Here is a 72,089-nt window from a genome sequence, read left to right on the forward strand (position 1 = left end):
TCTCAGTGACAAGCTCACGGTGTCTGTTTTGCAGGTTATCAGAAGAACCATCTTTGCCGGGTCTAACCCCTCGTGGGAAACATCTATCTAACCCCCAGGTTACCCCGTAATCTGCCCGGGGTCCGGTTAGTGTTTCTTCATTGGCGCCATCCGTGCATAAAAGCTAGAACTTCATTTCTTTTCAGTTTTTTTCAAACTTCTGGAAAGATGGTTAAAGAAACTCCGGTAACCACAACCCCAGCTACTGGGGGGGAACACCGGCTACACAGTCTTTACAAACACTACCCCAGTTACCCAAGCTGGGGCAAGTGCAGTAAATAATCGCTCACTGGACTTCACCGATACCCAGTTAGAGAAACGAACAAGGCTCCCCCGCCAAACACTCGATGAAGTTAAGGCATGGGGCGGAGGCACGTCAGAAGGAATTCCAAGCTGAGTAGGACGAACGCTTGCGTTTCCGTCCAACAGGCTGACGAATTCGAAGAATACTTGGACGATGACTCGGAGGAATCCGACACCGACGCGAACCCTCGCCATAGGGCAAAAGGGAAGCGTAAGGAAACGGAACTCCCAACCGAGAAGAGCGTTTTGGAGAAGCCTTCAAACCAAAAAACACAGGTGGAAGCCCACGTGACTTCTCCAAAACATTTAGACCAACTGTTGCAAATGCGGGAACGTCCAAATTTGCAAGGGACATTGCGGAAGCAATTGCCCCAAAAAGTGCCAAACAAATGTCCAACATAGGCACATATGATGGTATATCTGACCCAGACGATCATTTGAACCGATTCATAGTGGGGGCAACCGTCAGCAATTGGACGGAACCTACGTGGTGTTACATGTTCCAAATGACGCTTGTTGGGCCAGTTAGAGCGTGGTTCGATAGTCTACCGGTCAACCACATCTACGACTGGGCAGACTTCCAACAGAAGTTTAGCCAACACTTCAGCCAACAACGAAAGTATACCGAGGAGCAATGGACAATCCTCAAATGCATTCGAGAGGAAGATGAATCTTTGCTAGACTTCATCACTCGCTTCAACTCAAAGAAGCTTAGTCTGGGTAATATCAGCGAAGATCTTGTTCGCGCTGCTTTTATTCAGGGCGCGAACGACCCAGAGCTCATCCGCACCTTAACGGGTAAAGATGGCATGCCATCCACATGGGATGCCATCATGACAGCAGCTAAACGCTTTGCGGAAACGGAGAAGCAACTGGGTAGAGATCTCCCACAGAGCACAAACCTCTACACCTAGAAAACAAGACAACGCCCTTACCGCCCGATTAAACAAAAAGCGGAAGCTAGGCATTTGGCAGTCAAGGGTAAACTTTGACACCTCATCCGGCTTGCAACATCGGGTAGGCGGAAGGGATAACGTACGGTCGAACCAGAACTCCAGATGGACGCCACTCACCAAAAGCGTCACCGAGATATTCGCCACTGAGGAGCTCCCATGGCCAAAGGCTCCAATAATCCGACATCGTCCCAATGCTGATCGGAGCAAATACTGTGACTTTCACAGGACAAAAGGCCACAACACTGAAGAATGCACAGACGTAAAGGATATGGTCGAAGCATTTGTCAGAGATGGGACGCTCGCGCACCTCGTGGCGCAATGAACGCTGAGCAGGCTGATGCGTGTAGAACCCCAGTTGGGGAAAACACGAATAAAATTACAGCTTCAATGTTGGAGACTACATACTGCGTAAACAACGAGATCCCGAACCAGGTGCATATCGGCTCGATGGCACTCCCATCCCAACAACATGGAAGGGAGCTCAATTACACAGTTTGCATGTAGATCAATTCCAAATTTGTAAAGAAAAGGCCCAGAGCCACTTCTAATGGAAATGATTCTCCTTAGAACATCGACGCTGATGATTTTACATCTATACTTTTATGAACTTTCAACACTGATGCCGGTTTTCACCGCATACATAAGTGTGAAAGTCGTTGCGTGGGGAAGGCGGCAAAACCCGCATAAACCCAAAAAAATGGCAAACCATCACGCAGGTCAGTTAAAGGTAAAGTTCAGTCATCCCACTAAATGAAAGTGCCGGTCTATCCGCATGAATCATGATAGAGGAAACTGAACACTAACCTATTAACAACCGCGCGTCGAACGGTTAATTTATTCAACACGGATATGACGGTTTTCACCGCATAATTAAGTGTGAAAGTCGTTGCGTGGGGAAGGCGGCAAAACCCGCATAAACCCAAAAAACGACAAACCTTCACGCAGGTCAGTTAAAGGTAAAGTTCAGTCATCCCACTAAATGAAAGTGCCGGTCTATCCGCATGAATCATGATAGAGGAAACTGAACACTAACCTATTAACAACCGCGCGTCGAACGGTTAACTTATTCAACACGGATATGCCGGTTTTCACCGCATAATTACGTGGAAAGTCGTTGCGTGGGGAAGGCGGCAAAACCCGCATAAACCCAAAAAACGGCAAACCTTCACGCAGGTCAGTCATAGATAAACTTTGGTCATCCAACTAAATGAAAGTGCCGGTCCTAACCGCACAAATCATGAGAGGAAACCGAACCTATTGACAACCGCGCGTCGAACGGTTAACTTATTCAAAATACTTAGAAAATTTCTAACAGAAGGATGAGGAAAACCTACACGCAGGTCAGATGTAGGTAAAGTTTAGCCATCCTACTAAGTGCAAGTGACGGTCCTACCCGCACAATCACGAAAGAGGAAGCAAAACTTCAACCTATTATCTACCACGTTCAAAGGTTAACTTATCCTAAACACTTAGAAATTTCAAAAAAGATGAGGAAAACCTCCACGCAGGTCAGATGTAGGTAAAGTTTAGCCATCCTACTAAGTGCAAGTGACGGTCCTACCCGCACAATCACGAAAGAGGAAGCAAAACTTCAACCTATTATCTACCACGTTCAAAGGTTAACTTATTCTAAACACTTGGAAAATTGCTAATTTAAACAAAAGTATGCAAGTCATATAACGTTTATAAAGCAAGGAATCCAGTGAAAATAGCGGTCTTACCCACACAAAGATTTATATTTCATAATATTCATTACAAGAATGGCCGGGTAACTACCCGCCTACAAGAATATAAATCTATACAAGCTAAACCTATCCTAGCAGTGGGAAGGGATCTTCAGGATCAAGCTTCAGGGCCACTTCCACTTGGACCAGCACCATCAGTAGAGCGTGGCGGTTCAAGGAAAGCTTTAAGGATAGCTAGCCCATCATCAGCAGCAGCAACTTCGTTCACCTTCTCCACCACCGGATGCGGGAAGGCGGCATACTGATTCACTGCTTGGTCGTATACAGCTTCAGTATCCACATCAAATAAAGGGAAGTTGGAAGGCGGGATGCCTTTCTCAACGAACCCTAGACCAAGCAGGAAGCCGGCCTTTTCCCCATCCTCATGAGAAGCGTTGAGGGCTGCGCTAATAGCATCATCATAAGACGTATCCGCGAAGACCCGATGCACAAACTACAAGAAAAAATACAAGTATCAAAACCTTTTCTATTTACAAAGAAAAGCGTGAAGACATGAAGCTAAACATACCTGAGACAACGCTTCTCGAAGAAGCCATACCTTGGCAACCAAGTAACTATAAGACGGGTGCGGGTACAGTGTTAAGGCAAAACCCTTCACATACCTAGCACCCGCAGGGAATTGACGCCAGGAATACCTTGGCAACCAAGTAACCATAAGACGGGTGCGGGTACAGTGTTAAGGCAAAACCCTTCACATACCTAGCACCCGCAGGGAATTGACGCCAGGAATACCTTGGAAGTAAAGTAACCGTAAGACGAGCGCGGGTACAGTGCTAAGGCAAAACCCTTCACATACCTAGCGCTCCGCAGGGAATTGAAACCAAGAAGGATCTTCTGGGCAATGCTTGCGGAAACGGAAATAACATCCCCGCATAGCGGGAACGTCGAGAACTACATTGTTTGAAGCTCCATGATGGAATTGGTGGTTTTAACATAATTGATCACTATGTTCAAAACTACCAAAACCTCATGGAGAATCCACACAAGTGGGACTCAACGCTCCTGACTTGCGAGGAGGTTACAGACCTACCCGCATCATACCCAAAGATCAAGCAGGAAAGTCGGGAATTTCTGCAAGTGTCAAGGACTTCCGCGGGAAGAATCCCCATGGAAAACCTTAAAAAACCCTTTTCAAAACCCTTTGCTTAAGTCCAAAAGTTCACCTCACTTTATTAAACATTCATGAGAAGAACATTGGACTGGGGGGACTTGAAGAGGTAGGTCCCAGCAGAGCCCAGTTGGACCCGCAAGACTCACCTTGAAGAGGGACGTCTGCGCAGAAACCAACTGGATCCGCAGGACCCACCATGCTCAGAGACGTGACGTTTTTACGCGCAGTACGCAAGCTGTTCCCGCAGGAAATGCCTCCCAATGGTGAAGGACTCTGCCTGTTCCCGCAGCTGCGGATACAAGCCATCAGGGAAGGCCACCCGCGCAGCAAGGCTACACGCACAAGGCACTTAGCTCTCATCACTCAGTGTCACCTGAAGGAATGAGCAAAGCCAGGAACAATCCCGCACAAAGGCGGGAGGGGGAATACTCCCGCCCTACTAAGCCAGTCCGTACGATACGGGAAGATCTTCTGTACTGTACCTGACGAGGTATGGGCAAAAGATCTGACTAAAGATACGACAGCTTATTGACAACAGTATGGCGAGCAGCATGCTCCTGTACTGTATGTCACTATTAGCCGCTGCCTACTCACCAACTCCTGTCATACCACGTGCATAGCCGGCAGTTGGTGGAAAAGGAATAGTACACAGCAGGCATGGTCACTGTCAGCCGCTGCCTACCCACCAACTACCAGCAGGGCACGTGCGTAGGCCATAGTTGGTGGAACAGGAATACTATTCAGCCGGCCACACCTCCTTGGAAACCTACCTTCGGCTATAAATACCCCAAATGGTATGATCATCATATCTTATCATATTATCATCATATTATACCTGATATCTGCTCTAGCAATCTCTTAATATACATTTATATTTAAAGAGCAATCTAGTCTGATTCTCACGCCGGAGGGTGGTCACAAGGAGGAACCCCCCCCTTCTCAGTGACAAGCTCACGGTGTCTGTTTTGCAGGTTATCAGAAGAACCATCTTTGCCGGGTCTAACCCCTCGTGGGAAACATCTATCTAACCCCCAGGTTACCCCGTAATCTGCCCGGGGTCCGGTTAGTGTTTCTTCAATTTGTTATTCGGTAATATTAAAATTAACGCTTTTCTTATAAGTTATGATATGTGATACGAGAAAGTTTAAACTTTAATAAAGATCGATCAACCAGTTTTGTTCACTACAAACAGGCTAAAGGGTATAACAAAATAGGTTATCACACTTTGGTGTTTTTTTAATTAAAGTTTAAACTTTCTCGTATCACATAAAAGCGTTAATTTTAATATTACCGAATAACAAATCTTATATCTATATAACTATCATTAATTGTTCAACTTTTCACGCAACCAACACGAGTCGTTGAATTTTTCTATTGGTATTTTTTTACAAACGACAACATTCATAGTCAATAAAATCTCACTCGTAGTTGAGCTAGAGATAAAGACCGGTCCCAATCCCTAGGGAGGGTGGGACATCCACGCATCATGCCTTTAAAGAATAGAGATGATGCTTTCAAGGAGACGCCCGGCTTCAAAAACTATATACGAACCTGAAAAAATATCAGAAGCATAGTTAATAGTTTGCTAATTACATAAACCCTGCGCAAATGTATAATAGGAACAAATAAATTACCATAGAGAAACGACGACATGTAGACAAAAACATTCAAAATGCCACCACAAGTAAAGGAAAAGTTAGCACTTAAAATAAAACTTATTCAACACTACGTCATGTCGTCATCCCCTAAAATTCTTTAACCTTATCTTATGTCTTTTCGAAGTCCTATCCTCGACCACGTCCTTGAAGTGGTGAAGATCTAGCAAATCTCGTCTAATCATCTCCTCTAAAGCTAGTTTCAACTTTCAATCTACCTCTACTTCTCCCTTGGCAAGGTTTGGCTCAAACTTTAAAACATTACAGCATACGTCTTTTGCCCATTTGTAGCATGGTTATACCGGTACATTATGGGTGCGATAATAACTCATTTCACGAATTTGTCTTTACACAAATATTGTTAAACACATTGAGATCTAACTAGACCAAAACAAACTCTCCCTGTCCCAAAGAGATAAAAGGCAAGTTTGATTATTATTATTATTAGAGGAGTGGGGGTGGTCCGTTATACACGGCCATCACGAGTGATGGCATCACGAACACCGCCGCCGGTCCCCCCATCACACGTGATGGGGGTCCGGCCGTGATGGCCATCACGTGGTGAATACCAATAAATTTGAACGTTGGGGAGGGGGTGAACGTTGGGGTTGGGTAATTAAAAAAAAAATTTTAACAATATAAATTAACAACAATTTCAATCCAACTTAAAATCAAATCCAACTCAAAACACTCTCAATCTTCTACTATAAAAACCTATTTCTTCTCCACTTCAATTCAAAACAAAAAAATATGGATTTTCCGAGCAACTCGTTTCCGCTAGACACCGATAGCTCTTCGTCTTCGGACGATGACATTGTTGAATGGTTCCCGTTGTTATTTAACGAACTTGAAGGCCTGAGTCATCCAAAGAAAAAAATGGTGGATCGTGATCGTATACATGCCCACGAAGTGCTAATGAACGGCTATTTTGTGGAGGAGCCGAAATACAATGACGAGACGTTCAGGGATCGGTTTCGTTTGCCGAAATCTTTATTTTTAAAGATTGTAGCGGACGTCGAAGCAAGCGAAGAATGATTTCAAGAATCTTACGACGCGAGGGGCAAATGAAGTTTTACGGCGCTTCAAAAATGCACATCCGCTATTCGTCAATTAGCGACAGGTAACCCACCCGATCAATTCGATGAATACTTACAAATGTCTTAGAGAACTTCACGTGAATGTCTGCAATTCTTTTGTAACGTGATTATTAAATTGTATGGCAAAGAGTTTCTACGAAAACCAACAAGACACGACATTACACGTCTTTACGCTGCGCATGAGGCTAGATGGCATTTTCCAGGGATGCTCGGTAGCATCGACTGTACACATATCGAAAGGAGGAATTTTCCACGGGAGTTTCGAGGGGCGTATGTTAGGGGTGATATCAAATGACCGACTATCGTACTTGAAGCGGTTGCGTCAAATGATTTATGGATTTGGCATTCTTATTTTGGTGTTCCTGGCTCAAACAACGACATCAGTGTTCTATACACATCACCATTGTTTCAAAGCGTGACAGATGGTACCGCACCCTTCTGTCTGTATTTTGTCAACGGGAGATATTACAGACGTGGCTACTTTCTTGTCGATAGTATCTACCCGGCATGTTCTGTTTTTGTGAAAGCCTTTTCGTTTCTTGTCGAGGTCAAGGAAAAGGCGTTCAAGAAGTTGCAAGAATCGGCAAGAAAAGATGTCGAGAGAGCTTTCGGTGTCTTAAATGGTAGATGGTGCATACTTAGTCGACCGGTTCGTACAATGAAAAAACCCATGATCTCTAGCATATTATATGCATGCATCATATTGCACAATATGCTAATAAAAGAAGACGGACGTGCAATTTATCCAGATTGGGTGCCGGATCCTCCTACTCAGGTTCCCGTTCCTGAGAACTTGCAATTAGACTTGCGGAACGAAGATATTCACCATCGGTTGAGATATGATCTAATTGAACTTGTAGGTTCTTTAGGTTTGGAATTTCCGAATTCGGACGAGGAGTAGATTGTTTAATGTAACTTTTATTGTTTTTAATTTTTAAGTTGTAAAAAAATATTAAAAAAAAATTTCCATCACACCACACCACTACCCCCCAAAATTCCATCACTAGTGATGGAAAGTGGTGAAGTGAGGTGGCACACTTATATTGGTGAGAGCAAGTGATGGTTTTTAAACCATCCCCACCCCTCTTAATTGTTAGCTATCATATTAATAGGGATGGCAAAAATCCCCGAATCCGACGGGGAAACCCGAAAACCGGCTTATTTCGGGTCGGGTCGGGTTTTGTTTTTTCGGTTTCGGGTCTGGTTTCGGAGATTGTTTCGGGGATTGTTTCGGGTTCGGGTTTGGGTTCAGGTACCCCCGCCCCGACCCGCCCCGATATAATATATATAAATATAAATATAAATAATATATATATATATATAAATATATTAAAAACCTACATCCAGTTTCAATTTCATATCTGCATATTGCCCCGCCGCCCCCGATTGTGTGATTCACACTTCTCTCCGGCCGACGCGGCCGTGAATCCAGCTCTCCGGCAATCCAGCTCTCCGGCCGACTTCTCTCCGGCCGACGCGGCCGTGAATCCAGCTCTGATCTGTTCTTCGGACGGAGGTAGATCTGATTTTCACACTTTGATTTTGTAATTGCAATTGTTAGATCTGATTTTGTTTCACATTTATTTCGATAAATGTTCAGTTATGTGATGAACCAATTTCGGGTCGGGTCGGATTGGTTTCGGGTTTTCGGGTTCGGGGACGGGGCGGGTCGGGGGGTACAAAAAACCAAACGGGGAATCCCCGAATTAAACCCGACGGGTAATGGGGCGGGTACGGGGATGGTTTTTGGTTTCGGGTTCGGGTTCGGGTTAAGCAAAACCCGCCCCAAACCCGCCCCGTTGCCATTCCTACATATTAACCAACTAAACCAGTTTAATTATGGACTCAAAACCAACTTTTAGAAGCCGTCATGGCCGATTTTTGAGAAAACATTAACCAAGTCAAAAAGTCAAAACATCATGAGAGAACACAAGTACAAGATTTAGCCGTCCAGTCAGCGCAGGTGGGACCCACACGCACAAAGTTTATGCAAGATCACGGGTTGGATTTACTTATAGTTTATTTTATTTGAGCCAATGGATTAACTTTATAGTTATCACCGTTTATTTTATTGGAGCCAATCAATTTGTGACTCATTGTAAAGTGTTGTCTAAATAATACACATATTTACCTATATTATTGTTTGTATATGCTATATGATATATTATATAAATGCTGAAAAAATGTGTGTTATATGACAAAATTTTGTAGTTGTTAAACTTTGGGTGAATATTCACAATGAATGATTTTAACTACACATTGTGAGGTTGTAAATTTAGATCCCGAGTTTACCTGGTTTTTTGTTTTACAGTATGTACTAGAGAATTCTGCTCTTATTGTGGCACATCGACTGTCAAGTGGCAGTTGACGATATAGTTTCCTGACGGAACGCCCAAGACAAAATAGTCTGGCCAATGTGGGGCAACGGAGCTTTCCAAATTGAAGTGTAAGGTGACCTAATAGACAAGAAAGTCATTCCTAAAAAAATAGACATACTATTTAAATACATGTGTTTTTTTTTCATTACTAATGATCTAAAACATGGATTGAGTTATTGCCAAGAATAAAAATGGGAAGTTATTTTTAGAAAATGAATACAAATGAGAAAAATGATAATGATTTGTGGCATAATAAAAACCTCAATAAAAATAAAAAAAAAACTAACAAAAAATTGTTTATTTTTGTCATTGATTGTGGCTATTTTCTTTGACATGGTATCTTTTTCCCCTCAATATTGTGTCATATTTTGCAATAGATTGTGTCTTTTTTTTTATTTTTTCTTGTGATCTTTGTTTATTTCGTCATTATGTCTTTTTGTTTTTTTTATGTTTGAAAAGCAAAAGACGTGAGAAACATTTTTGTTTTTATTTTTTCTGTTTTAATTTATATTTATATTTATGATTTTTTATTGAATTTTTTAAAGCCATAAATACTTCTCGCAATTTTTATTTTTATCTCCCCTTATATTTTAACCTTTTTCACTTAATTATCATTATTTAAAAAGTAAAATATATAAGCGATAATAAGTTTTCTTATTTCCTTATCAAAAACTAATGGATTAATAGACATGACTATTTAAATATATGCGTGCTTTTTTCAATTACTAAAGATCTAAAACATGGACCAAGTTATTGTCAAAAATAAAATGTGACCAATTTGAAGTAGGTCAAAGAAAAGGACCAACTAAAACCAAAATATGAACTTGATTAGGATCGAAAGATAGCATCTTTTGTTTACCAACTCGGACTACGACTATATGACATCGCAAGCTAATAATATGACCCGATCCAATTATAATATTATATATGTTGTACACTATCTAATTTCAAACAACTTGATTACTTTTATATGATATTACAAAGGAAAACTTAAAACAAGTTTAGTTAAGCTCAGACACGAATTTTGAATAACTCTATAAGCTCGAGCTCGGTTTAGGCTCCCGTTTATTAATTACCTATGTACCGTAATTTCTGAAATGTATTAATTAAATTGTTTTTAACATATAAGTATATAATAATTTATTCGAAAATATCTAGTATTTAATTATATATTGTATTATATAGATAATAATATATTAACATAAATAATAGTCGTATTGGCTCTCGATGCATGAAGTTAGGCACACTGTCGTTTATTAAATAATTTTATCCTAGACTCGACACAATTAGAACTATTAGACGACGAAAACACGATTATCTCACGATAGACTTGACTCGATAATAAATGATATTGTATTATGACTATTAGAAAGACGAAAAGTATTAGTTTAGTTGGTTTTGGCTATTGATGATACAAAAGAAGACCCAAAGGGATATGGTATTATATTATGTGTTATGATCATAATCCTATGGTCCGTCCATGTCACTCTCATTCCTAAATTAAAAAATTATAATAAAAAGACAATAATGCCCTTTGAAAGACATTAATAAACTTGAGGTGGGCAACTAAACCGGTTAACCGAACCGACTCGTAAATCAAACTGAAACCGAACCGGTTTGAAACCGATTATGTAGAAACCGGTTTGGAATCGACTGAAACAGTAGGTTTGGAACCGGTTTGTAATTTTCTCCACCAAAACCGGTTCAAAACCAGTTAACCGAACCAAAACTGGCCAAAACCGAGCAAAAACCGGTCAAAACCCGAACCGAAACCGGTCGTAATCTGATCAAGAAACCGGTTTAAACCCGAACCGAAACAAATCATAAACTCGCTTTTGACTTTTGTTGACCAAACCGAACCGGTTTAAACCCAAACCGGTTTTAAGTTTTAAACCGGTTTGTAACTTTCTCCACCAAAACGGGTTAACCGAACCAAAACCGGCCAAAACCGAGCAAAAACCGGTCAAAACCCGAACCAAACCGGTCGTAATCTGATCAAGAAACCGGTTTAAACCCGAACTGAAACAAATCATAATTTGGTTTTGACTTTTGTTGATCAAACCGAACTGATTTAAACCCAAACCGGTTTTAAGTTTTAAACCGTTTTATGCACCTCTATTAATAAACATGGGATCACTAAAGGGGTAAATGCGTCATTTCAATGAGATAAATAACTACAAGTTATTATTAAAGGGGTTTGCCTAATACAAACAAAAGAGATTTAAAAGCATGATCATATTTAAGTTAAATGGTCAATAAACATAACCATAAGAGGTGTTCAAAACAAACTTGGCTTTTAGTTGCTTTGTTGTTTGGGTTAATTTTGACCCCTAAAGAAATATTAGATAGCTTTGTATACGCAAAGTTTCATTATAATAATATTAAAAAAATTAACTTTAAATATAATATTGTTTAAGCAAATATGAATTCAAGAAAACGTGTTATAAGTTTAGTCGTAATAATTTGTTGATGGAATATATAGTTGCTTTGTAGCTGTCATTTATAAGCATGCTAAAAAGAAAAAAAAAAAAAAAAAGAAAACTAGAAATCCAAAATATAAATGATAATTAGGTTGTTGAATTAAACTTCAATTAGCAGTCATGTTAAGGCTATTAAATAGAATAACATCTGTCATTTTCATATAATTATTCAAAGAATATTATATTGTCATATCATAATATGAATTATGTAAAATCCGTAATTATCTTCTTTGCTCATACTCATGAATAACTCGCGCATTTGTTTTTTTTATCAGGGTGAAAATATTTAGATAATTCACGAATATTAAGATTGTTTTCACTCAATCATGCCATGCGGAGTAATCATCTTGTTCCTTATAGTTATGCATTCAAAACGTAATGTGATAATTTCTTATAGATTACCCATTTTTTTATCAGATTGTACTCGATGAGATTTACCCTACTATCACAGTCGAGCGCATGATTAGCCTAAGAGGTTGTAAACACATTCGAGATTCCTCCCCCTTAATAAGATTTGTTGCACCATCCGAACGACACATGAGTAAATATGCATCCATTAATAACACCAAATCTCTCAAGCAACTAATTTCGTCCGTTTTTTCTATAAGCAACTTTTAGACTTTTTTAGTTACCCGAATGCAAACTTTACAGAAGCATCCATTCTAAGACTGCTTCCACCTATTTGCGCGTAACCTTTTGACTTATTTTCTCATCTAAAATAAAAAAGAATAACAAAAATAAAAAACAAAACAAAACTTTGGATTATTAATCATTTTTGTCTGATCTGTGACCCATTTATTTTAAAGTCAAATAAATACTGCAAATGGTTTATTATTATTATTATTATTATTATTATTATTATTATTATAATCGATTAAAAAAGACGTCCAAAGTGAAAGAAATTATCCTAACTTTAAAAAGTTGCCGACTATTATTTGATAAATAAACGGCTTTAGAGACGTACACGATTAAAACCCAAAAAACTCACATATCGCGAGAATATAATCAAATATAAAACGAATAATAATAGCCGATTTAATTAAAAAAAAATAAAAAAGAAAATTGCACGAATAGTCCATGTGGTTTCACTAGGTTGTAATTTTGGTTCTTGGATTTTTAAAACTGCAATTTTAATCCAAACATTTACGGAATGGTTGCATGCTTAGTTCCCACCATTTATTGATGTTAGTTTTTTAGAGCATGTTTGGGATTGAGTTTGAAAAATGCTTATTGGTTTATTGGTGTTTTTTAAAAACCAATAAGTTAAAATGTGTTTAACAATCACAAAATCTTTTTTATTTTAGCTTTTTGAAAGAGTTAAAAAGCAGTTTTCCAAAAAGCCTTAAATCATGACTTTTCAAAATGACTTTTTAAAAAAGCCAATAAGTATTTTTCAAACTCAATCCCAAACTTGCTATGAAAAAATGATGCCATATGCTGCTTATATGTGTGGGATATCGTGGGTTTTCAATTTGAAGCTCCAATAAAATAGTCTTCCATAACTCCCAACCTAGACTTCAATGACTTTGGATTTTTGAACTGAACCTTTGATTTTATTAGAGTTTCAAATAAAATAAAATTGAAATGACACAAAATTGAAATGACACAACTACTTTCACATGAATAATGCATAACATCATTTTTTAGTTAATGACAAACTGGAATTAACGGTGATGACTAAACGTGCAACCATCTAGGGTTGTAAACAAACCAAGCTAAATTGAAGGACTTGTTCATGCTTATCCCTTTTATTGGACAAGCGAACGGTTCACCAACACCTAAGCGAACGGAATTTCCTATTCATGTTCGTTTATTAAGAAATGAACTTGTTCGTAAATGATACACCAACATGAATGAACACAAACAATATTTTATATGATTTGGTTGATAATGGTCTGTGCCAATTGTTAGTTCAAGTTACCAAGTTTGTGTAATTTTACACGTAAATTAATCACATAACACCAATATATATATATATCTGTGTGTGTGTTTGTGTTGTTTTACAGTAATATTTTTTGCTTAAATCTATATGATAAAATTAGAAAAGTCATTAAAAATATAAAGCACCTATAACAAACAAACATTAACGAATAAAAATGAATGTAAACAAACTCCATATCGAACACTCATGAACACTATTTAATATACATGATCTCAGTTCATGTTCGCTCATTTAGCTAATCGAACTAAATTCCTTATTCATGTTCATTCTTGTGTTGTAAAAATCACTAGGCGCTAGTCGGACGGTGGGGTAAGGACTAGGGGTGAGCAGAAAACCGAATTAACCGAATCGAAACTGAATTAACAGAAAAAACCGCACCAAAAAAACCGAACCGAAGCATTAACCGACGGTTAATTTTTTGTTTTTTCGAAAAACCGAAATTTCGGTTTCGATTCGGTTATCCATTTTCAAAAAACTGAAAAAACCGAACCGATTGATGATGATATAAAGTCTAACAAGTTGATGTGGAATGGACTAAACTTTTAAGATAAATAAATAAGATGATGAATGAAGATCGGGACTAGACTTTTAATGTTTTCTAATTTTTAAACTCTATTTAACAACTTTGTATTCGTATAGTTCTACGTAACACGTGTCTAATTCAATATATATGTGGACCGTGGTATTCTAACACGTTCTTATACAAGCTTAAAATATGCATTTTCATTTTTTAATTTTTGTTTTGCAATGTCAACACAAAATTGAAAAAAAAACTGAAAATAACCGAACCGAAACCGAAATTAACCGAAAACCGAAAAACCGGAGAACCGAAAACCGAACGGTTTGTATATTCAAATAACCGATTACTTTAGTTTCGGTTTGGGTTTCGCCTAATAACCAAACCGAATCGTGCTCAGCCCTAGTAAGGACTAGCGACTAATCGGATTAGTAGGGGTTAGTCCGGATTAATCATATTATAACTTATATGTAAATTTTCAAATATACATATATATTTCAATTTTGACTGATTTTGGGCAAATAGAGATTAGTGATTAATCACGATTTTCACAACACTCATTCGTATATTAAACAAATGATCACAAACGAATTTCCCACCAAATAGTTTACAAACAATTCGCCAACACATTCGGTTCCGTCTCACGATTTGATCTAGGGACCAAATATGCAAATCATTCAAATCGCGGGGACCATTCATCAAACTTTCTCAAAAATCAATATAAAAACCAGCCAGTACACTTGTCATTACCGGCTACCACCAGTTACCGGTCACCTCTCACCTCCATAAGAACAGTCGAACACGGCGGCGACTCGAACTCAAAAGTTATAATAAAAATAACCCAGCTGGTTGTGGGCCCCACGCGCCACCGCCGACCACCGTAATCCTCCTCCTCTTCTTTCTCATTCCATGTATATATATTAATAATAATATGTATATGTGACTAATATGTTGTATGTGTATGTATGTATACATATTGTTCATATTAAAGATTAGTTTTCTTTAAAGATTAATAATAATAAAGTTTGGATTTTTATTACAAATGAAGCAATAAAAACAATAAGCCAGTTGTTATTTCCCCCTAATTTCTCATACCCATCAAGATTTAACCCTAAAAAGCCTTTTGCTTTGCTTATTTCTAGAGAGAGAAAGTAAGAGAGAGAGTATTATTATTAGTATTATTATATATTGAAAAAGCAAGGTTTTTTATTTCAAGATTTTGTCAAAGAAAGATAGCTCAAGCTCACAAATACATGTTTTATTGATGAATTAACCAAGAATCAAGATTTTTCAAGATTTGTAATTTTTGGTGATTTGGGGGTGAAATTGGATGCAAGATTCAAGATTTATACTTTCTTGGTAAGTTTTTATTCTCTTTTACTTATTTACCTTTTATTTTCAAGGTTTTTTTTGTCAAAGAAAGATAGCTAAAGCCCACAAATACATTTATTGATGAATTAACAGAGAATCAAGATTTATAATTTTTGGTGATTTGGGGGTGAATTTGGATTCAAGATTCAAGATTTATACTTTCTTGGTAAGTTTTGATTATTATTTTTTTTAATTTCAAGATTTTGTTAATTAAAGATAGCTGAAGCTCACAAATACATGTATTGATGAATTAACAGAGAATCAAGATTTATAATTTTTGGATGCAAGATTCAAGATTTATACTTTCTTGGTAAGTTTTGATTATCTTTTGTTGTTGTTTAAGAAAGCAAGCTTTTTTTATTTCAAGATTTTGTCAAAGCAAGCTCACAAATGCATATATTGATGAATTAACAGAGAATCAAGATTTATGATTTTTGGTGATTTGGGGGTGAAATTGGATGCAAGATTCAAGATTTATACTTTCTTGGTAGGTTTTGAGTATCTTTTGTTCATTTATTTGTTCATTTAGATCTGATATATGTATTTATGTTTTTGTTGCCATTAATGGATTAGCATAATAAATTTGATTACTTGGCAGTGTTTGTTACTTTGTTTAGCTAATAGAATTTATTAGATCTTGAATTTATTAGGACTCTGACTCATCAGTTTCTTTAAAAAGAATGGTTATCTGATATGGGACTTTTGATTGATATATCATGTTTGGGATTACAGTTGATAAAGGTTCTTACTTGGTGATCAAAAGTGAAGATTTCAAGAAATCTTCATTAGGTTTGTTTATAAAGATTCAATCTTTTCGGGTTTGATTCGAGAAGGAATGTTGGAAGAGAGGTCTTTTTTGGTTTCGAAAAACTTCAGAGGCAAAAGGGATACCACTTGGGTCTTTATGAGTAATTGCCGGATCGAAAAGATCGATTCTCATCAAGAAAAAAGACGATTGGAGATCGAAGATGAAGAAGATATCGTTCACCCGACAAAAACCCGTAAAGGGTGTGATAATCTTGACCTTGGAATAAGGTCTCTTGATCTTTCATTAGCCCCAAACGATCAAACCGATAATAATAATAATAATAATAATGATGATAGTAGTAGTAATCAAGGCAGCACGGGTGATGACTCGGATTCAAGCTCCCCAATCCACACCGTTGATCAATCCGATGGCGATGATGATGGGAATGATCAAGGCAACGCGGGTGATGACTCGGATTCCGGTTCTTTGATCCCTGCCAATGATCAATCCGATAGCAATAATCAAGGCAACGCGGGTGATGACTCGGATTCAAGCTCCTTGATCCCCGCCATTGGCCGGGACAACTCGATTAGTTGTCTACTCAAATGCTCAAGATTCGATTACGGGGCGTTAGCATCACTCAACCGAACATTTCATAACCTAATTAGTAGTGGTGACCTCTATAGATTAAGAAGAAAAAACGGTATTATCGAGCATTGGGTTTATTTTTCTTGCCATTTGGTCCAATGGGAGGCTTTTGATCCGAACAAACGGCGTTGGATGAATCTGCCGACAATGTCGTCAAACACATGTTTCCAGTTTTCGGATAAAGAATCGTTAGCCGTAGGGACCGAGTTACTCGTGCTAGGAAAAGAGGTTCTTGATCATGTAATATATAAGTACAGTTTGTTAACTAACTCGTGGTCGTTTGGGCAGTTAATGAACGAGCCCCGATGCTTATTCGGGTCGGCAAGTCTTGGAGAGATTGCAATTGTAGCCGGTGGGTCCGACCCGAATGGAAAGATTGTGAGCTCAGCCGAGCTTTATAATAGCGAGACGGGTGCGTGGGAAACACTTCCAAACATGCGTAAACCGAGAAAAATGTGTTCGGGTGTGTTTATGGATAATAAATTTTACGTGATTGGTGGGATTGGTGGTACAGATATGAAACTGTTAACTTGCGGTGAAGAATACGATTTGGATACTCGGGTATGGACCGAAATCCCGAACATGTCACCGGTGAGGGCCGGTGGTGCTGCAAATGCCGCGTCAGCGGCCCCCACCGAGGCACCACCGTTAGTGGCGGTTGTAGATAATGAGTTATACGCGGCTGACTGTGCGGATATGGAAGTTAGAAAATATGACAAGGGAAGGAAAGTATGGGAAACCGTTGGAAGATTACCCGAACGGGCCGATTCGATGAACGGTTGGGGGATTGCATTTAGGGGATGCGGTGATCGGGTTATTGTTATTGGCGGGCCGAGAACTAGTGGCGCTGGGTTTATAGAAGTGAATTCGTGGGCCCCGCGAGACGGACCGCCCCGATGGACCATGCTCGGGCGGAAACAGTCGAGTAATTTTGTATACAATTGCGCTGTGATGGGCTGCTGAAGGTGTTTTTTTTATATGGGCATATGATTCTTGATCATTGGTAACTCAAAACTATTTTAAATTTTAAAAAAGTTTTTTTTTTTTAATCATTTTTCATTGTTCAGGAAGAAAGAAAAAACAGATTTTTACTTAAGATTAAAAGGTTTCTTGAAAGATAATCTTGAGTATATTATTTCTTTTAAGTTGTCATCCAATAACTTATCTTTTGTAGGTAGATATTCATTACAAATGATCTAAACTGTTTGATACATATATCACATTTGATTTCTTGACATAAGCTTCATGGAAACACAAAACATGTGAATCTTGTTCTTGAATTTATTTATTGTGTGTTTTTTTTGTTGATAATGTGCACTGCGCGCTTTGTGTATGTTTCTGGTTCAGTTCGGTTTGGTTTAATTATATTGATAAGGTGCCTGTACCTGAACGGGCCCAACCAGGTTGACCCATGAGCCATGGCTTTGGCGGTTAGCGTTAGAGGTGCACAAATCGGGTTTTTCTAATACCTGGTTCTGGGTATGGAACTGGGTTCGGGTATGACCGGGTATTGGAAAATCGGGTATTGGCCATACCCGGGTCGGGTCCGGGTTTTGTGTCTAAAACCATACCTTATGCACCGAGTTTTGGTTGAGTATAGAACAAGTTATTCTAAAACCGGGTATTTGAATTGCCTATTTCTGGATATTGAAAAGACCCTATTTTCGGGTTTTTTCAAGTGTAGATTTGGTTTCTTAAAGCCTGCATTTTTTGGGATATTTTTAGATATTTTTCATGTATTTTTTGGGTAATTCGGGTATTTGGAAAACCCAGTTTTGGGTATTTGATAAACCCAGCTCAGGGTATGGAACTGGTCCGGTTTTCGGGTATTTCCGAATACAGGTTTTGGCACTAAAATGCATACCATATCCGTACTCTACGGGTATGGTCGGGTAGTAAAAACCAGGGTATGTTTTCAGGTTCGGTTCAGGGTTCAGGTTTTTTTGCACCTCTAGTTAGCTTAATGCAAGAGTTCAAGCACAAAGCAGGTTAGTTCAGTGACCTTTGAATCTCAAATTTGAAAGACCAGTCACAAACTTATAAGCTTTATAATATGTCTAAACTTATGTTCTATTCTTGGTGTTGCGGATTGTAATAATGGTTATGGTCTTGGCTTTGGGCGGTGGTCGAAAACTGGTTATAGCTGACCACTTCCAAAGTTAACCTAGCCATGACCGGGGGTTAGCATGGCGTAACACTCTCGACCGAAAACTGGTTAGCTTGTGTTAATGTGTTATACCTTTTTAGTTATGTCATAGTTGCATAAGGCTTATATTTAAGAGTGAGCATCCTTAGTAGCATATTGACTTTTAACATGTGTATCACTAGCAACTAGAGGTGCACAGAATACCAGGTTTCGGACCTGACCTGCATGCACGACATGGTACCAGGGTTTTCCCATATCTGTAAACCGGTTCCACCTTTACCCGGTCAAAACCTGACCGACTCTACCCGAAACCCGAAAAAGAACCTGGTCAGATACCTGACTATACCCGGAACAGGTTCCTACTCAACCCGGTTTTGACTTTTGTTAGACCATACCTGGAACCGGTTCCTACCCAATTCGATTCCTAAAAATATATTTGGTTTGTGCACCTCTACTAGAAACCGTACTAATCTTAACAAAATTAGTACATGTAAGAAATGGACTTGTGCAGTGTTTTCTTTCATAACGCAAGTGGCAACACAATATTTAAGTTTTCTATCTTAAACACGAAGTTTAGACAATTATCGACTTTTTTTGTTGATAATCAAAACACTTTAGAGGGTATAGAATCGCAAAATCAATCGATACTTTTGGTTGGGTCTTAAGATCAAAGTATGCGAATGATGTTGTGCATCATTCTCAACTTATTACTATTAGGTCTTAACACGATTGGTGTCGTGTCTTAGATGTGGGTATTTATGATACCTGACTGAAATCGTGTTTACGCTCAATTTTATGCATGAGAGTCGTGTATGATTACCCGTTCAATAAGATCAACTCCATATTGTGCCTTGATAACTCCGTATACACTACACATTGAGCATATATGGTAGGGACTCATGGTACCTTTATCAACACGATGACGAGTGACGACACTCCAATCTAGCCATTATATAGTTCCAACGATTTGTACCTTTTCGACATTGTATTGAGCATGTTAACGCTCACATGTTCTCGCCTCTTCTCACTTTGTTTGATTCGTCCATAAGTTTTTGTTTGATTCGTACATTTTCTTTTCTTTTTTACATTTTCTTAAGCAAAATTTCGTTTCTCTTTCAATAATAATTGTAGCCGTATTGAATAACACTACAGCTTACATTAAACCATTAAATTTACCACCTCAACATTAAACATTCGTTTCAACCTGAATATGTTTTAACCCGTTACCCAACATGCCCAAGTGACCACCACAACATTAAACATACCACACTTTTTAACTTCAACAACAATAAGGATTCTTTTGATAAAGCATCAATCTATATAACAAGTGTTGTACGAATGTACGTCGTCATCTTAAGTCTGGCAAATTGGGAGAGACGGGCAAATGGTCAAAACGGGTTAGGTTCAAACTGTGTTCGTGTTAAATGTGCCGTTCTAAAAAGCAAAACTTGATGTAAATTGTGAAAAAGTATTAAAATGCGTTCGTCTGTTATATTTGCTTTTATTACATCGACGACAGTTAACATGTAAATTGTGAAAAATGATGACAGAAGTTGATGTGTCTTTAACAAGAAGTTATTGTTTTCGAATTGAGAAAATTAACTTCACTGAAACTACAATGTTAAATCTTAAAATCATTTTTATTTTTTTTAGTATGTAAAGATGCTTAAAAGGATACATGAAAACAATTTCGCTAGCAAAAAAATTAATTATTTTATATACTTTCATATGGCCCAAAGTTATTCTGTTGGTCTTAGCTGGGCTTTCAAACATGTTGGGCCACAATTGTTACAACTTAACTTCTAGCCCATTGGGCCATTGGGGTTTATGTTTAATTTGAAAAGGTAAAAAGAGGTGTAAAAAAACCGGTGCATAACCGGTTAACCGGAAATCAAACCGGACTGGTTCGTAACAGTTTGGTTATCTCACGATCAAACCGGTTTAAACCGAACCGAACCGGTCCCGATCAGTTTGACTAGTTCTATGCTTAAACCGTTCTAAACCAAACCGGTTTTGAACATGCAAAACCCAAACCGGTTTTGTACACCTCTAGGTAAAAATAGTAGTCTAGTACTCCCTTAGTAGATCATAACTTTTCTTTAAAATATAATTTAACTTCATATCATCTATATAGTTAAAATAAAGTTAGAATATCATTAGTATCATTTTTCGAATAATAAAAATATATCATATTTACTAATTTTAGATAGGGTGATATGGGAATCAGTTTTCCTCATGGTAGCAACCATCACGGGTAACATCGATAAAATTCTCAAGACGACGGGGATGGAAACATGCTTGAAGTCATGATCATATGCATATCCGTTGCTAATGTTAAGAGTTCAGTTTGAACTTCATTTGGTAGTTTGAAATAAGTTAGTCGTAAAACTGCTTTGCGACTGTATCATGTTCACTAGCCTCATTTGAATGAGGAGTGCTGCCACATCGAATCAGTGGGTGACCTCACTGATCCGTAGCGATCGGCCTAAGTGAGCAAATAAGTCAACAAAAGACAACTTTGGAGTTAAAATGTTACTAAAATTACACCCAAGTTTAGTGCTAAAGAAACTAAGTTAATAAGTTGTGGGGCTAATTATGACATATTGCAACATATTCTTGAAATTTCAAGTGTTGACTAAAGTTAACATGATCTTCCATTTGAAACTTCATCTAGAGGTTCAACTGTTCTCTATTTTTAATAGAAGAATGAAGACAAATACATTTTTAGTGTTAAGTAATTTTGCATCTAGAAAATCATATTTTGACCTTAAATGTGGCATCCTTTTGTAGACTTGCTATAATGGATAACTTTAGTGGCATCTTTGTTGTCAAAAAGATAAACTTTAATATGCCTCAAGTATTTGGTTTTGATTATTTAAGCTTTACTTTTTAGTTGAAACTCATTACCACTTGTTATTTGACTTTTTAAGCTTTACTTTTTAGTTGAACACCATATGCTTTCACTTTAAGTTGGACTTCAAATTTGTTTCAAGTTTTTATAATTTTAGTTAAAATTAACCCTAACTCCTATGTTTCTATATTTTTAATTTATTTAAACGCAATCTCACATACCACTAACATACTTTTAATTTTACACTATTTTGCTCAAACAAAACTTGAAACCTCAACACTTCGGACATGCTTGCCTTATAAAAACTTGGTATCAAAGGGTGCTTATGTAAATGTCTCATGCTATTTTAAGTTCCTTTTAGTTAAAGAGTTACAGGGGATGAGACTGAAAATCCTCACCACTTTAAAGAGAAACTTAGGAAGTGTTTGTTATGGAGAAATGAAAGGTGGAATGTAATAAGTTATTCCAAAGGAATGGAAAAAAATATGTTTGGTTACCATGCATGAATGGAATGGATCATTCCAAATGGAATGAAACTCCTTTTATTTTTAAGATTTTCATTCCTTTCGGTATGGGTGTTTTTTTTTTCATTTCTTCAAGGAATGAAAAAGTCAAAAAGCCAACATCATTATTACTATTATAAAATTATAATTATATTATTATTATTATTATTATTTTCTAATTATAGTTATTATATTATCATTATCGTTTTGTATATTATAATATAACTATTATTATATTAGAACTATTACTACATTATCAATATATTTTATTTTTAAATTAGATGAGTTAACATTTCAACACGCATATATAGTTTAACGATCTCGTTGCAGCACGAGGTCCTAAAAATACTTATTATGAATATTCATTTATTATTAATATTATTTATTTATTATTATTTTTATTATTATTACTAATAAAAATATTAATAATGATAAAGTGATTAATCATTCCATTCTTACATGGTAACCAAACATGACAATGAAATGGTAATGATCCATTTCATTCATTTCTCCATTCCATTACCACGTCCATTCCATTCCCTCATCTATTCCATTACCCCGTACCAAACATACCCTTACATTATCACAACACATTGGTATCAAAGGGTAATGTCTGATGTTATTTTAAGTTGCTTTTAAGACCATGCGTAGTTAAAATTAAGTTTCCTCGGGCATTTTACGCCATATGACACCCAATTAGCATTTCAACATTTTGTAAAAAATAGGTGTAGTTAAAATTCCCCAGAAATCATTACACAATTATTACTCTTTCTTTAACTATTTAATATAAATAAACATATTAACTAAAAAAATGATTGAAAAAAGTTCCTCAAAATTTCCCTCTCCGGCGTGTTCTCCACAAAGTTCATCACCAAAATGTCATCCATAATACATGGGGAGGCGGTGTTTCCAAACATTATGGCACCAAAACGCCACCATAAAACCACAACTGCGGATGGTCTAATTACTTAAAATTAAAGTGTTGCATGGTTCAATTAAGCCTCATCAATAACTAATGTGTATTAGCATGACTGGCTAGTGGTTGAGTGGAGTTGAGTCGGCTTCAACTCGAGTTCGGGCTTGAAGTTAAACAAACCAACTCAACTCAGCTCATTTATTTTTATAAGATGAAGTATGAGCTCAAGCTCATATCAGCTTGAGCCGACACAGATAATAAGTAATATTTCTTTCACGTATAAATAGATATGATTATAAAAAGACGAGTTTTTAACCTAAAAAGTTGCGCTTTTCAAATGGTATACTTAACGTAGCCAACAAACTAACGAGCGGGCTCACCTCAGTTCAAGCATGACTCGCCGACTCGAAACCTAAATGAGCAAGCTATAGTTAGATATTTTCAAGTGTGATGTTTGTATGCATGTGGTGAGATGGTGAGGGTGGTACCAATGAATATGATGGTTATGAATGTGATGGTATTCAGTCAATTTAGATAAAGAAAAAAAGAACTAGAAAACAGAAAAGTCACAACATGATGTAAAAGATCACGAATAAAAACTGTTTGGTTTAAGTTTAGAAGTCAGTTTATAAAATGATCAAATTAATATATAATTAGAAAATAACAATAATTAATTTATGGTATAAAAAGTTGAAATTAACTTGTTTTTACTAGTGGTTTAACAACTGCGTGTTGCGTCGAGTTTGTAAAAATACAGGATAGATCATGTGTCTATGCATCTTTCTTTTATGTTGGGTCTAAATGGTTGTACGACCTGAAGGCCATATCATATGGTTCATGTTAGTAAACAATATAACTCAACCCGTGTATAAATAAAATGATTTAAGAATAATGGTAGGTTGCTCGTGCGCATTTTCGGGGAACACAACACTTATGTTGGTTAAATGTAGATAATTTTTTTTGTCGGGAGTCAATGATACTAAGGGCAAACTAGACCAGCAATTTTTTTTATTGTGTCAACCCGACCGATCCAACCGGGAATCGGTGAGTCCCCTGTTCATTTTAGACACTTAAGTTGCCTTTAAAAAGTTATTCAAATGTATCATTATGATGAACCAAACTCATTAATGCTGATTGATTCAAATGTAACATTTTAATGACTTAATGTGATCATTAAGAAGTTATCAAACAGTCACGTTTATGATCATGAATAGGAGTGCAAACGAGCCGAGCTGCTTGCGAGCTACTCGAGATCGGTCCGTTAAAAAGCTCAATCGAGCCGAGCTTAGTCAAGCTCGAGCCTGAGCTCGAGCCTAAAAGTAAGCTAATTTAATAAACAAGCCCGAGCTTCACTTATCGAGCTCGAGTCGGCTCGCGAGCCTGAACGAGCCTTCATTTATATAGTTTTTTAAAATTTATATTTAATAATTATTAATTAATATATATAATGCATGAAAATATAAATAATAAAACTAATTGTCATATTATTTTATACATAAAATTATAATAGAAAAAAATATATATACAAATAATTATAATTAAATAAAAAATAATTGATAAATAATAAACGAGCCAAGCTCGTGCTTGAAAATCTAATCATGAACAAAACTCGAGCTTTGATAATAGAGCTCGAAACGAGTTCGAGCTTGTTCGAGCTCAGAATCATTTGCACCCCTAATCATGAATAGCAAAAAAGCAAAATGGAACAAGTCTTTCATAATTAACATTATTTTGAAATAAATTTAATGCTTACATAATTAATTATAAGAGTATTTATAAACTTATAATGGAAAACTTAGTGTTAATAATAATTATTTAGAAGAAAAGAAAGCACAAAGCCGGTGGATAAGACAAATTTCGAATTTAATGAAATTTGTACGAAACAAAGAAAAGGTATCCAAAGATGACGCAATCAAATTCAGGACAAAAAGACTTTGACTTTTTTTTTTAGAAAATTAAAAACTTAATTAGTGATTAATTAAATAATAATATTTTTATGTGGAGGGCCGTTCTGGATAGCCTTCCAACCAAGCAGGCTTTAGCTAGACGTCATTTGTATTGTGATGATCATAGTTGCGCTTTATGTGAAAGTAATGAGGAATCGCTCGAGCACTTGTTAACCGGGTGTTTCATTTCTATGGCCGTTTGGAATGCGATTGGTTCATGGTGCAACATCCCTAGATCTTTTGTTTTTCATGTCAATGATTTGGTGGAAGTGCATAAGGTTTGTGGTGCGACGGGGAATAAAAGATTGATTATTCATGGAATTGTCATCATTACTTGTTGGAGGATTTGGCGGGCTAGGAATGAAAAGATTTTTTCGGGCAAGAACACTAAGGTGGCAGAAATGGTTGCGGACATAAAATCTTTGGGTTTTCTTTGGTACAAAAATAGATCTAAGATAGGGGTAGTGGATTGGAAAAGTTGGTGTTTATTTGATGTAACGTGATCGTTGGTTTTGGTTTTTGGTTTTCAGCGTCTTTCTCCGTCTTGGTGATAGTCGTTGGTTGTGTCTGTTTTTAATGAAAGTCAATTTTCAAAAAAAAAAAAATTAAATAATAATATATCATAGGTTTATTAGTTGTGTGAGTTAAACAACTACCTTTCGGTTGCGGACCACCCAACGCTACAAACTAACCAGAAACATAACGTCGTTAGCAACAAAATTACAAAAAGATTTTTTCATTTATAACCCTTTTATTTCTTCATAACTCGATATTAGTCCGTTAGTTATATGACTCGTTAAAAAATTCAACTGTGTGTTCTTTCTTAAAACGACTGTTATAAAGTGTTATGCTATATATGATCATGATATGGTCTTTCTTAAAACGGGCCATATAATAGTAGTTTCCCCGTGACTCCGTTGGTGTTCTCGTTGACCTCATTGGTTGAAACTAGGGGCGTGCAAGAAACCGAAAATCAATCCGAAACCGAAAAAACCGAACCGAAACAAAAACCAACTGTTTGGTTTGATGTTTTTATAAAAACCGAACTTGCGGTTTGATTTTGGTTTTGCATGTAATAAAAACCGAACCGAATTTCTAGATTTTTATTTTTTATTTTCTATTCTAATTAATTTATAAGAATTTAATAAATATATCTCATATATTTTTGGCCAAATGCATAATAGTCAGTTAGTTAATTATTAACCAAATTATTTTATACCTAAATACATAATTTTCGGCCAACTTTTTTTCAGCATAAAGTTTTCAAGCTCAAATGGTGAAAACCGAACCGAACAAAAATCAAAACGAGAACCGAAAAAACCAAATCCGAACGGTTTCAAAATTCCAAAAACTGTAGTTTTGGTTTTTGGTTTGGTTTTAGTCCAAAACCGTGCCGAACCGCACCACGCACACCTCTACATCAGACTTAAATACTTTTAGGCTCAGGTTTCAAACAAAAAATTAGACATTAGTAACTTTTAGGCTCTCCTTTGATCGTATCCCATTTGACCTGTTTTTGAGTTTAGACATAGAACCTGAAAGGCAATAAAAACTGCCCAAACTTACCCGTCAATGATGGCACAAGTGTGATTGTCAGGCCTAGTACTAAAGACCTAATATAAACTCGCGTTAAGTTAGATGCTCATTACACTATTTCTATAATACAACATGGCCAATTACTTTATACTTCTAGGATCATAACCATAGCATAAGTAATTAATAGATTTGGACCCTTGCATATCAAATATGCATAGTGTTTTTTAGCCTAAGTTTTATGGAGAGGGAGGTATAGCGCATCAATGGTTCTTTTCGTACAAAATATGTTAGACTGAAGAAAACAGAGTGACACAGTAACATTTTCGTTGGTTCTTCTCGTGCAAAACATGTAAAATGAAGAAAACAGAGTGGTACGGTAACATTTTCGTAATTACGTGAATAACGTAATTACACTACAACTCAAGATATAGATAGCGTGATGGTAATTATGCTTTAGTTTATACAACTTAATTAACTAATAAATAATACACGAGCCACACCCGAGCTTAAACGACCGACTCACAAGTTTCGCTTGAGATTTATAAAAAAGGCTCGAAACAAGCCTAGCTTAGGCTCATACTCTGACTGACACAGACAACTCAATTCAACTCCTTCATCCTCTTCCTCTTCCTAGTCCTTTTCCACATCATTCTCTTGTCCTCTTCCAATATTCTCATCCCCACCACTACCATGCTTCAGTCTCTAATCCTTCAACAATCTTATTCCACTTCCGCTGATACCAGAGACATCAACATGAACATGAACACCACCACCACCTCAAAACGTACACTCACAGACTCCGAAGCCAACGTCTACGGCGAAAACAAGCGCCGCAATGTTGACGAAGACGAAACTGCTGCTGATTCTGCTTCTGCTGCAGAATCAGCAGCAGCAGTATCAGCAGAATCGTCTGGGTTAAGGCTGCTAGGACTCCTGCTGCAATGCGCGGAGTCCGTAGCAGTCGATAACCTAGACCATGCGAGTAACTTGTTACCCGAGATATCCGAACTGGCGTCACCGTTCGGATCATCGCCAGAACGGGTAACAGCTTACTTCGCTGAGGCTTTGCAGTCAAGGATTCTAAGTTCCTACTTAGGAACTTATAATCCCTTGAGCTCCAAAGCCTTAACTTTAACTCAAAACAAACACATATGTAACGCGCTTCAATCGTACAATTCGATCAGCCCGTTTATTAAATTCTCGCATTTCACTGCGAATCAAGCGATTTTTCAAACGCTAGAACACGAATCCACGGTTCATATTATAGATCTTGATATTATGCAAGGTCTTCAGTGGCCTGGATTGTTTCATATCCTTGCGTCTCGGCCTCGTAAGCTCAAATCGTTGCGGATCACTGGTATCGGGTCGTCTATCGAGCTTTTAGAAGCCACGGGCGCTCGGTTACACGATTTCGCTAATTCGTTAAATTTACCGTTCGAATTTGTTCCGCTTGAAGGGAAAATTGGGAATTTGATAAGTTCGGATTTAGGTTCGGGTTTGGGTTCGGATTTTATGAATAGACTTGGGGTTAGATCGGGCGAGACGGTGGTTGTGCACTGGCTGCATCATTGTTTGTATGATGTGACCGGGAGCGATTTCGGTACCTTGAGGTTACTCAAAGTGTTAAAGCCTAAATTGATAACAATTGTGGAACAGGATTTGAGCCACGGCGGGAGTTTTCTCGGGCGGTTCGTCGAGGCGTTGCATTATTATTCGGCTTTGTTTGATGCGTTGGGTGACGGGGTTGAATCGGAGAATGTGGAGCGGTTTACGGTTGAGAGGCAGTTATTCGGGTGTGAGATTAAGAATATTGTGGCGGTGGGTGGACCGAAACGGACGGGTGAGGTGAAAGTGGAGAGATGGGGCGAGGAGTTGAGTCGGGTCGGGTTTAGACCCGTTTCGTTAGCGGGTAATCCCGCGGCTCAAGCGAGTTTGTTGCTTGGGATGTTTCCGTGGAAAGGGTACACGTTGGTGGAGGAGTCGGGTCGGTTGAAGTTGGGGTGGAAGGATTTGTCGTTGTTGACCGCGTCTGCCTGGGAACCGTCGAATTTGTATTAAGTCGACGGTTTTGGTTCGAGGAAGTAAAAGAAATTTGTCTTTCAGAAAAAAAAAAGTCAACGATTGGAGTTGATCAAGGGTGGAGATTAAAGGATTAGTCAACGTTTCAATGATGATATAATAACGAGGGGAAGATTAAAAATTGTAAAGATGCTTTTTTTTTTAATTATTTTTTAAAAATTATTTGGTGATTGGTACCTCTCAAGTTATAATAAAAAGCAATTGATGAGATTTTTTTAGTTTGGAGTAGTTGTGGTTGTTATCAAGTTGTCTTGGATTAAAACAAGAAACATGTTAAGTTGTTTGATGAAACATTGTGTCATAAGGTTTGTTGTTGAGTTAGATGCCTTAGAACGGCATATTAATCACATAATTTTGGTTTAAAAAAGAAAAACACTGGTTGAATAACTGGTAACGATGGTGTTAGAAAGTATCAAACCGGATAGGTATGTACAGCTTGATCGGGTAGAATAGCCAAATTGTTTGGAACAAAACATTGAGACGGTTTAATGTTTATCTAGTTATGTTCGAATAGTTTGGTTTCGGGCATGATTGATTATGTAAGGTGAAAATTATGAATCTAGCCTTGTGTTGTTTGTTACACTGTAATGTTTTTGTTCGATCAACATAAAAATATATGCTAACTCGATATATACATTATCATTTAATAGTTTGATATCATAAATGATACAAAACTCCTAAATCCGCCCACATTCCCATGTTTATTTCATCTTTGTTGGCTCATGTTTCCAGTTTTCTTCCTCGTCGTCAATCCCAATTGAAACTCAAATCTTCATCGGTGGAGTTATTCTCACCAACTTGAGCTAATGATTGACGATTGTGTCTATTAAGACACACGGTACTACCATTGTATTCCAAGGCAATATATCGGCAATGTAGAGTGGATAGTGATAAGGAGTCTTCGTTGGCAAGATTTGATCAGCGTCGATGACACGGCTTGAAAATTGTGCCATTTATCGTTCAGGATCTCAAGGCACTATTTCCAACGATGACACGTCAACTTTTGACATAATATTTGCAGCCTTGTGGGCCGGATATCGAAGACATGGACACTCATTTAAATGTTGGATACAATAACATCACATAATTTTTAATTCTATTTGTTTCTTATGTATGTTCTAAGATAATATATTAGCGTTATAGATAGATTTAGTATAAAATTGCCATGTAAGACATACCCGTATTCTATTATTGACTTATTGTACATTGACATAATCAACTTAATATGTTTAGGTCAAGTGTAATAAGATTATACAACGATAGTAACGTTTACCTATAAGTTGTTCATTTGAGATGTATGACTTTGACTATAAAAGCTAATAATGTTTATACAACTTATATGAAATTCATACAAACAAACTCGAACAAATCAGACATGTAAACACGATGATAGTGAGCGCAAATGAAGACGAACATATGATGTAGGCCAAATTTATTGACGCACCCGAATCAGTCGCCTAACCGAGATGCATTCTTCTACGTAGACCTCTCTCTTCATTCATAAAATAACCAATAGCGGGCGGAAGCCCGGAACACATGAGGCCCAAACTACTACATAGCCCAACTGCCAGACTAAGGCCCAACAACAACATATCTTCATCTAGAGGTGCACAAAAAATCCTTATTTAGAACTCATCAAAGGCCCAATATTTTTCAGGTATAGATCTGGTATTGGATAAACCTAGTTTCGGGTATTGGAAAAACCCGGTTCCGGGTATGTAACCGATTCCGGTTTACGGGTATTACCGGTTACAAATCGGGTTCGGTTCCGGGTACATGTTTTGGTACTAAAATGCCCTATCCATACCCTACGGGTAGAGTTGGGTAGTAAAAACCCGGGTATAAAAACCCGGTTTTTGGTTTTTTCGGGTCTTGTACTGGGTTCATTTTTTTTTTCTTTCCCATCATCTCTGGACATGACCATGTAGGATTTTGAAGCCCGTTAAATTCTACCTGATCAATTAGCCCGTCATATCATGGGCCATGAGGCCCATGATGAGTTCTATTAACAAGTTAGACTCTAAAGCAATATTGGGCCTTTGATGAGTTATAATGTTATATAATCTTCTATTATATTTTGGGCCACCACAACATTGTAAAAACAAATATCCATACTTTTATCTAGACGTGCACAAATCGGGTATTTAAAAAACCTGGAACCGGGTAGGAACCGGTTCCGGGTATGGTCAACAAAAGTCAAACCAGGTTCGGTTCCGGAACCGGTTCCGGGTATAGTCGGGTATTTGACCGGGTTTTGACCAGTTCCGGGTCGGGTTTTGACCGGTTCCTCCGGGTTTTTCCACCGGTTCCGGGTCGGTTCCGGTTCCGGAACCGGCTCCGAGGAGAAATCCTATACCCGGTCAGGAACCGGTTCCGGGTATGGGTTAGAACCGGTTCCGGGTCGGTTCCACCGGTTCGGTTCCGGAACCGGTTATTTTGTGCACGTCTACTTTTATCAATGATTAAATTTAACCATGTTGTTTTCTTTTTCACTATATAGAACATTTGGAAAGCAAGTAACAAAAAAGTATCTAACAACATCAATCCACAATAAGATAAAAAGACGAAGGTGATCAACGCGAATACCTTTACTTGGATCAAAAGCAAAGCGGAAAAAAATTGGATTAGTCGTTATAGCGTGTTTAATTGGCCTTCAACAATAACTAGAGGTGTCGGATGTTAAAATCATTTTCTTCACGGTGTTGTTCTTTGTCTTTGCCCATCGCTAGCTCCATTTTTATTTATATGCCATCTCGTTGGTAAACTTTGAAACAAATTTAAGAGGGATTTTAAATAGTCGAATTTATGTCAAACTTAGAGCTTAAACTCAGTAGTTGACGACAAACGGGCTTATACCCCAAATATATAAAAATGTTTGTTAAGGCGGAGTTTGTTTCAAATAATGAGAGTTCAAGTTTCACACGAGACAAAACAATATAGTAATTTTAAAGAAATTCGTGCAAAATCATATTTACTAACAATGTAACAAGAAACACATCATACATGCATAAATGAAAAGGGAGTATGGGTTGATATGTTAGTTCACTTTCTATGTGTAATATTTGTCTTATTTGCTTGTATGCCAATATTGTATATTGTAGTATTTATTGCAATATAAATAACAAAGTAAATATAACAAAAATAAACAACAAAAAATAACCTAAAAAATCGCCATTTCACATGCGCTTTTTATAGCAATGTGTTCATAACTAGATCGGTCATCGAATCGACTCTTGTACATTTACTCATAGACAAGTCTTTAATACCAATTAAAGTATAAACTAATTAATAAACAATAATTTAAAATAAATAAATAAATGAAAATCGATTCGACCATTAGGGGTCAGATTAACAGTTCTACCAATCCAGCCGACTCAATAGAAGTTGTTTAACTAAACTACGCAAGACCAATTATATAATTAGTTCTGCATCACGACAATCAAGTTAATTATAAGGTGGCTTCCAACATAAGGGGGTGGAGCCAGTGTTGCAAAAATCCCGACTAGGCACCGATTAATCCTCGATTAATCGTTAGTCTCCACTTTACTGATTATATTTAGGCTAGTCTGCTAATTAAATGGTCAACGGCCAAATCCGGCGGTTTACAGCGAGATTCCAACCAAACTCGGCCGTTTTTTGTCGAGATTCCAACCAAAATTAGCGGTTTACGGCGAGATTCCAGCAAAAACCAGTGGTTTCCAATGAGAATCCAGCCAATTTCTGGACCTAATATGTTTGTGTATATATAAAATTGAAAATTGCAAATAAAAATGTGTGTGTATATATAAAACTTAAAAATAGGCATTAAAATTCGATTCGATTAATCCCGATTAATCGCTAGTACTCACCCACCACCCGACCACCGAACTAACGATTTTTACAACACTGGGTAGAGGTGACTCCTGCCAAGTGCGACTACATGCGAATGTTTTTGTTTTCTATATTTCTTCTCACGAATATACTATAATCAAATATAAAAAGTAGGTTACATACAGGGGCGAAGCTATGAGGGGACCGTGGATGGGCCCGGTCACTGTCGTTTTCTCCGTTAATAGGTTAAATTTCGTGATTTTTCCTGAAAATTTTTATAGGTATTAAGCGCGGTCACTGACAATTTATTTTTTCAAAAAGCTACCGGTCACCATCAATTTTTTTTAGATATAATACCATATCGTTTGATTTTTTTTATAAAACCTCACGGTTTTTATAAACAAAAGTTATAAAAATTATAAAAAACTTAGTTTTTAATATAATTCAAATTTGGAGGGGCTTGTTATAAATTCTTACATAACATAACTTAAAAAAATGAAACGGGAATTTTTAAAAGACAATCGCCCTGCTGCTTGGCTACTTCTCTTCTGCCTGCCTTCTACCTTCTGAGTTCGCCACCGGCCCACCGCCCCATCGATGTCCGCCGCTCATCCACCTTCGCCGCTCGTGGCTCGTCCACTGTCCCCGGTCCACCGTAAGGTAATAGTTTATTTGCTCTACCTTTGTGTTGTTAAACATAGTTCAAGGATTATAAAATTAGAGTTTGTAATTGTGAATTGGGGATTTGAGGAAATTAGTCAATTAAGCTTGTAATTGGTATTGTACGGTGAAATTTTACTCTAAGTTACCCTATTGAATCTTCTTAATCAGGTAAATCATGAAAAGCAAGATACAGTTTTTTCATTTTTCAAAAAAAAGGATGATGAACAAACGAGTAAACGTCACAGAGCTTCAACTAGTGAGCCGGTTAATTTTAAAGGTTGTCGAGCTGCTTTGTAATTCTTATTCTAAGGTACTCAGCCCTCCTCTCGGCTCTCATATTATTATGAATATTTTAGGTCTACTTTTTTTAATTGCAAGAACAATCGTTTTTAAATGAATGAAAAAAAAAATAGATATATAGATGTCATATTGCTTGATCCGACCCGAACCGAACCGAACCATCGACCCGAACGAACCACCGACACGAACCGAATCATCGACCCAAAAATTTTTGTGTCCGTGACTTTGGTCACCGCTGTGGTGATGCCCAAGCTTCGCCATTGGTTACATATAAGAAGAATAAGTACAATAGTGTTGAAGGTAACGATATGTTTGTATGGAAAACTAACGTGACATACTGACTTGACTTACGTATAGAAAGAACGACTTGTAACGTTGCGGACATTCTTAATGATTTAATAAGCACATTACTAAATAGTAATGCCAAGTGTCAAAAGCTTAATGCGTACCGTACAAAGCTTCAATTGAAAGTTAGGCCCAGTTTGCATGTGCTTGCCACCTATGTTGTCACATGGGTTATTCCAATTTCAAAACCAACCTCATGAACGATTATTAATGCATGTTCTCATCTAATCATCTCACAAAACTTTATGTTTTTAGAAACGATAGAATTTATGTCATCTGAAGACTTAAACTTAATACCTTTTAACTCCTTAACGTTTTAAGCGTGTTGTTTTTTGCAATGGAACACCAACCCCATCAACAATCATCTCGCATAACTAACCAATCTCCTATTTAACTGAAATAAGAGTATTTGCAGCGGTCTTACTACCTTTTCATGATACAAGAGTATATGTAGCGATCTAACTAACTTTTCTCTCAGAATCATGAAATGGTTTAACTGAAAGCACAACTATTTAACCTTTTTATATAAAAATATGTTTAAAAAATCTGATTGATTATATTAAAAATGTGGCCCCACCTATAGAGCCCAATGCCCCGTTATTTTGCTAGCACCCAAATGGCTTGGTGCCCCTTGATGTAATGGGTTGGCGACTGAATTTGCTGCAAAAAGTTGTGAGGTGGCGTAGGGCGACACTCCACTAACCCTTTGTTTTTCACTTCTTAGTTAAACTATTGTTACGTGGCATTGCTAATATTTTAGTTAAACCACTGCATATACTCTTATACCATTAAAGCTCTCTATGCATGTCAATACCCTTTTCTTAACTTCGCAGTATAAAAGGCCGCAAAAATTTGATTTTCCACCGACCCACTTTCATTAATGTCAAAAGCATCAAGCCTCTAATATATATTTTTTTTAAAACAAAATAGAAAGTAAACGGACAACAAACTATGCACCTAACCTCTTTTGAACTCAAACCAAGTCTTTTATTTCGATTTGTTATAAAAAAATATATATATATAATATTTTGTTTATAGATAGTTACAAACACACGTGACTCACTTTACACCTTATTTTGATTTGTTAATTACACATATAATAATCTTTTAGGATTTAATTATAAAAAGTTCGTTGTTTAAGATAGATTTGTGATTTTCAACTTGTAACATGTTTGGCTTCTAACATGAACCTCATTCAAGAATTAATTAAATTTCTATAAAGTTACTATTTTTATAATTTTAACAAACCCATCTTGCCCATTTATGTTATGAGATATGAGTGACTACTCATAATCTTTGGAGAAACATGCTAGACGTTTGGTTTGGTCGGTTTTTATGTTATTTTGTCGTTGAAATGTGCCTAACTTCAATTCATGTAATCAGAACGTTATATGTTTTAGTTCTAATTATTTGTACTATCTCCGTATCTCACACAAAGGCTTGATATAAATAACCGAACCGCATGGCCTAAAAAGCAAAATAAATTTTCTTAATTATTTTTTAAAATAAAAGTTTGAATTAAATTCTTTTGATAATATTATGACTTTGAAAGAAACATATTTTAAAAAAAGAATAATGACAATATTTTTTGAGATATAATTGTTGTCTAGGTGTTTAAGCAATAAATGAAGTGTGGCCAAATTTGTAACAAACCATTCATGTGGTAAGGTGCGGATAGTTATTAACCACGTTACTTTCCCCATTCCACAATAAATATAGATAGTTTTTATTATTGTTATTATTATTTTTTAATAATTTGAGCCATTGCCACTTATTCGACGGGATACCATATGACTAGACCAGTGGATTATAGGTTATTATTCTTTTGTTAAGTAAAAGTATTTCTTTATTTGTATAAGACATAGTCCAATAGGTATTAGTTTTATAATATTATCCTTTTGATAACTTCTTACAAAACATATATCTATTGAATTGTGGTTTATAAAATAAAGAGATGCATTTTATTATAAATACATATATAAGAACATTAAGCATATCGATTAAATTGATTAAATTGTTTTATTAACAGCAATTTGAATCATTGATAGGTCGACTCACCTGATTATCTCTATTCTCTCAGTATGGACTATGGAATGGATATGATATTTAAAACAAAACATTTATGTCAAAAACCTCAAAGGCTCAAAGCTGGTAAAAACATGTCTTATTGTTAGGGCTGTAAACGAACCGAACGAACACGAACAAAGCCTTGTTCATGTTCGTTCGTTAGAAAATAATCTGCTCACGAACGGTTCATGAACACTTACCGAACGAGATTTTATGTTCGTGTTCGTTCATTAAGGAAATTAATGTGTTCACGAACGGTTCACGAACACAAACGAAATCGGAAAAGCCTAGAGATTGAGATTGATGTATTCATTAATGTGAATAATGAAAGCCTGTAAATGAATCGATTGAACACGAAAAATGGCATGTTCATGTTCTTTCATTTAACTTTAAAAGAACACAAACACTTAATTGAACAAATATTTATGTTTATGTTTGTTTATTTAAAATGGGACGTTTGTGTTCATTTGTTTAAAATCTAAACGAACATAACTGAACAAAGATAAACGAACATACATGAACACAAATAAACATAAACGAACTTAAATGAAAACACCTAAATGAACACAAAATAACAAATATAAAACCTTTAAGCAGATGACCTATCTAGATAATATTTAATTATTTTCTATTAATACATAAACGAACATAAATGAACATAAATAAACGAACGTTCATGAATATAAATGATCGAACGGAACATGTGTTCATATTCGTTCGTTTAATTAAACGAACACAAGTTTTTTGTTCAAGTTCATTCGTTTATTAAATAAACGAACATAAACGAACTTCCCATCGAACGGTTCACGAATGTTCACCGAACGTTCGGTTCGTTTACAGGCCTACTTATTGTATTAAACAGGTAAGAGACGGTGCGCTTAACATAGTTTTAAGTTTCATATACAAGTAAGGAGAAATGAATAATGATGGAATCTAGCCTACTAATTTAATTATTTAAATGAATAAAAAAAATCACACAGCGTAGTTTTTTTTATTAACAGACTTAGTCATGTCTTAAACAGATGCCTTATTAATAGCAGTGTGTAGAATAATTATAAAAGTGAATATAACACATAATATAAAAAAAGAGCATGAGAAAAATTTTTTTTTCATTCAAATGAATGATGAATAAAATAAAAATACTTTCTAGATGATTATAAAAAATAAGTTTAAAATATCAAAAAGTATATTTATAACTGTTATACCAAATTCACTAATCAATAAATATAATCCAAATATACAAACTAAGTTCCAACAATAACTACATGTATCCGAGTCAAATAAGCAAAATATAAATAAATATTAACTGTTAAAAATCAAACTTGTCCACAGTTAATATATATAAACCAAATATACTTGTCCGAAAAGAAGTATAAAAATAGCACGAACAAACTAAAATAAATATAAAACTAGAGTACACACGACGCCGAGTGAGGAGTGGCCCATCCAGTTGTGTTAAAGAGGGTGATGGTCTCCGCCTTTGATGTAGTCGGTAGAAAAGAGAACTTTGTTATCACCAATGACGAACAAGTTATGCTTCCGGTCGTTAATTTATGAACAAGTTGGTTGTTTGTTAAGTTAAAAAGGTGATTGTGAAAGTGAACTATATACCATTTGAGATATGCTTCACATGCAATAATATAAAAAAAATAATTTGTAAATAAGTTGATAAAAAAATATGTTGTCGACGATAAAGTATTTGAAAAATTGAAATTACCGTTAAATATAAAGGATTGATAAAAATGATAATAGATAAAAAATGCTATATTGTTACAAAAGGTTTGTCTATTGAATAACTTGCATAAACATTTTTATTCATACATAAAGATAACACAATTTAAGATAGCTAGTGACAAAAATAAATCCTTCTTTTCTTTTTGTTTCCTAACGGGCTAATGGCAAGTGGCCGGATACCCGGGAACCACCCTTGCATAAATGGATCATCTTTCTGTTTAAAGAACGAAACATGATAACCCGACTCATCCACCCAGCCACTCAGGAAGAAACCGACAACCAGGGCCTGGATCAACCACTTTGTTGGCCAAAAACGATGTTTAAAAACGAGGACTTGTTGCAAAAAATATCTTGTTTTCCCTCTAAATAAATCAAGATGATGTCATCATATTTTTTCAAATATATAGCTAATGCAATTTCTCACATCTTTCCAGACCTAATTTAGTTTATATGCCGCTTAAATCATGCACATTAATTCAAATCCCAAATTACAAATGTATAATTATTAGTTTTATCTTGAAAATTGGAGGCCTTAACACAATAGGGGCCCTAAAGCCCCCTAGCTTTGTTTCCAGGCCCAGCTGGAGGGTAGTGTCATTCGGACCATCATCCAGGGCACGTGATTTTTGGGGGCCATTTTTTTTTATTTTTTAATGTATACATTTAAAAATATAAAACTTATAAAATATGATTTGATCTTTACCTTGTTATAATTATTGGGAAACAAAAATTTTTTAATTCATAATCCATTTAATCAAGTTTAAATTATTGAGTCCAAACCAAAACTAAAAACTAATAAAACAAAATAAAAACCCAACGCAAAATAATAGAAATAGCTGTCGATTGAAATTTCTCCTTGGTTCCTTCCTTCTTTGCGAATGATGAACAACACCTGAACAACGACCAACTCGGTCGACCACCACGTCGTTGACCACCAGGCTCCTCTGCGGTTGACCAAACCAACCACCAATGACCAGGCTATGTTTTTTTTCCCAATGCTAGGACAGCTTCATGAATCGTTGGTAAATTTTAGTTATTACGATATTTTATTTTAATGATATATTTCTCTACGTTTATTGTTATAACATTAAACGTCGCTTAAAAAAATTAGTTATATATTTCATTACTCGTTAAGGCTATGGGTCTTTTCATTTCGGCTCAGCCGAGGTATATAAATCCTCAGGGATGGCCCTGCTTGTTTTGTTGTCCTTAAAAACGGCCCTGCTCACAGCTAAAGTAAAACTTACGCCTTAACTTGAAACAAATATTCTAGCTGAAACTCGAACCCACGTTAGTCACTTAAACAAAAATCTATAATATATATAAACGAAACCGCTAAAATCCTATATGTCGTGATGTGGTCGCTCTCCTCTTTTATGGAAGCCACCAGATTGCTTAATTTTTAAATTGAGGCCTCTCGTTGATTTAACCCAAATTCACGGGTATAGCTCTTACCAAAACCAGATAACTCTTAAACGGGTTATAACATCTCTTTAAATTAAAAATTAATCTTACCAATTATTTGATATGAAAATCCTATAAAATAAGGATATACTAAAATTTAATATCCAACTTAAAAAGAAAAATATATTATTTATAATTAATAAACAATTTTATCGTAAAAAACATAAGCGGGTCATGGCGTCACCAAATCCAGATAGCTTTTAAACGAGTTAGAGCATATCATTTATTTTTGAAACCTTTTCATCATCAAAACTAAATATATTGTTAACTTTTTATAATAAAGAAAATTAAAATCCAAAAAATAAATATTAAAAACGAAAAATGTAAAACAAACATTCTCTTAAGCCATCATATTGCTTTATTTGTCAATGAAGGCCTCTTACGCATTTAACCCGAATTCACGGGTAAATGTCTCACCAAACCCAGATAACTCTTAAACGGGTTATAACATCTCATTATATTAAAAATTAATCTAATCAAATATTTGATATTAAAATCCTATAAAATAGGGATATACTAAAAATTAATATCCTATTTTATTTAGAAAAATATATTATTTATAATTAAGAAACAATTTTATAATAAAGAAAATAAACAGGAAATGGGTATCACCAAACCCAGATAATTTTTAAACCGGATTATAAGATATCATTTATTTGTGAAACTATTTCATCATCAACCCTCAAGTATATTAATTATTAACTTTCTTACAATAAATAAAATTAAAATCCAAATATACATATATAAATATTAAAAACGAATAATGTAAAACAACCTCCGTAATACGGAGGATAAAATCTAGTAAAAGTATATATATTTGAATTTTGATAGGCATCGATGCCATTAAATTTTGTCGTTCTGTCAAGTCCCGGATCGATAATCAAACACCAAAGTAAACTACTAACTCTCATTTATACTAATAAGAAAATATAACTCAAAAAACTAATTACAATATCTCAAACCCTAACTCGGTTTGACTTTTGATGAACCCTAACTTGGTTGCATCAACTTCTTATTCTAATGTCTAACCATAACTCGGCTTATATAGACTAACCTAACTTGCTAATCAAAACATTACCAAATATATAAAACCCAAATAATTCTTGGGCTAGACTTTACACTTGGGCCAAACAACAATTGTGCCAACAATCACCCCCCCCCCCCCAATTGTTTTATCCGACTCACCGAACTCACCCCGTAATTTCCTACTCGAAATTGGTGGATCTTCAACTTCACGCTTGCCATCATTCTCTTGATTTCCCAGAGGCTTTTATTCTCTTGCAATGTTCTTTGGGCTTCACTTAGCTTGAAGTAACACTTGCTTCGTTTGATCATTACTGGTCTTCCCTTGGGCTTGAATATCTCTCTTGAAAACGAACTTAGTTTCTTGAACAATCTTCTTTGGACTTTGAATTTTGGAACTTGGATCTTTGATTGGAATATGACTTGTAACCAGCTTGTCTTCTTTCAGTCCAATACTTTGAAGATCCCGACCTGCAAAATTCTTCACTCCAATGCTATTTCGTTTACCGGTGTTATCTTGAGGCTAATCTTGTATAATCGGTCATTGGTCCTTGTCACCTTCATCAAAAGCTTACATGTATCATCTTTAATGGTTAGCAAATCATGTTTCATGTGAATCTCGCATCCACCTTTCGTTGCTTGACCAAGACTTATGATATTGCACTGTAAGCTCGGGATGTAGTAGACATCAGTCAACAGGCGCTGCTCCCCCGTTTTCCCTTCAATTAAGACTGACCTTTTTCCCCGAATATCAATACAAGATTCATCTCTGAATTTTACCGTTCTTGTTTCTTTTTCATTCAATTCATAAAAGTACGCTTTATTACCAGTCATGTGATTCGATGCTCCGTTGTCGAGATACCAAACATCTTTCTCCATCGGCTCGGTTTCGAAAAGCTTTGGAATCACACCGTTTTCATTCAGTAAAACCGTCTTTTGATCACCTTTAATCATAAATAAAGATGGATCAAAATCATCAACTTTGTTCAAATTAGATTCTTCCTTTTTCTTCATACATTTCGGGCACATAGTCGCAAAGTGACCAAACTCATCACAACGGTAACACTGAACTTGTGATCTATCCTTTCTTCCCCTTTGACGATCATTCGTTCTTCTTTGTCCCTTATGACTTGACCCACAATCTTGACCATCTCGATTTTCGCAACCATCTTGGTCCTCATCATCTCGATCTTGACCTCCGGTTTCACGGCCTCTTCCACGCCCCTCTGAACTCGGCCAACCCTTACCTCTGCTACCGGACTGATTATACGACTTGCCTTTATAACTACTTTCCAATCGATTAAAAAGTAACTGACCTTGTGAATTTGAAGCGCACTCTCTCCCTCGTAGACGTTCCTCAAACGCCTTAAGTCTTCCTATAGCATATTCAAACATCAAACTATCAAGATCAACACTTTGCTCAATTGAGGCTACGAGTTGAAAGTACTTATCTGGAACCGCATCCAGTAACTTCTTCACCAAGACATGTTGCTCGAACACATGACCTAGACTTGTTGCCTTTGAAACCATACTTGTTATTTTTCCTGCAAACTCGTCAACAGTCTCGTTTCGGCCATCTTGAGTATCTCAAATTCACTTTTCAAAGTTAGCAGTCGAGCCTTTTGAACTCGCTCGGCCCCAACATATCGTGCCTTCAAAGCCGCCCATATATCTCGGGCATTCTTGTATTGAGAAATCTGAAGAAGAATATCACCATCCACCATTTGAAACTAAAACGATCTTGCCATTTTATTCTTCTTCGTATCAATAGCCGCACCCTCTTCTAGTTGAACAACATCCCATAGGTCTTGATTGTCCAAAATCGCTTCCACTACAATCACCCATGTGATGTTATTAGTTCCATTCAGCTTTGGAACCTGTAACGATATCCCCCACTCGCTTTGGGTTGGATAACCGGTCTTTCTTCGTCACCTGCCATTGACGTCAAACCCCTTTTGCTCCACTTCGTTGGAACAAATATAAGCCCATCAATTACGAACAACTTTTCATAACCGAGCCAACTTGCTCACAAAATTAAATCAAACCTTTGGTTTAAACCTAACTCGTTCAACCCGTGTAAAAAAAACAAACTTTGAATCAAACCTTCTCGCTCAACCCAAATAAAATACCCACCAAGAATGATTAAACCTTCTTTTATAAAAAGAATAAATATATCAAACCTCACTTGTTTGATTTTCTTCAAACCGAACCCAAACAAAATAATATTAATTGCTCGAATAACAACTTTGATTAAATTATTCTCCTTTCCTTTTTTCTTGTCTTTGTTGCGATAGAAAAAGAAATAAAAACTTTGTGTTTCGGCTTTTGCTTCTTCCTGTGCACAAGAAGAATACTGTGCAACCTTGTCAACAAAAAGCCAAGTAAGTTTTGTGATACCTTTAATCCTTTAATCACAAAACAAGTAAATCACACCAATCGATAAGGCTTCAAATCCAATCTCCCTGTGCTATAAAACCCAATCAACAGAACAACCTTTTCTGTCGATCGCTACTACGGACAAGCAACTCCGATTGCTACTCTTAGACGTTGTCATCTCCGGAATTCCGATCGCCACTGTAGCAGGTCTGACTGTGAAGAGCAGCTCCAGTTTGGAAACCCAACTTGGTTCCGGTATGCGCCGATTGATAGTTTCTCCTCAAGCCATCACTCTCGCTCTCGCCTACCGATTATCGATTTCTTAAACTTGGCCCTGATACCAATTCAAGTCCCGGATCGATAATCAAACACCAAAGTAAACGACTAACTTTCGTTTATAATAATCAGAAAATATAACTCAAAAAACTGATTACAATATCTCAAACCCTAACTCGGTTTGACTCTTGATGAACCCTAACTTGGTTGCATCAACTTCTTATTCTAATGTCTAACCATAACTCGGCTTATATAGACTAACCTAACTTGCTAGTTAAGACATTACCAAATATATAAAACCCTAATAATTTTTGGACTGAACTTTACACTTGGATTAATCAACAATTATGCCAACATTCTGGATTAAAAAAAAATGAACGGATAAAGACGACCAAGATTAACCATTTTGTCAGAGATGGTGGCCCGGTGGGTGAGAGTTGTTTTTTAATAAAAGTAGCATTCATTGTTTTGATTTTTTTTAATATTTAATTTCAAAACCACAACAAGGTGGAGTTACGTGCAAAACATGTTATTTGTTCTAAGTAAATATTTGTTTGTTTGTTTTTTTTTTAAATTGAAACATTTGAACTTAGGAACAATTCAAGAGCAGGTTCATGAGTCGTTTATCGATCATTATTTCTTAGGCTAATTGTTGAAGATGAATATTTTTGTATTTGATACGAAAGAAGGAAAATGATAAGGCTATGTGTGATGGTGACGGATGCGAGAGGAAAAAAATTTTCACCATCATGTAAAATAAGTGGTTTCATATTTCACACACACTAAAAACTATAATAGCTTCACATGAAAATTAAATAAACAAACATGCACCTATCCAAGCCGTTGCCACACTCACGCCCCGGGGTGGTGTTCCATGCATTTGATGCTGGTGTGCAATCTCACACTAACAGTGTATTTTTGAGTTTCTTATTTAATGGTTAAGAAAAGAAAACATAAGAAAAAATTTTCTTTTTTATTTTTAATTTTTTTTAAAGAAAAGAAAGAGAATGGAAAAAAAAGTTGGATTTTTTTTCTTCTAAAACTTTCCAGTCAAATATGGCATGATTGTGAAGGAAAGTTTATAGTTCATTATAATATTACTAATTTACCCTATCTCAATTCTCTTTTTTATTTGGTTACGAGGATATAATTGTAAAGTTACAATTTTTTTTCCTATATTTTACTTCCAATCTAACTTAAGAATGTAACCAACAGTTTCTTTCTTTTCTTTTCTTTTATTTTATTTTATTTTATTTTAACTCGAGAATGCATTTTAAGTATATAATTTCTTTTCTTTTATTCCCCTGTTCAATATTATTATTTCTTTTTCTTGTATTTTAAACTCGAGAATGCAGCGTAAGAGCAAGTGTAGTGGGTGACAAAGTGGGCTAATTTTGCTTTAATACCTCCCCCAAACAATATTCAAGCGATTTGTAGTGGGGCGACATCTATTTGTTGCTGGGTTTGAGTTTGGAAATAATATATTTTTTTAATATGTTGTGTGTGCAATATATATATGTGTGTGTGTGTGTGTGTGTGAGCGCGCGCGCGCGCGTGTGTATTGGGCTACCACACCCTCTAAAACGAAAATCGGCCATTTACTTACATGACGTCACGTGTCAAAAAATTATCTCTATTTTGTAGCCCTTCATTATACATAACCTAAGGAAGTGAACATGTTACTGTGTTACACGCAATCTAATGAACAAAGAGGTTGTGTTTGTCTTAGAGTTTGTATGTGGAATGCGGGTGTCTTGCTCACGAAGGTTAGCATAAAAGTTAGGCTCTCTGACTAGAGCAAGAGGCTTAACATATTTTTATAAAAATAATCCTTGATTATCCTGTTTTCAAACCAAAGTATGTACCCGCGAAGTGTTTGTGATGAATATCTTTTATTTATTGTGTTTATGATGAGTGAAATTAAATTGTTTATTTTTATTATTTTTATCCCTCTCATTAGTTGATTAATAAATTCTAAAATGTTAAAAAGGTTATAAATCATTAATTAAAACATAATACAAAATAATTACTTTTAAAATAACCTCAAAGTCTCAGACAATCACTTACTTTGTACGGGCCTCCTTTATATCGAATATGACTATTAAAAAAAGAAAAAATAGCCATCGACATATTCATGAGTGTATGACAATTTGTTTCTTAAGTAAATATTCCTTTCCCATCACAGAAGGGACTTTAAAATTTAAACCTACAAAATAATAAGAGTTAAGTGTCATTTTAGTACCTATGGTTTGACTAACTATGCAACTTTAGTACCTATATTTTATTTTATGTAAATGACTACCCCAGTTTCAAAAAACTTGTATTTTTAGTATTTTTTTTTAACTCCGTCTATTTTATCAGTTAAGTCAATGGTACTTTGGTAATTTTGTAATTTTCTTAATTTTTTCTTTTCTTTTAAATGCCTTCCCCCCTTTTAAATGCCGGCGACATTCACCCCCACCGGAAGTCCACTGCCAGAAACTACTTCAGCTCATCAGCGAACGCACCAAGTTTGCCGGAAATGTTCGTGAACTCCATCGTAGTCGTCGCTTCGTACTGAACCATCATAAGCCTATTCAGTCGCTACTCGTTCTTTGTCACACCCTGACCATGACGGAAACGTCGGGGCGCAACCGATTGTTCATCGCACACGACACTATTAAGTGACAATATTTAATCAACTAATTTAAATTCATAAAAACACAAAAAGTCACATAACTTGTTCATACAATAACCAAATTCAAATCATAGTAAATAATATATTGTTCGTTTTGCTAATATCCTAACAGTCTCGATAACGTTTTTTTTTCTTCAAGTCCTCGAGTCAATCTAAAGTCAAACCTGTAACATTGCATAAATAGATTTTGTCAACACAAAGGTTGGTGAGCAATTTCATAGTTTTTGAACAATAGATATATAATATGAAATTCCACAACTTGTATACAAAACAATAAATAATAGCAACAATTTAGATAAATGAAATCGTTAATAAGAATACATTAACGACACCTTTCTATAAGGGGATGCCAAATATACTCGGATTTTGTATGAAATCGTTAATAAGAATACATTAACGACACCTTTCTATAAGGGGATGCCAGATATACTCGGATTTATGAATCAACCATCCAAAAGCGGTAAACACATTAGCACTTAAACATATAAGCATATAATCACCAAATCGAGCATTTATTTAAGTGAATTATACAATAAAGTTTGTGGTTTAAGACTCAAGTATAAATCATTTGGATTTGAATAAGTTTGCAATGTCACCCCCAAAATATAAAAGAGTGAAAACGGGGGATGAAAGTACTCACATTCAAGTAATAAACTTGAAAGATTTGATGATTTGGAGATTAACCGGAACGGTGAGTTTAACGAACGAAGCCTAAAGGAGAAGAAGTCTTGTATTAGAAAAGTTGTCTTGGAAGTCTTTAAATGAAAATAAATGATAAGAAATATAAACAATTTAAAGTTTAAGGTTTAAAATGTAAATATTTAAGAAATTATAATAATAGTCCTTTAAAAATGTAAATTTGCTCGAAACCGGGTTAAAGTATCTAGCCCTTAATTTTACTCAACCTATGTTAAGTAATAAGGTGGGTAAAAATGCAAGAAAACAAGTCCCTTTATAATATAGATACCAAAACGGGTTTTGAACGAGTGTTCGGGTGGTCGGTTCGGGTCTTGGTGACTTGACCAAACCCAAAGTCAACTTTTCCAAAATAATAAATGTATGAGATAACTCAATAAATCTTAAAGAGACTTAACCAAGTATGTAGTTCTATTGTTTTTGAACTAACAACGTCCGTTAATCGAGTGTTCGGTTTAGTCGGTCCAAACTTTGTTATAAGATCAAGTTGGATTCAACATTCCGAGTACTTTGTGAAAATAATTAAAATCAGTTTATAAAGTATTTTTAAAGAAATATATAAGCTTTAATGGTTAAAAACACACTTGTGTGTCTTAAGCGAGTAAACTTGGTTTAGTTCGGTTTGGTTTGGTTTTTTTATATCCTGGAATAAGGCCAATAATGGTTACCACATGTCCAAACATCATAGAACTTGTAAAATAATTTATAAATAATAATACCAAAGTTTTACATACAAAAAGTCAACAAAAAGTCTTTAAACGAAAGTTCGGTTTTCGGTTCGGATCTTGTTTCGGGATAAGACCGAGGTTAGATTCTACAAACCCATAACCATGGAACTAATTAAAATGATTTTAGAAACTCAAATCTTACATAAAACATGTTTATACAACTATTTAAACAAACTAGTAAACAAGAGTTCGGCTTCCGGTATGGAGCTATTTACGGAATAACCGAGGCTAGTCTCTACAAACCCATAACCATGGAACTCAAAATGTAAAATAAAACTAAGATGAGCAGAAGTTAAACAAGTATAACTAGTTTGATAGTTAGATGCGGAAAATATATATAATCAAGGACTACTACGAGTCCTCCATGTAGCTTTGTCTTATGGGCCGGACACTTAACCGACCGAGACCGGAGAAATGCCCACCGAAGGTACAAAGGGTGCTATTATATATATGTTGTATAACAATCTTCAAGTGTAAATAAGTGTTAACAAGTTGATTATAATGTAAGATTATGGTCAGTTTGACTTTGAAAAGTCAAACTGCAAAAAAAATATGAAGAACGCCTTTGAATGCTTGAGAATTGGAAGAGAAAGAGATGAATGAGCAAGGATTAATGAAGGGGATAGGGATGTATATATAGAGTGGGTTGAAAGGGTCAAACATAGGGTGTGATCTCAAGGTTTGTATGCAAGAGGGGCCAAGACAAGTCACAAAACAACAAAAAAATAAAAAATAAAAAAATGGGCTGCTGGTCTGCTGCTGGTCAGCACGTCGGTTCGCGTCCGGAAGTTCGTTTTTGATGTATCTTGAGCGTTTTAAGTCCGTTTTCGAATCCGTAAAAGGGGTTTTTCAAATTAGACAAGCGGGAGTGTTTTAGTAACATAAAATCCAATATTTTATATATTTTAAATGTTCCGGATATAAATTGGGTCGGTTTACAACATAAAAACAAATACAAAATAAATACAATTTAACCCGAAATCGAGGATTGTCACATTCTTCTCCACCATTATCGGATACTGTGGCGGAACCCTTGCCGCTATAGTCATTGCCATCGTCATCGTCACAGCCACCAATTGAACCACATTGTCGTCGCCGCTGCTGCTACTACCGGAGATATGGCAACAGCCATCGGCCTTCCTAACCGCCATCATTGGTGACCTTCGAAAAACGAGCAGCGACGGATTACGCTTATGATGATTCAGTACGAAGCGACGGCAACGATGGAGTTCACGTACATTTCCGGCAAACCTGGTGCATTAGCTGACGGGCTGAAATAGTTTCCGGCAGTGGACTTCCGGTGGGGGTGAATGGCGCCGACATTTAAAAGGGGGAAGGCATTTAAAAGAAAAGAAAAAATTAATAAAATTACAAAATTACCAAAGTACCCTTGACTTAACTGATAAAATAGACGGAGTTAAAAAAAGTACTAAAAATGCAAGTTGTTTGAAGCTGGGGTAGTCATTTGCATAAAATAAAATATATGTACTAAAGTTGCATAGTTGGTCAAATCACAGGTACCAAAATCACACTTAACTCAAAATAATAATAATCAACTGTAAAAAACAGTGAATTGTTGATTTAATTAATGGGAAAATAGAAATATAATAACTGAAATAATAATTAGAAATTACAGTTTTTGTTTACGGGAAAATTCTAAAAATAGCCTTTTTTAGAGAGAATTCTTTTTTTTCTTGAGAATTTTCTAGAAGTTAAACTTGAGAGACACATTGGGAAAAGATAATTATTATGAAGGAGCAGGCCATAAGGTAGGGAGCAGACCAAATTTGAGAAAATATTGAAGGTAAAGTCTAAATTATTTTGAAATATTGAAAGAAAAGTTCAAATTTTTTCTAAACTTTTATTCTCAAAATACAATCTACCAAAACTGTTTTTTTTTATGTTTCCTACCTGGCCCGTACATATTTTCAAATTATAGGAAAAAGAGATTTTTAAAATTCGTCTTGAGAGACGCATTTCAGAGGCATTTGTTCTTAGGAGACGAGATGCTAGTGTTCCTTCCTTGTGCGTCCAGATTGTATAATTTAATTCTTCATAAATCACTAAATATTTCTTCATCGGTTCATCTTTCTTCTTTTCCGTCCAGATCTTATAGACGGCCAAAATGATGAGATTTAAGAGGGGAGATCATGTGAAAGTTATGGATATGGGTTCTGGGTTCATTAGTTCCTATTACGACAGCAACATAATCTCAACGTTCTGTAGCGAGACCATATTCATAAATTGATATATTCAAATCTGGTATAAATCGTTTTCGAGGGACATTCATAAATTGATCGGATGATTTGATGGGACATATTTAAAAAGATGATCGGATGATTTGATGATTTGATATATATATATATGAAGAAGATGAAGAATTATACAATCTGGACGCACAAGGAAGGAAACACAAGAATATCGTCTCCTAAGAACAAATGCCTTCGAAATGCGTCTCTCAAGACGAATTTTAAAAATCTCTTTTTCCTAGAATTTGAAAATATGTATGGGCCAGGTAGGAAAATAAAAAACAGTATTTGAAGACTGTATTTTGAAAAGTTTAGAAAAAATTTGAACTTTTCCTTCAATATTTCAAAATAATTTAGACTTTACCTTCAATATTTTCCTAAATTTGGTCTGCTCCATACCTTTCTTTAAATCGTTGGCCTGCTCCCTCATAATAATTATCTTTTTTCAATGTGTCTCTTAAAATTAAATTCTAGAAATTTCTATAAAAAAATGGCTATTTTTAGACTACTCTCTCTAAAAATAGACTATTTTAAGAATTTTCTATTTGTTCTTGTCGTTTGCCAACAATAATTACTATAATCCAATAGTTTAGACTTTAAACACTGTTTTTCAGTTCATGGTTTTTCAGTCTCTTGGGAACAATAGATAGATTATGTGAGAACATGATAGACATATTGGGTATTTGTGTTTGTGATAATTTTGAGGTAGTGATTACTTATTTATTTAAATTTCAAGTTTTAGACGTGTCCTGCCAACATCACATCTAGTATTATTTCAAAAACTTCATCACCTTATTCGTATAAATACAAATACAAACGAAATTGTAAATCCTTTAAAATCGGTTAAAATAAACAAACCGGTACTTGATTTAGCCCGGGTTATACAAAAGCGTTAGATTTAGTATTTATCGGTTTAGTTGCTGAATATGAACAAGTCACCATGCGGGTTCTAATTTAAACTAGGCTTACCGGTTAGTCCATTCTGATTTAAATAACGTTGGTTGAGAATAGAAGCATCCAAATATATAATGGGTTATTCTAAGATTTGAAACTGGAAGAAAGGTGTATAACTATCTCTTTCCATTAAGAGTATTTTATTTTTTATCATTTTTTAGATGCCTAGTTTTTCTTATACTTTTATATGTCTCAGTCACCTTATTGCATATCATTCTTGAATCATTTCAACAACTGATATGGTTTATATATGATATGGTTTATATTAGTATTGCAAAAGTTTTTATTTATTTATTTTATTTTTAAAATAACATAAAATAATTAATTATAAAGTAATGTGGTAATAATGAAATAAAAACAAAAAGATAAGACCACTACTACTACTCATTTCTCTTTTGCTTTCGTTGCTGATTTTGTCACCATCTTTAAAGACATCCCACCCCTCAAGTCGACCATCCACCTTTTTCTTATTATTATTATTATTATTATTATTATTATTATTATACTTACAAAAATAATCAGTACGTATACTTGTCAAAATAAATGTAAATAGAAGAAAAAAATTATTACAATATACGCCAACAAAAATATAAATAGTTGTACATGGTTTTATACTAAGGCTATTTATTTTGAATGAACCTTATACCTTAAATAAAAGCGTCACGTCATGTTAAAGTCATGCATTTTAGCATTTGGGCTAGACCATTTGTTGAAGCCCCTCCTTAACCGCCAGTCAATTTGTTGAATCCACTCCCTTACTCCCCGACATGATATGCGGGGCGTTAAAACGAAGCCACATCAGCTTTCAAAACCCTTTTTTACAGCCCACAACAATAAACCTTATTATTATTATCTCAAATTATTTTCTGTGTGTGAATAATATTGTAGCAATTAGACATTAGTCGGTCGAAATCTATGTTTTCATTATATTCTTGGTATAAGAAAATTGTTTAAAAAAGTAATATAAAATATAAAAAGGAAAAGAATTTATCTTCCTAATGTAATTTGTACATGTATAATATATTTAACACCAAAGAGCGTGTCGTCTAGCAGTGTCAGTATGTAGTATTTATTTTCCATCCCAAGTGGTTCTACTTTTAAGCGGATACTGATGTAGATTTACAAGTATATTAATATAAAGTACGTAAATTTTTTCTTAACGACTGTATATTTTATTAAAAAAACCGACTAGCAAGCAATTAACATGGAAAAACACATAGAAAGGAACTGGAACCACACCAACTAACGACGCATAGAAAGGAGTTAGGAAAACGAAAGCCTATAAAAGGAGATCCAATAAGAAACTCCCGCTCAACTTCTAGAACATATATGAATGAAAGGTGCAACGAAATGATCACTGTAAGTCTATAAAGGAATTAAAAAGATGACGCTTGGCTAAATAATGGAATGAAATCACCCATTATCTAGTTTATTTCATTTTCTTAAAACACTTCAAATTCATTTCATTAACCCAGAACACCTCCCCCCCCCCCCCCCCAATTTTTGAATTCGATTATTTCACCCTAAGTCACCTCTTCACCCACCCACCTCCAACAACGACCCCCACCGCCGCCAACCACCATTGGTTCAAGAAATCATCGATTGAGATATGAATGTAGGATTATAAAAGAAAATGGGAAAGGCTCGAGCGACATTTTTAGAAAAACCTTGTTATGTTTTTTAGGTCCTTTCACTTTTTTGAAACATTTTTATATGTTTAGTGTATGCTTACACCATTTGTGTATATATTATGACTTTTGGTGGTGTTCATCATATATTTTTGAAAAGTACATAATTTTAACTAGTAAAAATAAGCCATAAGTTACTATTTGTGTACTATTTTTCTTTTATATAATTAAATTTCATTAAATTGATTTACATTGACATAAACTTTCATTCACATGTGACTTTGGTTGCGGTAAAATAGTTAATTTAGGTAGGCCACCACATATAGACATAACTTCTTTTTATGCAAATAAAATTTCAACAACAAAATTAGAATTTAAAACTTTTACAATTTAAAGTTGAAATGTGAGAAATAAAATGATATTCCTAAAAAAAATGTTTTATTAACTTACAAATTAAATAAATAAAATAATATAAATAGTTAAATTAAAAAATATTTGTCCAATCAACCAAAATATATATTCATTCTCATATGTATCTCCTTTGCGCTGTATCATTTTCACCCGTTGCTTGATATTCCTAGGTAGGGACGGGTATATTAGGCGGGCAAACTAATAGGGGCATACATATTGGGGGGAAAGTAGTATGAAATAATATTACAGGCTTTTGTTTTTTGGTTTTTTTTTGTCCACGTGTTTTCGTTTAAGTGGTTTTGGAAACTACTTGTCTGGTTACATGTCATACTCGTTCCGACTAGGTCTAAGTATTTATTTTTGAAATATCTTGCAAAGTTTGTGTAAAACTTGAAAATATATTATGAAAATATGTGTTTTGGAAATTTTCCTTTAATACTTTGGTTACTAGAATTACTATTAAGTAAAGGCACCTTGTAAAGTTTTGTAAACTACTTCTTCGCATGTACTTTGTCTTAGTTGGAACTCACGTAGTCTCTTTTTCCTTTTTTTGTTTCCACACAAAAATATATATAACAAGAAGACTTGGTGCTAATCTATCGCAATGCAACTACTATTTTGACTAAAGTATTGTAAGATGCAAACACAAATTATTGTAAGCTTACCATTAATGTAACCGTGTCATATGCGTGACACGATACCATATCTTGTTATAAGTACGTTTGTGTTAAGGCTTGAAAATACCTTCATTCAAATAGAATCTCTTTCACTTCGATGGATTCTCGATATATCAATCGGAATATTCAAACTTTTGGACTGATTGTTGTATTCTGCGAATCCTTGACCTTATGTTTCATCTTCATATATTGCTATGTATATAAATTAATTTTTTTTTATGTAATATTTTAGTATAATCTTTAAAGACCTTTTGGATTACATCGAAACAGAAGGCAAGCGAGTAACAAGCTGCGCCGCTACCCTTTTTTGAATCGCAAAAAGGCATATCTATCTATCTGGTTTGAAATTTAAGAGAATTCTTATAAACTCACTAAAATTAACATTTTTACACTAGTTACAAATTTTAAAACTAAACTAACGTCTAACTATATCTAAAAAAACAAGTATATCTCACTCTCTCTACTTTCCTCCGTCCCTCTTTCTCTCTCCTTGCAATTGATAGTCCGGTCCAATGGCATGTGGATAATATTTAAGTTTTGGATTTTTGAGATCTTAAGTTTGAAGCCTGACTTAAGGGGCTGGTTTTTCACAACGGTGAGTTTTCTCTTTCATTGTGTACCTGACTATGCAAGATCTGAATTGTTAAAATCAGTATAGATGGTTGACATCCTATCTCAAGAAACTTAGCTCGGATATCAGAGGCAGTAGCAAACGATATTCAAAAATTATTTTCAAGTAGGTTTATGTGGTGTTTCATATTCACGCGAATACATGACTCATTGATTGAAAATCTATCTATTCTAATAAAGTAAAATAAATGGAGAAACTTGTCATGTTTTGGTTAATTCTCACAATTTTTTTCCCTCCAAAACTAATATACTCTAATATATGTAATAAATCAATAATTATTCACTTTCCTTTTATACTATATTTATATAATATCTATATATTTTTAAAATATAAATATTAACATATTATTTTACTATATATTTCAAAATACTTGATGAATTCCAAAAATCAACAACAAATCACGTTTCTGAAATGAAAATTGTTTTGGGTTTTTAGTTGAAGTTAATTTGATTTTAATGGTCAAAAGTTGGCAAATAGGTTGTTTGGTACAAGTTAACTACATTTATGTCTAATTTTCTTATGGGTCAAAAATGAAAATTTTGAATATTTTTAAAAGTTTAAGAATGCAAAATAGATTTATCGTCAAATTTGTTATGGGTTCAAAGTGTTGACTTTAAAATATCAAAAGTATGAAAGTTAGAATTTTAAACATGATTCGGGTTTCAAGTTTATTTTTAAGGGCATTTTTGAAATAATCAAAAGGTTCGGGATTTGGAAAATTGACTATTTTTCCCTCAACTATTAAACTTAAGAAAAGATTGCGAACACTTTCGACATGCCACCTCCATGCCTATCAATGCTTCTAACTTTTATCAAATTTCAAATATTTATGTCAACATTAATTTTTCCTTCAATGGTGATCAGAACGTTGTATGGGAAGCATGTCATGCAAAACTATGCTCAAATGAAACAAAATATTCACAAAATTGAATGGGTTAACATGTTATTTTTTATGTTGTCATTATGATAAAGTAGAGAAGCCATCTGAAACTTATCAAAATCTTTTTTATGGTGTAGCTCAGAAAAACATAGTTCTTAAAGAACATCCATTGTTACAATTTAATGTCCTACTTTCTTTTGATGGGTGGTAAATTGATAAATATATCAATAAAGGTAACGCCTATTTTGTATTTGGGCTGAGTGGTTAGAACTACTATCGTATGAGAAGTCTTATTTTCAAAATTGGTTCATAACCAAAATTCTTTCAATTATACATATATGATGCCGAGAATGAATTTTTCAATAGAAAGTAGCATTCTCGGGTCGATTTTGCACGGACATTTTTTTATTAAGTTCATTTAAAAAACTATTTTGTGATATAAATAAAATCAATTTATGTACACATTGTATAGATACAAGTATAGATGTAATACATTTTTTTTCATATACGTCATGTAATTATTTGTTTTACTTATAATTTTATAATTTGAATTATCTCGTGTGTGACACGGCCTCTAAAACTAGTAATTTAATATATGTAAATAATCTAACGTAGTTAATGCATATAGTTTAAAATATGCAGATTTCGATAATGCATGTGTTCACATGTAAATAAATTAATCTTACTTATGTTTAGAACTTTTTAAAAATCATAAAAAATGCATCTAACTTATTAAGAAAACATAAATTAAAGTTTATATAAAATACCAATTATACCCATTTATTGCCATGCATATTATTGAATATGTTTAGAGACACAAAATAAAAACAATTTCGTACTTGGGACAGTTGGACGAATATTGACATAAAATAAATATTTCGATAGATCTAGGGTCTTTACATTTTTGCTAGAAAACTTTTTACATAAAGAAAGAGAATAATTAAATAACTCATAAACTAGTTTGAATATACGAATTATACTATTAAAAAAAATAAATGAATACAAATTATGAATTATTGTTTAATAATAATCCATACTGATAGTTTAAAAAATCAGGTTCATAATTTTTTATTTTCATTATCAAAGAGGAAACCCAACTGATCGACGAAGAAGAACCTCATCACCACTTAATAAATAATCAACTTACTTTTATCACAGTCGAATTTTTAATTTTTTAAACTGAAAAAAATAATAATATAAGAAAACAAAATTATTTCTTTGTTTAGTATTATCCTTATTTTTTTGAAAGTGTTATAGTTTATTTTATTATTATTTTTTAACTATAAACTCTTATAAACAACCAACGTAAAAAAAAACAAAAAACAAAACAAAACGAAAAAGAAATTACATTAAAACGAAATTGCACAAATTCAACCATGCTAACTATCTATGTTATTAGTTTATTAGAGCATTTCTGACAGCTTCTCTATCTCTATCTTTATAATTAAACTAAACAAATTACATTTTTTCGTTCATATACAATTAAACAGTATTTTTTACATCTTTATCATTATTTTCTCTCTCCTCTATTTACAACCACTTTCAAATATATTAAAAAATAAATAAATGATGAACAATGTTCCTTTAAATTTATTCATCTGTTTAAAATTTTCTCGCTCCTAATTCACAACCACTTATAATCCTTTAAAAAAAATTAAAGAAATCTCTCACATAGTTATTGAGAAACTGAAGAGGTAGGTCCCAGCAGAGCCCAGTTGGACCCGCAAGACTCACCTTGATGAGGGACGTCTGCGCAGAAACCAACTGGATCCACATGACCAACCATGCTCAGAGACGTGACGTCCTTACGCGCAGTACGCAAGCTGTTCCCGCAGGAAATGCCTCCCAATGGTGAAGTAATCAGCCTGTTCCCGCAGCTGCGGATACAAGCCATCAGGGAAGGCCACCCGCGCAGCAAGGCTACACGCACAAGGCACTTAGCTCTCACTCAGTGTCACCTGAAGGAATGAGCAAAGCCGGGAACAATCCCGCACAAAGGCGGGAGGGGGAATACTCCCGCCCAACTAAGCCAGTCCGTACGATACGGGAAGATCTTCTGTACTGTACCTGACGAGGTATGGGCAAAATATCTGACCAAAGATACGACAGCTTATTGACAACAGTATGGCGAGCAGCATGCTCCTGTACTGTATGTCACTATTAGCCGCTGCCTACTCACCAACTCCTGTCATACCACGTGCATAGCCAGCAGTTGGTAGAAAAGGAATAGTACACAGCAGGCCTGGTCACTGTCAGCCGCTGCCTACCCACCAACTACCAGCAGGGCACGTGCGTAGGCCACAGTTGGTGGAACAGGAATACTATTCAGCCGGCCACACCTCCTTGGAAACCTACCTTCGGCTATAAATACCCCAAATGGTATGATCATCTCATCTTATCACATTATCATCATATTATACCTGATATCTGCTCTAGCAATCTCTTAATATACATTTATATTTAAAGAGCAATCTAGTCTGATTCTCACGCCGGAGGGTGGTCACAAGGAGGAACCCCCCCTTCTCAGTGACGAGCTCACGGTGTCTGTTTTGCAGGTTATCAGAAGAACCATCTTTGCCGGGTCTAACCCCTCGTGGGAAACATCTATCTAACCCCCAGGTTACCCGTAATCTGACCGGGGTCTGGTTAGTGTTTCTTCATTGGCGCCTTCCGTGCATAAAAGCTAGAACTTCATTTCTTTTCAGTTTTTTCAAACTTCTGGAAAGATGGATAAAGAAATTCCGGTAACCGCAACCCCAGCTACTGGGGGGAATACCGACTACACAGTTTTTACAAACACTACCCCGGTTACCCAAGCCGGGGCAAGTGAAGTAAATTTTACGAACACTACCCCAGTTACCCAAGCTGGGGCAAGTGCAGTAAATAATCGCTCACTAGGATTCACCGATACCCAGTTAGAGAAACGAACAAGACTCCCCCGCCAAACACTCGATGAAGTTAAGGCATGGGTGGAGGCACGTCAGAAGGAATTCCAAGCTGAGTTGGATGAACGCTTGCGTTCCGTCTAACAGGCTGACGAATTCGAAGAATATTTGGACGATGACTCGGAGGAATCCGACACCGACGCGAACCCTCGCCATAGGGCAAAAGGGAAGCGTAAGGAAACGGACTCCCAACCAAGAAGGCGTTTTGGAGAAGCCTTCAAACCAAAAAACCCAGGTGGAAGCCCACGTGACTTCTCCAAAACATTTAGACCAACTGTTGCAAATGCGGGAACGTCCAAATTTGCAACGGACATTGCGGAAGCAATTGCCCCAAAAAGTGCCAAACAAATGTCCAACATCGGCACATATGATGGTATATCTGACCCAGATGATCATTTGAACAGATTCATAGCGGGGGCAACCGTCAGCAATTGGACGGAACCTACGTGGTGTTACATGTTCCAAATGACGCTTGTTGGGCCAGCTAGAGCGTGGTTCGATCGTCTACCGGTCAACCACATCTACGACTGGGCAGACTTCCAGCAGAAGTTTAGCCAACACTTCAGCCAACAACGAAAGTATACCGAGGAGCAATGGACAATCCTCAAATGCATTCGAGAGGAAGATGAATCTTTGCTAGACTTCATCACTCGCTTCAACTCAAAGAAGCTTAGTCTGGGTAATATCAGCGAAGATCTTGTTCGCGCTGCTTTCATCCAGGGCGCGAACGACCCAGAGCTCATCCGCACCTTAACGGGTAAAGATGGCATGCCATCCACATGGGATGCCATCATGACAGCAGCAAAACGCTTTGCGGAAACGGAGAAGCAACTGGGTAGAGATCTCCCACAGAGCACAAACCTCTACACCCAGAAAACAAGAGAAGACAACGTCCTTACCGCCCGATTAAACAAAAAGCGGAAGCTAGGCATTTGGCAGTCAAGGGTAAACTTTGACACCTCATCCGGCTTGCAACATCGGTTAGGCGGAAGGGATAGCGTACGGTCGAACCAGAACTCCAGATGGACGCCACTCACCAAAAGCGTCACCGAGATATACGCCACTGAGGAGCTCCCATGGCCAAAGGCTCCAATAATCCGACATCGTCCCAATGCTGATCGGAGCAAATACTGTGACTTTCACAGGACAAAAGGCCACAACACTGAAGAATGCACAGACGTAAAAGACATGGTCGAAGCATTTGTCAGAGATGGGACGCTCGCGCACCTCGTGGCGCAATGAACGCTGAGCAGGCTGATCCGTGTAGAACCCCAGCTGGGGAAAACACGAATAAAATTTCCAGCTTCAATGTGGAGACTACATGCTGCGTAAAGAACGAGATCCCGAACCAGGTGCATATCGGCTCGATGGCACTCCCATCCCAACAACATGGAAGGGAGCTCAATTACACAGTTTGCATGTAGATCAATTCCAAATTTGTAAAGAAAAGGCCCAGAGCCACTTTCAATGGAAATGATTCTCCTTAGAACATCGACACTGATGATTTTACATTTATACTTTATGAACTATCAACACTGATGCCGGTTTTCACCGCATACATAAGTGTGAAAGTCGTTGCATGGGGAAGGCGGCAAAACCCACATTAACCCAAAAAACGGCAAACCTTCACGCAGGTCAGTCATAGGTAAACTTTGGTCAACTAAATGAAAGTGGCGGTCCTAACCGCACAAATCATGAGAGGAAACCAAACCTATTGACAACCGCGCGTCGAACGGTTAACTTATTCAAGAGAATTTCTAACAAAAGGATGAGGAAAACCTACACGCATGTCATATATAGGTAAAGTTTAGCCATCCTACTAAGTGCAAGTGACGGTCCTACCCGCACAATCACGAAAGATGAAGCAAAACATCAACCTATTATCTACCACGTTCAAAGGTTAACTTATCCTAAATACTTAGAAATTTCAAAAAGATGAGGAAAACCTCCACGCAGGTCAGACGTAGTTAAAGTTTAGCCATCCTACTAAGTGCAAGTGACGGTCCTACCCGCACAATCACGAAAGAGGAAGCAAAACTTCAACCTATTATCTACCACGTTTAAAGGTTAACTTATTCTACACTTGGAAAATTGCTAATTTAAACCAAAGTATGCAAGTCATAACGTTTATAAAGCAAGGAATCCAGAGAAAGTAGCGGCCTTACCCGCACAAAGATTTATATTTCACAATGATTCATTACAAGAATGGCCGGGTAACTACCCGCCTACAAGAAAATAAATCTATACAAGTTAATCTATCCTAGCAGTGGGAAGGGATCTTCAGGATCAGGCTTCAAGGCCACTTCCACTTGGACCCGCACCATCAGTAGAACGTGGTGGTTCAAGGAAAGCTTTAAGGATAGCTAGTCCATCATCAGCAGCAGCAACTTGGTTCACCTTCTCCACCACCGGATGCGGGAAGGCGGCATACTGATTCACTGCTTGGTCGTAAACAGCTTCAGTATCAACATTATACAAAGGGAAGTTGGAAGGCGGGATGCCGTTCTCAACGAACCCTAGACCAAGCAGGAAGCCGGCCTTTTCCCCATCCTCATGAGAAGCGTTGAGGGCTGCGCTCATAGCATCGTCATAAGACGTCTCCGTGAAGACCCGATGCACAACCTACAAGAAAATATACAAGTATCAGAACCTTTTCTATTTACAAAGAAAAGCGTAAAGACATGAAAAGCATACCTGAGACAACGCTTCTCGAATAAGCCATTCCTTGGCAACCAGAGCTTCTTGGAGGGCAGCTTGAGCTTCGTTACGGGCGCGTTCGGCTTCACTTTTATTGAGGTTGGCAAGCAACACTTCTTTAGCCGCAGCCTCTTCGACGCCCTTTAGCTTCCGCTCAGTATGGTCAAGCACCCCCCTCTGGTCCAAGATCTCCTGGAGCTTTTTGGCGTCTTCCATCGCCAAGGCATCATGAGCCTGCTGGAGAGCCTCTAATTTGGCTTTAAGCTCCTCATTCTCCACGCGTAGAGGCTCAGCAACAACTTCAGCCTTGGTGGCCCTCTCGGTTGCGTTCCTTGCAGTTTCCTTAGCCAGCCGAAGCTGTTCATTAACAGCTTGGGCAGCCTTGGAACGGGCCTCGAGCCGGGCCTGAACTTCAACCTCGAGGGCCTTGAAGGCCTTCTCCTTTTCCGCAGCAGCTGCGGTAAGCCTTTGGTTCTCCTCCCGGACAGCCCGCGCCTGAGCTACTTCTTTAATGCGAGCTGCTTTTAACTTGTCGTTTTCACGACAAAGCAGCTCGACGCGCGGCTGCATCCGGGCCAGGAGAACCCGAAGCTCATTGGTTAGCCTACCCTCCTGGTAGCTACCAATGGCTTCCCCCAACGCACCACTGGGAGCAGCGTGACGAGCCCACTCCACGCACTCCACAGGGGTGCGAAGGGTTGTTCCTCGGCGGATGTTCCATCGTGGAACATACACTTCATTGGAATCCGACACTGCAAAAAACAAAAAGCAGTTAGGAAAAGATGATAAAAAAATATATAAAATAGGCCAAAAGAACCCTACGCACCTGTAGGGTCAATAACAGGCCGACAGCCGCCAAACCCATCACCTGAACCCAAGGGAAATCCATCCAAGAGGTCAGGCAGATGGGAAGGAGGCAGAGGTTGGCGATAAGCCCCATGCATACCTGAAGGATCGGCCGTCGTTGCCGATGACGGAGGCATGGTAAAGGCCGCCGCGGTCGCCGCTGCGGAATCCGCAGCAAAAGTAACCGCCGGCTCGGTGAAAGATGCGGTAAAAATGGCACTCACAGCCGGCGGGTGACGTCATCACAGCTGGAACAGTCGGCTCAAAGGAGTGAGCAACTGAACCAGCGGAAGCAGGCGCAGGCGCAGCCGCCTGGGTCGTCGCCTCAGGTAGGCTGACCAAGCCTACCGTCATGGGCGGAGAGGTACTCCTCTGCGCTCCACCCTGGAATGCGTCAACATCCACGCCTGCACAAAGAAGATAAGTATTAATGATGGAAAACTATGAAGTTAAAGATAAAGGAAGTTTGTACTTACGGGTTTTCTTGAGCCTGAAAGTGCGGACGGGTGGGGATGAACCCGATGGAGCCGGCCTCTTCACGCCGGTCACCGTTGTCATCCTGGGCTCTCCGGAGGTGACAATCGTCGCAGCCTTCGGAGCGGTGGTCTTATCACCACCGGGATTCCCCGCCACCTCTTCGCTCTCGGTCTCCGAATCAGACCTAGGCACCGGATCGGCAGTGGAGGCCACCTTCTCCTTCCCCTTCCCGCCGGCAGCCTTATTCTTCCGCACCAACGGAGGACCATCTGCGGATTCCTCATCAGAACATACAATTAGAGGAATTCCAGCAGAGGTTTCAACATTGAGGGGTCGAGGGTTGAATAGCGCCTTACCTGGCCGCCTGGCGCTAAGGATCTCGTGGCCTAACGGGTAGACCTCCATGAACCGATCCGCCGTTTGTTCTAGGATGGGCAACTCGTTCTCGTCTAGAGCGCGAGTACCCATCCGAGCGGGACCGTCAGCCTCCCGCGGGTACATGAGCGACTGCAAGTCGTTCCCCTCTGAAATAAACAAGAAAGAAGTTAGAAGAGATTCTAAATCAACAAAAAGAAACAAAGCATACCGTAAGGAACAGAGTTCGAACCGTATTCGAGGACGATTGGGATCTTTTGCGCATCCGCATCCTTCCACAACCGGCTCATCCCCAGCATCACCATCCCGGACTCCGCAAACCGGTAAACCGGAGATTGGACTCGGGATATCTTCGAGAACCATTCCGCCTCCTGGTAGTTGGAGGCGTGAAGGCTGGGGAGAGCTTGCCCGTTCTTAAATTTCATGGCAAGGGGGATGGCGCGAGCGGAGATGTAGAAGAACTCCCGCTTCCATGAGCGAAGACTGCGCTCGGTTGCGCAAATCTTCAAACCCTTAATCCGGGTTATCAGGGTATACCACCCATGGATGCACCTCCAAGTGTAGAAGGTCATCAGGCGGTCGACATATGGCTCAATGCCCAGAATCCGGCACACCCACTCGAAGTGGCGAATCTTCGCGATCGCCATCGGGTGCACCTCGGTCAGGTGTACACCGTGCCTCTCAAGGACACGGTAAACAAACTTTGTCAATGGGAACCTAAAATTCCCATAAACAAAGAATGCAACATATACCCCGATCTTGCCTCTGGGGGCATCATACACCGTCTGATGGGGTTCAGGAAACTCAGGCTCGAGAGACTCGAGCATGAACTTCCTGACGATGTACTGATACAGATCGACAGGCAGAGCACACTGGCACTCGCCAGCAGTACTCTTGTCATCGGCAAACACCCCAGCCTCCTGGGCTGTAGATTCGAGATCATGAGAAGACATCTTGCAGATGAAAGAAGAAAACGATTTCAAGAGAATGCTCGACTGAAAGGTGAGTATTCGCCGGAAATCGCTTTGAAGATGAAGAGAAGAGTGAAAGTATGGATTACAAAGAACCCTCTCCCCCTTTATATACTAATCGCAATTAATGCGATGAATTTAATGCGGAGGAGAGAGAAATCGAAGGTGCAATGAAACTATGACACGTGGCAAAAAGCAAGCTAGCAACAGCTGTTGAAAGGACGCGTACCATTAATTTCGCGGCCACGCGCCCGAAAAATCGCGCCCACGCGCCTGAAAAAGCGGCTGGAATGACCATGTACTGTCACGTCACCATAACTTCCTGCACGTCCTGACACAGTCAGAAGAAACCGTCGCACGACGTTTCAGAGGTTTGGACTGTTCTTATCCTTTCACCAACCTTTCGAATTTCAAAAATTCAAAAAGATTCAAAAGTAAGCGGGAAAATACCCCTTACCTTGGCAACCAAGTAACCATAAGACGGGTGCGGGTACAGTGTTAAGGCAAAACCCTTCACATACTTAGCACCTGCAGGAATTGAAGCCAAGAATACCTCGGCAACCAAGTAACTATAAGACGGGTGCGGGTACAGTGTTAAGGCAAAACCCTTCACATACCTAGCACCCGCAGGGAATTGACGCCAGGAATACCTTGGAAGTAAAGTAACCGTAAGACGAGTGCGGGTACAGTGTCAAGGCAAAACCCTTCACATACCTAGCGCTCCGCAGGGAATTGAAACCAAGAAGGATCTTCTGGGCAATGCTTGCGGAAACGGAAATAACATCCCCGCATAGCGGGAACGTCGAGAACTACATTGTTTGAAGCTCCAGGATGGAATTGGTGGTTTTAACATAATTGATCACTATGTTCAAAACTACCAAAACCTCATGGAGAATCCACACAAGTGGGACTCAACGCTCCTGACTTGCGAGGAGGTCACAGACCTACCCGCATCATACCCAAAGACCAAGCAGGAAAGTCGGGAATTTCTGCAAGTGACAAAGGACTTCCGCGGGAAGAATCCCATGGAAAACCTTAAAACTAAACCCTTTTCAAAACCCTTTGCTTAAGTCCAAAAGTTCACCTCACTTTATTAAACATTCATGAGAAGAACATTGGACTGGGGGGACTTGAAGAGGTAGGTCCCAGCAGAGCCCAGTTGGACCCGCAAGACTCACCTTGAAGAGGGACGTCTGCGCAGAAACCAACTGGATCCGCATGACCAACCATGCTCAGAGACGTGACGTCCTTACGCGCAGTACGCAAGCTGTTCCCGCAGGAAATGCCTCCCAATGGTGAAGTAATCTGCCTGTTCCCGCAGCTGCGGAAACAAGCCATCAGGGAAGGCCACCCGCGCAGCAAGGCTACACGCACAAGGCACTTAGCTCTCACTCAGTGTCACCTGAAGGAATGAGCAAAGCCGGGAACAATCCCGCACAAAGGCGGGAGGGGGAATACTCCCGCCCAACTAAGCCAGTCCGTACGATACGGGAAGATCTTCTGTACTGTACCTGACGAGGTATGGGCAAAAGATCTGACCAAAGATACGACAGCTTATTGACAACAGTATGGCGAGCAGCATGCTCCTGTACTGTATGTCACTATTAGCCGCTGCCTACTCACCAACTCCTGTCATACCACGTGCATAGCCGGCAGTTGGTAGAAAAGGAATAGTATACAGCAGGCCTGGTCACTGTCAGCCGCTGCCTACCCACCAACTACCAGCAGGGCACGTGCGTAGGCCACAGTTGGTGGAACAGGAATACTATTCAGCAGGCCACACCTCCTTGGAAACCTACCTTCGGCTATAAATACCCCAAATGGTATGATCATCTCATCTTATCACATTATAATCATATTATACCTGATATCTGCTCTAGCAATCTCTTAATATACATTTATATTTAAAGAGCAATCTAGTCTGATTCTCACGCCGGAGGGTGGTCACAAGGAGGAACCCCCCCCCCCTTCTCAGTGACGAGCTCACGGTGTCTGTTTTGCAGGTTATCAGAAGAACCATCTTTGCCGGGTCTAACCCCTCGTGGGAAACATCTATCTAACCCTCAGGTTACCCGTAATCTGACCGGGGTCTAGTTAGTGTTTCTTCAGAAACTGCCACAAATGTTTTTACATAGTTGGCTATTCTCTAAAACTTAGAAGACGTATATTATTTTTAAATTAAATTACTATTTGCATGTCTCCGCCATGGTGGTCTGCAAAACCATTAAATAATATTTAATTATATTATTTCCCCAAAAATAAACTTGACCATTACATGATTTACATCCTCTATATAAATGCTTAGAAGACGTATATTATTTTGAAATAAAACTACTATTTTCATGTCTCCGCCATGTTGGTCTGCAAAACCATTAAATAATATTTAATTATATTATTTCCCCAAAAATAAACTTGACCATTACATGATTTACATCCTCTATATAATTGCTTTCAACAACCCTAATTCTATCTCCTCAACCCACCATCTCTCTCTCTCTCTCTCTCTCTCTCTCTCTCTCTCTCTCTCTCTCTCAATATTTACACTTCACCCCCTGCCACCTTTCATGGCCGAACCACAACCCAAACGCCACCGTGAACACGGTGGCGATTCCGACATTGAAACAACAAAACGCCAAAGAAACATTAATACTAAAGAACAACAAGACACCACCCAAGAGTTACTAGATTTCTTCACAAGTCTCTCTTCTGACACACTTCTTGTTTTCAACCCACAACCCAAACCCGACCCGGATAACAATAATAATAATAATAATAATATGTTATCTAACATGAAGGAAGAATTAGTTGATGATGAGAAAGAAAGGGTTATTAGACACCTTCTTGAAGCTTCTGATGATGAGTTGGGATTGCCAAGTAGGGTTGAAGGTGGTGCTGACGTGGAAGGAGGTGGTGATGACGTGGCAGGAGGTGGTCATGGAGAATATTATTCTTTAGGTGATGGGTTGTGGGAGTTTGAAGATGTGGCAGCAAATTATTATACTTTGTTGCAGTCTGAGCTGTTTATGCAATAGTTTGTTTGTTTAGGGGTTAGAAGTGACAAAATAGATAATGTGTGGGGGTTAAAGGAAAATGATTCATTTTGGACAATCTTACCCTATAAGTTTCTAGATTAGCCCCTCAAGCTTGTGTTTACACTATTGAAGTTTTAGAAAGAAAAGAATTAATGTGCATGCATGGTCATTTGTTAGTTTTATTTGTTAATATTGAAAATATCTAATTTTATATTATGGGAACATATTTTTTTTTAAGTTTCATATACAATAATATTAGCTTCAAGCATACAATAAACTTAATTTACATTAATGTTAATTTGTTTGGTTTATGGGTGTTAAACAGCCGCTGAAACCGACTGAACCATTTAAAAGTAGTGTATCACCTAGACCGGATTGAATTCAAAGGGTTTGGATTTGGGGTATAATGGTTTAATCTGGAAGTAGGGCATGATTTGTTTGCATCTCACCCTTATGATTACGTAACATACTAATACCTTTGTTGTTGATGTGAATGGAATTTTACCATATATGGTTTTTATTTATTTTATTATTTTTTGTATTTTCGGAATGTGTCTTTATTTATTTAATGTATTTTAATCATGTACTATCTTTATTAATTTAAGATATCTTAACATGAAAAGAAAAACAACTTAATGAACAAAGTTAAATCCCTATAACTTGTAAAATTAGTCTATCTAGACCACCAAAATTCTTACAAAACCAGGGTATTAAAACAGGACCGGTTTGATTGTGAACCACAAATATGTGTATGATTGAGCTGTTTTAATTGAATCAACAGGCAACCGGTTGGTTGGACTTCAAATTCTCTTTTAAGTTACAAAATATTATATAATGATACTTTTTACTGCCAACATATTATTAGTTCTGTTGGTAGCTCAAAAAAATACTTGAAATTTTATATATTATTAATAACGTAAATCGTTATATATCTTCAATTTGGTTGTATATTTATATGTTTAATTTTAAAATTATTTAAAATATTTTATGTTTAATTCTTTATGTGTTTAAAAATTGAAAAGAAATTATATTCCGTGGGTGTATGTAAAAGCATCTAGAAAAGAATAATCTCATTATCTACTTAACAAAGTCCAAGCAATAAAAAAAATTAATTAAAAAAAACGCTTATTTACGTTTTTCAAATAAAATAAAATAAGTTGAGGTTTGCAAATAATCTCAATCACCTCACATGTTATCTAGTGGTAGGAAACTTGGGTTCTTCAGTGGAGAACCATGTTCGAATAACACTTGTGTAATGATATATTTGAGCTAAGCCTTGTGATAAGGTTGTCAGTTTGAACCCTAAGCTCACCCGGGTTTTCATTCCACCGTGTGTGACACAGAGAGTTCTACTCTAGTGGTGGCACAACGATTGTCAGCTGTATGGTTTCCCGGGGGAACGCCGAAGCCAAACTCTGAAGCCATCGTGATCCCTGTTAAGACAACATAGTCTGGCAAGAGTGAAGCATCGGGGGCTCTATAAATTTGACGAGTACAATAGCCTAAATACAATAAAAAATTAGTTGTTTTAAGAAAAATACATATATATATATATATATATATATATATATATATATATATATATATATATATATATAGAGTATGTTTAAATTGAAAACCCTTGTGAGTTAAGAAAACTCTGAACTCATCACTTGGTTATAAAGCTGCCACATCTACATTCTTCAAAATTCCTTATTTTAAACAAGAAGGCTATAATAGTCATAAAATTTTCATTATCTCTCTTACTTTATGTGAGAAGTCTTATCCTAATATCATCAAGCTTCTCTCTTATTGTTTCCAAACAACTCCTTCATCTACAACCTTTATTATTTTTGATTCAGAAAGAAGAGGAAGTGGGAATCTAAGACCAACCCTGCATGCTTTCATGGTAGTAGCAGCCAACTATGGTGGAGAAGAAGATGGTCGCCGGCGCCGGTGGCTTCCAACGCTGGTGGTGCAGAGTTTATTTCATCGTCACTATCAATTCTTTTTTCATGTATAATGAAAATTGAAACTAAACAAAGCTTGTGGAGTTTATTTTGGTAATTATATAAGAATGAAGGATGCGTATTTTGTGTCTTATTTGTAGTATTGAAGCAAATGTTAACAGGTCTTAACTCTTGATTTTTTTTCAGTTAATATATTCTAGTTTTTGTTCTTTAATTTATGTAATATCTACAATTTGTTTCAACGACAGGATCAACCATCCAAATTCTAGTGTTCTCCCAACATATAAAATATATATTTAAGTGATAGCGGGATAACAATAAGTTAAGTTGTGATTATTATTATTGGTTCTTCCAAATTTGCTATTTTTAATTAATGATGGACTAGTTGTCGGTTTTTTTAACTTTAAAACATGTAGATTTCAATTATAAAATATGTTAATTATGTTAAATAATGTAACATGGTGAAATGCTAAATATGTTAAATTATTTCTAATTATATATAAAAAATGTTAAACTATTTATAATTTATGCGAACATATTAAAAAAATATGTAATCTTAATTTAAAAATTTGTAAAGATGAACCTTAAATATATTTACATACAATAAAAATATTAATTTATTTTAAATATATAAACATATTAAAAATATGTACTCTTAATTGAAAATTTTGTAAAGATTTAATTAAATATTTTAACATACCGGAAAAATATGTTAACTTATTTCTTAATATGTTAAATTATTTATAAGTATGTAAACATGTTAAATATAAATTAAATTAAAAAATTTGAGTTCTTACAAACTTGTAACATTTTTTTTAGGTGAAAGGATTTTTGTGTTTAATATAAAGATGGTTTTCTTTGAAATGAAACATAATTAGATTTTTGTTAGCTTATTATACGTCTTGTTTTATTTTTATAAATTTATAAAAGATGTTTGCTTGTGACAAAGAGAAAAAAATAAAACAATATTGCATAATGTTTCAAAGCATCATTTCTTGTGATATAAGGGAAAAAAATAATAAAAAAACATTTGTTAGGAATATATTACGATAGTTAATATATGTCACAGATATATTATATGTTATTAATATATAGAAAAGAATAACAATAAAATATATATTTTGAATATTAAAAGGAATAACTTGTTGAGGTGATGTGTTTGTCAGGAACTAAAATTCAAAGCACATAAGGCTGAGGGATAAGGCTGAGGGGTGTTGGGGGCTCTAATGGGGGCGCGAGTGGGGACTCCAGCCAATAATATTGTGACGTGGTGACAGAGAGAGAAACTGGATAAGGGGGGTGTTGGAGCCCCCGTTGGAGCCCCTGGCCCTGGTGTGGAGGGGCTCTAGCAGGGGCTCTAGCGGATTTTTTTTTTATTTTTTTATAAATATATTCAAAAAACGTATTATTAAAAAAACCTATAAATTATTAAAAAAAACACACATTTTTTTAAAAATTCAAATTACAAAAAAAAACATACTAAAAATTAAACAAACAATAATACTTAATAATAACACTAATCTAATACAAGATCATCGGGTCGCCTCGCCCACAAATGTTCAACCAACTCATGTCGAAGATCCCCGTGTATCTCACGGCTCTTGATATTTGCTATGTTATGAAGTCTTTGTTGATCACTGATTGTGGACGGTTGTGGCGGAATGTCACCTTGGTAGTTTTGGCAGATAGCTTTTGCCCTCGTCTTCTAACGTCATGTTGTGTAGGATCAGACACGTGTAGACGACGTCCGTTATCCTCTCCCGAGTCCAATAACGTATCGGGTTCGCCAGAACATAATATTGTTTTTTTATAGCTCCAAAAGCTCTTTCAATATCTTTTCTAGCAGACTCTTGCTTCTTCGTAAAATACTTCCGTTTGTCGGCGATTGGATCTGTAAAAGCTTGAACTAACAAAGCCCATTCGTTGTAAATACCATCGACCAGATAGTACCCGTACTTGAAGAGTTCTCCATTTGCAACAAAAGATTGAGGTGGTTCAACCCGTCGATAAGGTCGTTGATCAAATGTGACTGATCGATAACATTAAGGTCGTTATTTGACCCAGCAACACCAAAAAAAGCATGCCAAAACCAAAGATCCTGTGACACCGCCGCCTCAAGTATAAGGGTCGGCCCTTCATGATCACCACGGTGGAACTGACCTCGCCAGGCCGTTGGACACATAGCCCATCCAACATGCGTACAATCGATGCTACCTAGCATCCCAGGAAAACCATGTTTTTCTGCGTGCACCTCATATATGTGTTGGATGTCATACATTGTAGGTTTACGCAGATATCTCCGAGCGTAAGTCGATATAACTCCTACGTATAATATATATTACAAAATGTAATAAAATATTTAATAAAAAGTAAAATTAATGTTTTTTACCTTGGCAGAAAAAAATGAAGGGATTCACGTGCAACCCTTTTCGACATCTGTAAATACTCATCCAAAGCGTCCGACGAGATGCCGTACGCTAATTGACGGATAGCAGCCGTGCATTTTTGAAGAGGGGTAAAACCGGGGAGACCCCTAGCATCCTCCCTTTGTTGAAAAAAGGGATACCGTTGCCTCTAAATCACTTGCTATACGCATAAACAATTGTCTGCTCATTCGGAAACGAGTTCGAAAATCGACTCCTCATATACCGGTTGAGGGCTAAAATAATGCCTAATCAAAGTATCGTTAGCACCCGATCGATCACGATCCACGAGGTGGTGCTCTAACCCTCGGGAGTCGAGGTTGATGGGCTTGATTTTGCAAGAGATTGACCACGGTTGCGGTCAAAACTCCCCCTACATGAAGAAGCAAATCATCCTCTTCGGAGGAGTCGGAATCAGACGAGTACGACGACATTATTTAAAAAAAAAAAAATTGGGAAGATGGGTTGATTTTGGGTTTTTTTTTGAAGTTGTGGTAATTGTTTTATATGAAATGGGTTATATATAGGAAGAAAAAACTTTTTTTTTTATTAAATAAGAGCCCAACGGCTCAATTTAAATGTCCAACGGCTCTTTCACGTTTTCCCCATGCCCCTTTACGCCATATTCGTCCCGCGAAGGTGCTTGCGCCTGCTTTGTTTTTCGTGCTCGCAGCCCCTCTCGCGCCCCCGGGGGTGTGGTGCTAGCGCCTGGGGGCGCGAGCGGAGGGGCTCTAGCGCCCCCGTTGAAGCCCCACACCCCTCAGCCTAAGATGACTATATCTAGATGATCATACTACCCTCACATGTACTTTCTTTATTATTTTATTATATGTTTCAAATAAATTAATTGGCTTTAATTATAGACCATTGATGGAAGATGATCAATGATCAAAACACAGTTTCTAGAGTTTTTATAAGGCTGAGGGGTGTGGAGCGTGAGAAAGGGTGCAAGAGGACAGCCACTCGCGCCTCGGGCGCGAGCACCACACCACCGAGGCGCGAGGAGGGGCGCTGAGCGCGGAAAATGAGGCAGGCGCCAGGGGGTTCGCGGGACAGGTTGAGCGTGAGGGGCATGGGGAGTGGTGAAAAGAGCCGTTTGAAAGATAAAATTGAGCCGTTGGCCTCTTAATTTTTTAAAAAAAAAATTTTCTACTCCTATATATTACCCATTTTATACAACACTTTTAACACAACTTCAAAAAACACCAAACTTACCCATTTCTTTATACAACACTTCCTATATATTACCCATTTCTTTCAAACTTTTTTAAAAAACCTTTACAAAATCCTATATAATACCCCTAAATCAACCCATTTTTTACATATCAAACACAACTTCAATCTCCAAACAACCATCGTCCCATTTTTTTAAAAAAATAATGTCGTCGTACTCGTCTGATCCGACTCCTCCGAAGAGGATGATTTGCTATCTTCATGTAGGGGGAGTTTTTGACCGCTAGCCGTGGTAAATCTCTTGCAAAATCAAGCCCATCAACCCCGACTCCCCGAGGGTTAGAGCACCACCTCGTGATCGTGATCGATCGGGTGCTAACGATACTTTGATGAGGCATTATTTTAGCCCTCAACCGGTATACGCGGAGTCGGATTTTCGAACTCGTTTTCGAATGAGCAAGCAATTGTTCACGCGTATAGCGAGGGTGATTTAGAGGCACGGTATCCCTTTTCCAACAAAGGGAGGATGCTAGGGGTCTTCCCGGTTTTACCCCTCTTCAAAATGCACGGCTGCTATCCGTCAACTAGCGTACGGCATCTCGTCGGACGCTTTGGACGAGATTTACAGATGTCGAAAAGGGTTGC

At 36.9% G+C, this 72,089-nt stretch overlaps 1 protein-coding gene and 2 pseudogenes across 1 annotated transcript; all 3 read left to right on the forward strand.

Annotated features, from left to right (window-relative positions):
• The first annotated feature begins 16,389 nt into the window (after positions 1-16,389).
• Positions 16,390-18,118, forward strand: LOC143603269 (F-box/kelch-repeat protein At1g26930 pseudogene; annotated as a pseudogene).
• Positions 18,119-27,574: 9,456 nt separating this feature from the next.
• Positions 27,575-29,089, forward strand: LOC143603270 (scarecrow-like protein 23 pseudogene; annotated as a pseudogene).
• Positions 29,090-65,348: 36,259 nt separating this feature from the next.
• Positions 65,349-65,967, forward strand: LOC143603271 (uncharacterized). The gene has a single exon (XM_077080108.1). It carries the CDS (start codon positions 65,432-65,434, stop codon positions 65,897-65,899), a length of 468 nt encoding a protein of 155 aa, XP_076936223.1. The 5' UTR covers positions 65,349-65,431; the 3' UTR covers positions 65,900-65,967.
• Positions 65,968-72,089: the final 6,122 nt, after the last annotated feature.

Source organism: Bidens hawaiensis, unplaced genomic scaffold, assembly GCF_021521415.1.
Source record: "Bidens hawaiensis isolate Kalapana, Puna unplaced genomic scaffold, B.hawaiensis_p1.1 tig00061131_1, whole genome shotgun sequence".
Taxonomy (NCBI): domain Eukaryota; kingdom Viridiplantae; phylum Streptophyta; class Magnoliopsida; order Asterales; family Asteraceae; genus Bidens; species Bidens hawaiensis.

Excerpts from the sequence above, each read along its gene's own strand:
- LOC143603271 (XM_077080108.1), top strand. The coding sequence starts at position 65,432 with ATGGCCGAACCACAACCCAAACGCCACCGTGAACACGGTGGCGATTCC.